Genomic DNA, 71,707 nt, shown 5'->3' with positions numbered 1-71,707 from the left:
AGAAACAAGAAAAATCTCTAAATTCTAGTTCTTAGAAAGAATCTCCTATTAAGTGCACTCTCTCTTAGTTACTTTATTTTAAACAACAAAGTACTGTTTGGGGAAATCACATTAACCCTCCCTGACCTCAATCAATGCTAGTCTGGGATGTTTAAAGAGGTCACCTGCCAGAATCGGCAAAAAGGAGATAGAGAAATTTAACAGGGATTTAGTAATTATTCCAGGGGTTACGACCTCACAACTGCAAGTGTTGGCTGTCATTGTAAACAAGCTTTTAAAGATCACTTTCAAAAGCAATACGGTAAGTAGTTATGTTGTAGAGATCACTAATACACACTTATGGGACGAATAAAGACTAACCTAATGTTATGTAAATAGGTACTTGTGGCTTGGAATACAATTTCCAGAAATAACATTGTACACAGATTTTAAAAGTGTTGCATCTCAGTCTCAAACAAGTTAGACCCCAAAATGGAAAGGCTGAGACAGCTCTGCCAGGTAATTCATAAAGGGCTCTGTGGATGATAAAAGCACAGATATCCAAGATACCCGTAGAGTCAGTATAAAATGCGAAAGTGGAAAAAAAAAGAATCTTTCTAAATTTGAGATTCTTCATGTTATCCGGTTTTAAATATCCATGTGTAACTGCATTTATAAATTAAGCATTTCCAGTCAGCATTTGGTGATTTCTCTAAATATTTGCATATTCAAGCCGACCTCAAAACTTTTTATTGAAACTTCCATTTGGGAGAACAGGGTGTGATGTCCTTGGCTACATATATTTAGGCCCATGTGATATGAAGCCAGGAAAGAAAAGATCTATGAAATGATATTAAATAGAAAAATTCGAAAATATTATAGTGTGATTCTGCTTTTGTTTAAACACACACATGCACGCACACATGCAGCTATGGACATAGAAAGAAAAGACTAGGGACACCTGGGTGGCTCAGTTGGTTAAGCGTCTACCTTCAACTCAGGTCATGATCCCAGGATTCTGGGATCGAGTCCCTCATCGAGCTCCTTGCTCAGTAAGGAGCCTGCTTCTCCCTCTGCCTCTGCCTGCCACTCTCCCTGTTTGTGCTCTCTCCCTCTCTCTCTGACAAATACATAAAATCTTTAAAAAGAAAGAAAGAAAAGACTAGAAAGAATCATACCAAAATGTTAACAATGACTGCACCTGGACAGTATGATTATGAAGTATATACAGCTTTTTCAAGTTGCTTTTTTTTCTTTAAAATGTATTAATGTGAATATAGTATACGTAAATAAATATATAGTAATATATAATAAAAACATATAAATAAACATATAGTAATATACATATAGTATATTACATATAGTAATAAACAAATAAATAAACATATAGTAATGTTTTAACCGAGGGACATAGTTTCTTAAGTCTTTTGTAAAAGTGCCTCCTTTCCTAGATTCTCCCTTGGGGCTATTGGAATATCTTTTGTTCCTATTCATTTCCTAAATCGTCGGGAACTGCAAATACGTGGGGACAGGAGGATTTTAATAGACACATACGTGCTGGCCTGGGAACATGCACCTGCCCCGTGAAAGGGAGAACAAAGCAGGCCATGAAGCGATGTCAATAACATGTATGTGATATGATTCCCCCTCTGAAGGAAGAGGGGTCGGGGGAGAGAGCGAGAGCAAAGGAGGGACGGAAGCAGAAAGGATGTGTGTATCTATACGAGAAACGTGTTGCCATAGGCAGAGTGGCAGGTCCTGGAGAAAACCCACCAAACTACCAAAAGCCCCCTAGGGTAGAGAAATCCTACACTCTTCTGTATTCCTCATCTTTTTACTTGTGTGGTGCATGTTTATAATAGGATGTAATCGGCTTTTTTTTTCTTTTTTTTTTTTTATTGATCATTTCTTTTTTTTTTTAATTTTATTTTTTATAAACATATATTTTTATCCCCAGGGGTACAGGTCTGCGAATCACCAGGTTTACACACTTCACAGCATTCACCATAGCACATACCCTCCCCAATATCCATAACCCCACCCCCCTCTCCCAACCCCCCCTCCCCCAATCAACCCTCAGTTTGTTTTGTGAGATTAAGAGTCACTTATGGTTTGTCTCCCTCCCAATCCCATCTTGTTACATTTATTCTTCTCCTACCCCCTTAACCCCCCATGTTGCATCTCCTCTCCCTCATATCATGTAATCGGCTTTTTGCTGATTGTACTGAAAGGGGGAATGCCGAAAGCGAGTGCCATCCATTTACATGGCTTCACTATTCCACAAAAGAAAAAAAAAAAATTAACCAGCATTTCCTAGACCCCTCGAGCCTGTAGGGTACAAAGGAATTTACAATTACAGCAACAAGCTGCGTTTCTGAGGTCCCATCTGCTAGGGCAGGACTTCTGGTCTCTAAGAGGACGCAGAGACACAATTGAGCATAAAGAGCTGTTTGCTGAGTGTTTCCTGCGCACCAGGCACGGAGCCAAGTGCAATGGAAGCCTCAGCCGAGTTAACCCTTACCGCAGCCTTCTATCCATTTTACAGCTGGAGAAACTGAGCAAAAAAGAGGGTGAGCTGACACAGCTGGTGAGTGGCAGGGCTGAGATTGGGCTCACGCAGCCTGGGCTCCTCTTGGGTGACTCCTATGTGCCCACAAATACACCTTCAAGCCACAGCCCTGCAGTGACAGCCTGTAACCCTCACAGAGGCCACCAATATGGAGACCAAGGCCCCCCAGGCTTCCAGCACCTTTTACCACCACTGGGCTGGGGCTGTGTAGTCAGGGAGCTAAGAGCCCAAACCGCGAGGACAACCTCTGAACCAGGCTCCGAATTTCCGGATTCCACCCTGGCCCGGCCACTATCCTCCTCCTAAAAGGTCCTTAGGGAAAAGAGGCCACCAAGGAACCCCACAGGACCAGCAGCCTCTTCCTAGCTTGTCTCCAGGCCCAGCTCCACTGGGAGCACGCTGGGCTTATCCAGACTTCCTTCTCCCAAACTAGGCTGAGGCACTTGCTTCCCCAGGCTAATCTCCGATCTCAGGACCCCGAGGCAAGATGAGCTCCAGTCCCTCCCTACCCCTCCCTTTGTTCTGTTTCTCCTCCAAGGGCCAGCAGAGAGAGAGCCCCAGGCTGAGGAGACTCCACCCCCACAAGACCTTCTGAGGGCTGCCCAGGTAGGGAAGTGGGGGAGAGATCTAGGCAGAGAACTGGACCTTCTCCCATTTTGGAGAATCCCTAATGAGTGCTCCATCCTGTCTCCTGCAGGGATGGGAGAGAGAAGAAAGAACGTGCCTACTACCCCTAGAAGTGGCCTCCTGAGGTCCTTAACTTAGACAGCAAGCATCCTTCTTCCCTTGGGGCTAAGGAGGGGCACAGTTTCTGGCCCGCGATGCCGATCCATCCTCAGGGAGGACTATCAGGGCAGTCAGGGGAGAGGGGACCCCCACCTCAGTGCCTTAGTGCACTGGGCCTTCAACACACCAAGCCCCCATGCTAAGCTGGGCACGATGCCCTCCCACCCTTTTGTGCCACACGGCATGGCACAGATGACACAAGCTAGCCTCTAAAAGCACCTCCCTGTTTCCACTTGCAGACCTCCACCCCCACAGACAGGAGCCCAGACGAGGACAGAATCGCCCCCTCCCACTTCCCTAGGATGCTTTCCCCCCTCGATCGCACCTACAGACAGGCTCCAGCCAGTCCTCCCTAGTCTCTGTACCCCTGTACTAGTCTTGCCTGATGGTGCCTGACCCCACATTAGCTCGGGGCACAAACAGCCCTGCCCCCATCTGCAGCTTCACCTCCATGTGTTCCCACATTCTTAAAAGGTAACAGCTCCCCCCACCCCCAAACCTCCATCAGACAGAGGTCCATGGTCAGTCTGCTCCTGAGCCGCAGAGAGCCTTAACTGACTTGTCGGGGACATTACGAAAGGTCAGAGGAAATGCTCAGTAACATGCCCAGCAGGGGCCCAGGGCTCCTGGTCTGCGACCCCCTTTGGAAATAAGAGAAGGACCTATGAGCCTCTGGAAACCTCTCTCCATTTCTCCTCTCAGATTTCATCTCCTCCTTGGTCTTCCTTTTGATCTTGTTTTCAAGCCAGAGATGAGCATTTCCACGTTGACTCAGGCTTGATTATAACTGACTCTGAACCTTTCTAGTGATTAAAGTAGCCGCGAGGCGATGTTCTCCAGAGATTTGTACTGCAGGTTGAATAATTCAAGGCATCCCTTCCAGAAGGCTGAGAAAACTGAGAGGAAAAAAAAAAAAATCAGAAAACAGAAAACTTTTTTTTTTTTTAAGAAAAGAGTAATTTCCCCCCTGCTGGTGACACAATAAGTACTTGATAAATGCTGGTTAATTTCGATGGACAGAAACACTCAGACAGAAATCTGATGGAGGACCAGCAGTAACCTGGTGATTCTAGAGCAAGACACTGGATGCTGCCAGCAAGTGGGGCAGTTCAGGGCTCGTCCTCCCTTCCTACCACAGGGTGATATGCTTAAGAGCTTCTGGTATTTTCCAGATGAGGACATAAGCTTGAAATGGGGACAGTAGGAGAAGGGGTGAGGTGGCAACTGTTGCCTTGCTTGGCCTGATGGGCTGAGGTTGAAGCCAGTGGAGAAGGGTTCGGTCCAGAGGACAGACCTACTTTCATGAAGGCTGACGGTGTGAGACTGTGGGTCCGGGCTGGGCTGTTCAGCTGCCCAAGTGGCCAGGTGTGACATGGTGAGGAGGGGGAGGGAGTCCTCTCTCTTCCTCAGCTCTAGCATCTTGTAGCAGAGTCAGGGAGAATTGAAGCAATGGTAGAGCAGAATCAAGCATCCCTACTGGGCAGAAATCCTAGGAAGCGGCCTTCTCAATGACAGCGTCAGCAGCAACAGAAGTGACCCGTCACCACCATCAAATGGTGAGCAGAAGGCTGCCCCAGGAGAAGAAGGAGAGGCATGACTATGAGAACCAGCTACCATGGGTAACCTAACAGAAGTAAGAAACACTCCAGGGAGAAGAGGAGACCTCCCAAGAGACAGAGTTTGCAGCTCTTATAATCGAGGACTAATGGTACTTTGACCCACAGGCTGGGCAGTCCCTACGGTGCAGGTTTTAGAATGTCCTACACTAGACTGGTCCAACGTTCAGCATCAACACCTACTGGAAATCTCTAAGCTAGGAAGGCTCTGAAATCCTCCTGTCTGACCCCTCATGGTACAGAAACTGAAGCCCAGAGAGGTTGGGTTGCCCAAGCTCTCACAGCTGGTGAGGTTGTGTGGGGGACAGACAGACAGACTGAGATTCGGGCCTCTGAGTCAGGGCCTCTCCCAGTAACTCTGGCCGTTGTACCGTCAGCAGGTCGCTAAACTGGACCTCAGCTGCCGCCACTCCCTGAGCCAGCACAGTCAGCATCCACAGAGCCCATCATCTACCTGGGCTTTAATGAGCATCTGATGCTGCAACCAGGACCTGAAGGCCCAGAAAATTCCAATTTCAAGCCCACTCTTTAGAGTCAATTAGCTTCACAAGCCCAGATCCTGGAGACCCCAAGGCCCCAGGAGCCACAGAGCCAGCAGCTGGGGCATCTCCCCCAACACTGAGCCCTGCTCCTGGTAGGACAGCAGCCTTGGAAATGCCTCCACTCCTGGAAAATAGCCAGACGACTGGAAAATGGGGCCTATGTTAGTATGAGAATGGAATGAGAGCAGGGGTCTCATCTCTGGGCAGAACAAATCATCAAGGAATTGATACACTCTCTGCTTTCAGACCCTCCCCCCAGAATCTCGGCAGCTTGGCAAACCAGCCTCTGTTAACTCGGGAAGAGCCCAGAGAGGTTCAGATAGGTTGACCGTGCCACACCTGTTGGGTTCTCTGTCCAGCCCCCTCCCATTTCCATTCACCTCCTTCTCCCTCCACATGCTCAGGGCCGGCAAAGCAGGTGCTCTGCTAACCTGCTATGGCTCCGCCCCTTGACCACTGTTGATTGGACAAGGAGTAGGCATCTGGTCTAACCTGGACCAATCAGAGTCCCTTCCCTATGGACTGTGGGAAACTCCTGATGGGGGTGGAGAGAGAGGAAGAAAGAGATTAATTAAGTCTCGGGTACCAGGGACTAGAAAATGTGCAAGGGGCCTATTCCACCTACCCTGTGGACCAGAGAAGCAAAGAAACTCTGGCTTCAGAGAAAGAAGCAGGAAGCTGAAAGGAACAGAGAAGAATATCTGAGAGTACAGGGACATCCAAAATTGATCCCGGTAACATCCCCTTCCTCCCTGGTCCTCTGGGGCGCACAGACATCTTTGTTCTGTTTTCTGCTGAACTGTTTTTCTTCTGGCTTATTAGGTCCTTTAGCTGCCCCTCACTGGATGTGATCCGGGATGCTGCCCCCATATTAAAACAGACTAGGGTGTCTCTGTTCCCTCTGGAGTGGAGCATAGGAACTCAGCCAGAGCCCCAAGCTCAAGTGGTCCAGGCAACTGTGAGGAGAGGGTGACCCCAGCACCTCCTTGCTCCTCTGTTCCAACGCCCTGAGTCTGTCAGCCAAGTGGCAGCCACGCTGCTGCTCGGTTGGCTCATGGGAAGCCACATTTTCTCACCTTCCTTCATTTCACTGGAGTAGGGCTTTCAAGATGCTACGCTCTCATCGTCTGGCCCTCTCCATCTGCTCTCATCCCCTCGTCCCCTGGCTCCCTGCTGCTACTCTGCTTCCTGTCACACCCCACACAGAAGCCAGGGGTTGCTGCCTAGGACACAGAGCTGACCACCTCACACCCTGGGTAAGCCTTTCCGTGGTTTCCCTGCCCTAAGGAGAGAGTTTGAACCCTTGGGAGCAGCCAGAGTCTTCCAGGCTCTGCCTGCCCATCTCTCCAACCTGTCTCCCTCCTCCACACCTCACAGCCAATGGGGACTACATTCTAGCATGCTGCCACACTTGGGGACCTGTCGCTCCTTCAGCCTGCATTGTCCTTGTCACTACACCATGGCAGGCAGCTCTAGATTCAGACACGCTGGCTGGGTTGGGATCCGAATTCAACCAACCAGTAGTCTACAACCTAGAGAAACTTCACTCCCTCTCTGAGCCTCTGCTGCCCCAACTATAAATTGGCAATAAAAACAACCTTCCGGGGCACCTGGGTGGCTCAGTGGGTTAAGCCTCTGCCTTTGGCTCAGGTCATGATCTCAGGGTCCTGGGATCGAGCCCCACATCGGGCTCTCTGCTTAGCAGGGAGCCTGCTTCCACCTCTCTGTCTGCCTGCCTCTCTACCTAATTGTGATCTCTCTCTCTCTCTCAAATAAATAAATAAAATATATTTTTAAAAAATTCCAGGGCACCTGGATGACTCTTTCAATTCATCGACTGATGCTTGATTTCAGCTCAGGTCGTGATCTCAGGGTCGTGAGATCGAGCCCCATGCTGGGCTCCCTGCTGGGCATGGAACCTGCTTAGGATTCTCTCCCCACCCCACTTGTGTGCTCTCTCCCTCTCTCTAAAAAATAAAATAAAATGTAAAATAATAAATTTGCTGGTAGCCAATCAAAAGGAGTAAAAAGAAATGGGTGAAATTGATGAAAACAAAACAAAACAAAAAAACAAAACCTCCCTGCAGGACTGTGGAGAGAATTTGAAATAAGTAAAGCATCAAGAACAACACCTATAAGTTGCCTATAAATCGCTCTGCCCGCCTACTAAGGTTCTAGGTAGACCTAGAAAATTCCTATCCTTGTATCAAAACCCAGTGCCTGTGGTAGCACATCCATGAAGATTTTCCCCACCCAGTCCTAGACTCGGACAGAGCTCCTGCCTCTGACCTTGTGGCAACTTAAACATGCCCCTTTAAGCTGCTTGTCCCTCTACACAATCATCATCTACATCCAGATCTGTCCCCCCGACCCTCTTATCTAAGTGACACCAGGGAAAGGACTGGGTCTGATTTCTCTCTGCAACCCCCAGTCCAGGCCTGGCATGCAGCAGAGATCTGTAGATGTTGACTTAATCGAATCACATTGGATCGCTCAAATCTTATTGAATTCTGTCACCCAGCATACTCTCCTGGCTTTTAGAAGTGGGACTTCCTTCTTCATCAATAACAATAATCATAGCTAAACCCTATTGATCGCTTCTTGTGTGCCAGGCACCTTCTGGGTGTGCATCTCGTGATTATCTCTTTTAATCTTTACAGTCGCCTATGAGGTAGGCCCTGTCACTAACCTCGTTTTATGAATGGGGAAACTGAGGCTCGGGGAGTTGTGTCGGATGTCCAAAGTCAAGCAGCCAGGAAGTCGAGAAGCCAGATCTGAGTCCACGTGTTCTGTTTCCTCTTTTTGCCTCTTTTGCCTCTTTTTTTAGCTTTTTATTTTTAAATAATTTTCAATTTATGGAAGAGTTGCAAACACAAGACAGAGTCCCCATCTGCCCTCTACCCAGCCCCCACTAGCATTGATGTCTCCCTTAACTGTTGTGTATTGATCAAAATTAAAAATTAATGTGGACACAACAATATTAACAAAACTACAGACATTACTCCAATTCCCTCAGTTTTTCCATGAATGCTTCTGTTCCATGACCCAGTCCGGCCTCCCAGGTCACAGTTAGTCATGCTATCTCCTTAGTCTCTTCCAGACTATGACTGTCTCTTGGTCTTTTCTTGTCTTTCATGACCCTGGCACTTTTGGAGAGTAACAGATAGATTTTACAGATGCTCACCAGTTTAGATTTGTCTGGTGTTTCCTCGAGAACAGTCTGAGGTTATGGGTTTGGGGGGACACACTGCAGAGGTCCAGTTCCCATCTCCTTGCATTGTGCTGGGGATGCATGATACCATCATGGCTTGTGACTGGTGATGTCAGCACTGATCCTTTGGTTCTCCCCTGCAGAGTTGCTATTTTTGTGCATTTGCTTTTAACCAGCATGCTCTAATCCCCTCAATCAACATCATTGGTGCTGGGAAAGAATAGTGCCTAGTCCAGTGGGATAAGAGCCCAGAACAAAAGGATTCTGGATTGCCCAAGGCAAGGCCAAAGTGTCAACTGCTCCTCATGGCACCCAGAGCATCAGGAAAGGGCATTCTCCCCACGCTGGGATCATCAAACAAGGCTTCTCCAGATCACAGCCCTTAGGAGTGATCTGTAAGGCAGCAGGGAAGGATGACCATGCCAGGCAGGGAACCGGCCCCAGAGCGGGCATCCTTACAAGGAGAAGTCAGCAGGGACAGGATCTACCTAAGAAGGCGGTGGCTCGACTAAAATCACAAAAGGTCACTGTAGCCATCTCCCATCTCCAGGCGAGACTGGCTCTGTAACACCCCCTCCCCACCCGCCACCATCCCTTCAAAACATCTCTGTATTTATATCATAGAAACACAGAGCAATGGTTTCCAGATGGGAAAAATCAAGCCAGTGGAGCATCCCACATTCCTCCCCAGCCCCCTCCTGCCTCTGTGCTCCCAGCGCACTTTGACACCCCTCCTGGCATTTATCACAGCCACCTTTGCTCTTAGATGCAAGCAAGCAAGCGTGGTAGTGTGAGCACCACCACCCCCACCCCCACCACTAGACCGCAGCAAGGGGGGGGGGCATTGCACGATCCTCCTTTGCCCCTCTTGCTCCAGGCACTGAGCCCAGGGCCTGACACACAGTAGGGGCTTAGCAAAGGCTTTGTGGGCAGGTGGGAAGGGAGCAGACTCGCTTCTGCAAGAAGCTTGGAGGAGAATATTCTGAAGACATTTTGTGACTCCTACCACCTTCCAAGGCTCAAAAAATCATTTTAAAAACTGATGACTGTGAAATTTCAATTATATTCACGAGGAGAGCTAGAGTGTACCGCAGGAAGCACAGAATAGTGGCTTTGCATTCAAGAGGCCGGAAAGGGTGGAAGGAGATGTGGAATCCCCTGAGCCTTTGACCGTGAGGACATGGCCCAGTGGGGAACTAACCAAAGCCACCATTTGGCGGCCTGCGTTCACTTCTAGACTTGGCCTTCAGGGATCTCAGAGAACCAGCAGCTGGTAGGAAAGGCTTTCTGCAACAGAATTACATAATGTCTACTTTTTTTGGTTGGGGGGGGGTTCACCCTGTAGAAAACTGGGCACCAGAGCTCATCTCTTTCCCACTGGACTTCCCTTAAAATCAAGAGAAGCAAACACCTATTACTCCACTCTTCCTACAGTGAGAGCAGCCAAGCCTCCCAGGCCAGCACACAGTGGGCACCAGTCTGGGCCCCCAGAGACAGCTTCAGAGGCATTTCACGGCAGCAAACTACAGACTATTAGCCTCCGGCCCTGGACGCAGAGAGTTCACTACCCTCCCCTCCACACCCTCAGCCCGGCCCCTCTCTTCCTGTTTCCCAGGTGCCACTCCTGGAACCTCCACCCTCAGCAGTTCCCAAAATCAGGTGCAGCTGCCACTGTCACTGCTGCCACGTCAGCGGGAATGCGCTCTGCAGGTCCCTGCTTTGTCACTCCCTAGCCAAGGTCCAGGATGGCTGTGTGTGTTCGACTGGTCCTCAGCCTGTATCCTGCCAGCATCGGAAGCTGGGAAAGTGAGTTTTCTGATTGTCTGCTGAGGCTGTCTGGTTCCAAGACTCAAAAGCTAGAATTCTTAACCCACTGAGCCACCCAGGCGCCCCACAAAAGCTAGAATTCTTAAATATGGGGACGTGGTTCCAGTGCAGGACGACCAACAAGCATGGTAGATCCCCACTGCGGGGGGCTTCACACAACCCAGAGTCTAGTACCAATTTCTCTCCTTGTCGAGACTCTCTTAGTGTGAAGCAGCAGCAAGCTCAAGACTGGGAACTATGGGCTGGATTGTGAGGTTCAGAGAACCCGCAAGGCAGGGGCCACCACATAGGCAAATCCCTTAGACTCTGTGACCCCAAGACTCCATGAGACCCAGGATCCCCCATACTCCTGCTAGTAGTACAGGGAAGGGACTTGTGGGTCCCTTGTGGCCAGACCCTCCATATTGAAACCCCATGATCACTGCCCATGAAAGCAGAAGGTCAAAGCCAGAGGCAGAACTTATGTGATGAGCTGAGCTGCTTCCTTTCCCCCAAGGCAGTCAGTCTCAGGGGACCCCAAACCAAAAGCTGCATGGACTGCCTCAAAGCATAAACTAAGGTTAAGAGAGACTCCTCGGTCCCTGCCTCCCTAGAAGCTTCGGCTTCTTTAGCCACAAGCCCACATCAAGACACAGGAACAGCCAGGTCTGCCCCACCATGAAGCCAACTGCACTCTCTTCCTGGAATCCTAGGTGCCTGACCCCTTGGAGTCTATCTGCACTCCTGCACCCTTCAAAGATGGGAAAACCATTCCACGAGTCCAAGCCATCTGCTTTCTGGAAAACTTCCGCACCTTATAAAGCCCTATCCTTAGAGTCCAAGCTCCGAGGATCCTACCTGACAACAGCTGGGTAGGAGTGTCGAGCTGGGAGGGAGAAGCATCCGCCAGCCAGCACCCGGTCTTCCTTCCCAAGTCCTTACCTAAGACTCCGTGGGAGCTGGAAAGAAGGGCTACCCCAGGGAAACATGCTACAATCAAACCACCGTGAGAGCAAGATGGCTAAAGCTCCCCCCGCCCCATCCCCCTACCCCCTGTGATTAATTAAGGATTTGCCACACTGGCCATCTCTTTCAGAAATTAGATGAAACCTTTAGGGAAGAGGAGCAGAGATCTGTGTTGCATAATCACACACTTGGGACACCAGCCCTCCCCCTACCCCACCTCCCCTTTAGCCTAGAGAAAAGAATAATAATAATAATAATTAAGCTGGTCTATTTATGGTCCTGAAAATCAGCAGTTCTGGGCCACACCTGCTAGGGTCGAGCTGAGCTGCGGAAAGACTCTGTGAGACGTCCCCAAGTCTGCCTAACTGTAGCGGGCAAGACGCAGGAGCTGCCAACATCCCTCCTTCGGGGAGAACACAAGGGTTATTTAGAACAGCTCGTTGATGGGGTCAAGGAGAGGAAGCTGGAGACTCTGAAGGGCATTTCACGTCATGAAATCCAGCCGGCGGCCCAGGCTCATCACTCAGCATAAGCCATACAGATTTATTTATATTTTGCACGAAAGAGGGAAATTACTTAGCCGTAGGGATCAATTCTTCAATCCAATGTTTCTAACATGGCCATAAATTTATTTCATCACCTCCCTTTTTCTTTCTCCTCTTCTCACAGCTTCAAGAAATAAGCCACCCTCTGGGAAGGCCAGGAACGGGACGGGAGCAGAAGGAAGGCAGGAGAGAAGGAAGGCGCCAATGCCAGGAAACCACTCAGTGGGCTACCCAGCTCTGGGGAGCGAGCTCTGGAGTCGGGAGTCCTGAGTCTGGGGTTCCGGACCGTGGTTCTGCCACTTTTCCGCTGTGGAAGTGACCTGAAGAGGTAGGTCCATGAAGAGGGGTTAGCTCTTCGGGGCCCTGCTGGGTGGGAGTGAGGAGTCAGTGAGACCAGATATGTTCAGGCTTCCTGTTCACTCCCAATACAGCAACATGATTGACTGAACATGAGTTGTAACCGGATGCGATGACATGACCCATCGCTTCTCCCGACCCAGGCTGAACCACCTGTGATGTTACAGAGACATCATGGCTTGACAAGGGTAACCCAGGGACCATTTCCCAAGGCCAGAGCCTACTTGGATGTCCCTCCCCGTGCTAGGACCGGCTGAGTCGGGGATGTTTGTGATGGCTCTGGCCAAAAGCACCCCAGAGTCCAGGGAAGCCTCCAGCAGCTGGACCAATGTGGTAAGTGGTCCCCGGCATGGCACCCCTTTCCACCGGAGACAAGGTGGGGCTGATGTATGGGTCATGTCCACACAGCTACTGGTTAACGCAAGGCTGTGATGGAGAACCGTGAATGTGGAAAGGCCCGAGGACAGGATGTCATGGGGATCAGGCCCAGGGATGCACAGGAAACCCTGCAGCTGCAGTGGCGGGGAGGGGGGGTCTAGATAGAGGGAACAGCTAGAGGAAGCCAAGGCATAAGGGGGTAGGAGGATGCTCAGGAGCCTGGGGCACAGGCGGCAAGGAGCAAAAAAGAGCATCCTTCAAGGCCTGTGCCAGCTGTCTCCTCTCCCAGGAAGATCATTCTGACCTCTGGTTCCACACCTGCTCCCAAAGTAGCCACAGCCCACGCATCTGTAAGACTCCTTCCCAGTGGCTTTCAAGAGCCTCCAAATCTGGCCCCAGACCACCTTCATTTCCCCAAACCTTCCTTCCCCAAACTCAGACCCTCCTGCCCACCCCCAGGCCTTTACTCCAGGCATCTCCTCTACTTAGAACGCCTGCCCTGCCTCCCTTCCTTGCGCCAAGCCTGAGTACCAACCCTACTGATCCAGCTCACATGCCTCTTACCTGGGACACTATCCCACAGCCTTCCTCCTGACCTGTTGTCATCCCACCACCCCCAAATCCTCAGAATGCTTTGTCATTTGGGCCGGCTCCTTCTCTACCTTGTCCTGGTGCACCGACATTCATTCCAAACCAAAAACTGATTGAGGGAAGATAAACAAACATGGCATGTGCGTACCGTGGGATACCGCTCCACCATAAAAAGCGACAGATTACTCGTACACACAGCAGCATGGACCTCGGAAATTGTGTGCTATGTAAAAGAAGCCAAACACCAGAGCACACACCATTAGTGAGTCCCATCACGTCAAGTCCTGGAACAGGCAAGATGGATCTCTGATGTTGGACCTCAGAAACGTGGTTGCCCCTGGGGACAAGGGAAGTGCTGAAGGGGGAGGCAGGACCTGGGGGCACTTTCTGGGGCAATGTAAATGTCCTGGTTCTGTGCCACCCAACACAGCAGGCGCGAGCCGCAGGTAGCACAGAGCACCTGAAATCTGGCTAGTCTGAACTGAAATGTACTGTAAGTTTAAGTCACGCCCTGGTTTTCAAGGACGTGGGATGAGTGAAATGATATAAAATATCTCATTAACAAATTTTTACATTAATTACATGGTGAAGTAAGAGTTTGATTATATTACATTAAGTAAATATGTATGCCCTTAAAATTAATTTTACCTGTTTCTTTTTATTTTTTTAACAAGGGCTACTTGTTTTTAATGACCTGGGTGGCTCACATTATATTCCTATAGGACAGCCCTGCTGTAATCTCAATTTAGGTGTTGGCTCCATGGGGGAACACATTTACCAAAACTCATTAGAATATACCCAGAAGATCAGTGCATTTCCCTATATGTAAGTTATAGCTCCATGACAGAACAGATTTTAGTGAGCACCTACTACATGCCAGCAGACACTGTGTTAGGTGTTACTGATACTGTGCTGTCAAAAGAAAACAGACCCAGGACACCTGGGTGGCTCAGTTGATTAAGCTTCCAACTCTTGATTTTGGCTCAGATCGCGTGTGGTCTCAGGGTTGTGAGATCGAGCCCTACATCCATACTCAGCAGGGAGTCTGCGCCAGAGTCTCTCCTTCTCCCTCTGCCCCTCCCCCCACCACTCTCTAAGTAAACAAATCCGGAAAAGAAAAGAAAAAACCAGACCCACTCAGTCTAGTTAAAGAAACTGACTTTAAAAAATTGCTCTAAAGCATAATTTTATCTCATCTTCAAGCTTAGTGCTGTTGAGGCAGGAACTGCATTGGGGAATCTTTGTCACTGCCCAACACAGAGAGCGGTGCATGTCGGGTGCCCAGTGTATTCTGATGCACTGAGCTGGACTACTTACTGAACTGGCTAAAATTCACTTTCTAAAACAGGCAGGTAAATAGAGTCTGCCCAGAGAATGTGGCTGCCTTTCCACCGGACCAGCTAATATGTTACAGCTTTGGTCTCTTTGTAAAATTTCCAGGACAGAAGGATCCAGAGTCTATCACCATTCTTGGCTTGCTTTTTGGGATATAATCCTAGTCTAAATCATGGAGCCTTTTGGTTAAATACTCTGAACCTCTTGGGTAAACATTGTGAGGAGCAGGGTCATCAAAATTAATATTTTTAAAAAATATTTTTCTCATTCAAATTGGAGCATGTGTATATGGACTGCTTTTTCCCTCCAGAGAATTTTTTAAGGTAAAGTATGTTAGGAAATATCCACACAGAGCAGGTGCTCCCCGCTGGGTGGGTGCCCTCAGGTAAGGTGTTTAGGAAAGGTTTGTAAATAGGCATGAGCCGGATTTCTTTCCAGATCCGCAGGCCTTGTTAGCAGAGTTACTCCTTGTCTATTGGCTCAGAGCACTCTTTCCACTGTGCCCACTTCTGCGCATCTCGGGACAAAAGGGGAACCACTCACATGATCCCCGTTTGCTGATAAGGTTTTAAGGAAAGCCCCCACATGACTTGGTAGGAGGCACTTGGCTGTGTGGATCCGTTAGAGACCACTGAAGTGAAAATCCCACTTTGAGCAGCAGCAGGAAGAGCATCTGTATTAACTCGTTGTAGGGCTGTTACCGGCCTCTGCTCTGAGCTGAGCCCATGCAGGGTCCAGGAGTCCAGGAAACACATAGAAGGGTCAGGTCCCTGACCTCAAGAATCCCACAGTCCACTGGTGGAGTGGTAGGAGTATAATGAGCATAGTCACTGCCAAGCCACGGGTAAGAAGGGCCCAGAGAGACCATCTGGGGGGCATAAGGAAGGATGAGATTCAGTCCCACCTGGGGAAGGCTGAGCCACTCCTAGCTCTGTGCCGGGCACCATGCTGGGGTCAGGATCTATAAGGATGGCTTAGAACAGTCTCCTCCTCCCTTCATACACCTTCCCCTCCTCACAGCAGCCAGAGAGAAGGCTTAAAATCATGGATCAAATCATCTCACCCTGCTAGTTAAAAACTTTCCCTTTTTTTGCTTTGTTTTGTTTTTTTAAAGCACAAGGATAGGACCCATGGGCAGAAAGAGATGCTAATTAAAAACTTTCACTGACGGGGCACCTGGGTGGCTCAGTGGGTTAAGGCCTCTGCCTTCAGCTCGGGTCATGATTCCAGGGTGCTGGGATCGAGCCCCGAGTTGGGTTCTCTGCTCAACAGGGAGCCTGCCTCCCTCGGTCTCTCTCTCTGCTTGCCTCTGCCTACTTGTGATCTCTGTCTGTCAAATAAATAAATAAAATCCTAAAAAAAAGAAACTTTCAATGACATCCAATTATACTTAAAATATAGCTCCATTTCCTGACCTTATTGCATTGGTCAGCTATCGCTGTGTAACACACCACTAGCTACCGCAACAGGTACTGCCTCACAAACCCCAAAACACAGTGGCCTCAAATGACAATAACGTAGTATCACATGTCCGTGGGTCAGCTGGCTCAGATGATTTAGTCTGACTCTCTTCCACATGTCTTTTTTTTTTTTTAATTTTTTTTTAATGATTTTATTTATTTATTTGAGAGAGAGAGAGAGCATGAGAGGAGAGAGAGATCAGCGGGAGAAGCAGACTCCCCGCAGAGCAGGGAGTCCGATGCGGGACTCGATCCCAGGACTCCAGGATCATGACCTGAGCCGAAGGCAGCCGCCCAACCAACTGAGCCACCCAGGCGCCCCATCTTCCACATGTCTTTGAACTGAAAGGTCCACCTGGATGTGTTTTTTCCATGCAGATGGCAGAGTGCAAGAAAATAAGCAAAATATACAAACCCTTTCAAGGTCTCTGCTCAGAACTTCTGGACAAATATCACTGACCAGAGTAAATCACAGGGCCAAGCCCAAAGGTAAGGAGCAAGAAGGATATTCTGCCCACAGTGACTCCATGGCTAGGGTGTGGAAACAGGGAGGGATTAAGAATTAGAGCCAATAAGAGTGCCTGGGTGGCTTGGTCAGCTAAGTGTCTGCCTTTGGCTCAGATCATGATCGTGGGGTCCTGGGACTGAGTCCAGCATTGGGCTCCCTGGTCAGCGGGGAGCCTGCTTCTTCCTTTCCCCTGACCTCTCCTCCCTGCTTGTACTCTCTCTCACACATTGTCTCTCAAATAAATAATTACAAAGAAAGAAAGAAAGAAAAAAGAGAGAAAGAATTGGAGCCAATAATGCAAGCTATGATCTATCCTCTACGCTCATCTCCAGATTCACCTTGTACCACACCATTCTCTTTCTTCACTCCAACCACACTGGCCTTTTTCATTCCCTCATATACAGCAAGCTCTTTCCTGCCCCAGGACCTTTGCACAGTTCTCTCTGCCTAAGACGGTCTTTTCCTCATTTTTTGTGGGATGGTTTCTCTCATCCTTCTATTCTCCCTTTAATGTTACTTCCTTAAAGAGGCCTTTCACAGTTCCCAAATCAAGTGGGACCCACTCTTAGTGTTTGTCATGGTGTCCTTCGACACACCCTTCACAGTCCGGAGTGATCTATGGTTTTTTCATTGTTCATTGTCCATGTCCCCATGAGACCGTAAGCTCCACAGGGAAAGACAATGTGAGTTTTATTCACTGAACCACACGTCCTGAGCCTTGCACAGCCACTGGCACCTAACAGGTGCTTGGCTCACATTTGAGTGAATAAATGAGTTGCATTTGAGCTGGCCTTTGGAAGAGGGTTGGAATTTGAGATGCAGATGGCAGAAAAGGTGTTCCAAGCAGAAGCAGCAGCCTAGGTCAATGGTTCTCAAAGTGTGGCCCCCAGACCAGCAGCCTCAGCCCTTACCTGGGGAACTGTTAGAAATGCCCATTCCTAGGCCCCAACACAGCCCTCCTAAGCCGGGATCTCTAAGGATGGGGTCCAGCAATTTGCCTTTTTTAAAGATTTTATTTTTTTTATTTGACAGAGAGAGAGAGAGAGAGAGAGAGATCAAGCACAAGCAGGGGGAGCTGGAGAGGGAGAGAGAGAAGCAGACTCCCAGCTAAGCAGAGAGCCCGATGTGAGGCTTGATCCCAGGACCCTGGAATCACGACCCAAGCTGAAGGCAAACATTTAACCAACTGAGGCACCCAGATGCCCCAGCAACCTGCTTTGGATGATTCTGCTGCAGGCTGAAGTCTGAGAACTGCAGGCCTAAGCCAGAGGCCGGCACATTTTTGTTTTTTTCTTCTGTAAAGGACGAGACAGTAAATATTTTAGGCTCTGCAGGTCAGACAGTCTCTGTTGTAACTGCCCATCTCTGCTGTCGCAGCAGGAAAGCAGCCACGGACAATGTGCAAGTGCATGGGCGTGGCCGTGTGCCAACCAAACATTATTTACAAAAACAGGCGGATCTGCCTCGCGGGGCTGTTCTCTGCTGGCTCCTGGCCCAAGCAAAAATATTGACTATGTCCCAACGCACATTACTGAAGCTCATGTTTCGCATCTTCAACCAAAGAAATGAAAAATTCAGAGCTAAACAAATTTCTTTTCTATAAACATTCCGTCTATTCAACAAGTCAGTGCCTTCCTGCACCAGGCGTTCACAGTACGACGGTGAAGAGGACTCGTCCACGGTCTTCCATAAAGGGAATTCGGAGCCGGCAACTTTATACGTGCTGTCCTTTTCATTCCTCACAAAAACCCCACCAGGGCGCCTCAGTGGGTTAAGTCTCTGCCTTTGGCTCAATCATGATCCCAGAGTCCTGGGATCGAGTCCTGCATCGGGCTCTCTGCTCAGCGGGGAGCCTGCTTCCTCCTCTCTCTCTCTCTGCCTGCCTCTCTGCCTGCTTGTGATCTCTGTCTGTCAAATAAATAAATAAAATCTTTAAAAAAAAAAAAAAAAAAGCCCCACCAGGTGGTGGTATGCTCCCCATCAGACAGTCAAGGAAACTGAGGATAGGGGTGGTTGGGCAAAGTGACTTCTCTGTGGCCACCCAGCCAGGAACCAGCAGCCCGGGGATTCAGACTCTGAACTAGGACTGTGTCTCTCTCCCAAGGGGTGGATCCCACAGTCAATCCAGAGGGACTGGACCTGTTTTTTAAAGCCGCCTGATTGCCTGACCAGCATCCTCCCCCCACTCCCTCCACTCCCGCTCCTGCCACCAGCACCTGCTCCTTCTGCCCTCAGGAAATCCGCTTGTCCCATCTGCCGACAGAGCCGCAAAATGCATCCAAACGAAATTGCCGAGATAAATCACAACTTTGCCGTGTGCCGGGTACCTCTTCTCCAACGCAACCTGCGGATCCTGGGGGATGGGGAGTGTTGCTATTATTCAATAACATGCAAAGTAATTTTTTAGGAAGAATGCACTTTTTTGGATGAACACTGATTGAATCCCATCTTCCTGACCAGAGAGTTAAATCAAGCCTTTCAGACAGGTGATTGAAACGATGCTAGAAGTCGATTTGGTTTCGCTCAAACTCACCCTTGTGAGAAGTGAGCTAAGAGCTTCCCCACTATCTCAAGAATCATCAAATTAAGGAGCTGGAGCTGACTCCAGAGACGCGGGTTCAGCCCCAGTCTCTGCTGGCAGCCAGCGCAAAAGAAGCAGGGTCCCCAGGGGACCAGGAACCACGGACTCCCACCTCTTAGGTCTCGCCTTCCAGCCAATCGAATGCCTTCTGCTGCAGGGGAGCTTTGCAGGAAGAAATTCATGCATTTTTCTGCAGGAACTGGGACATAGAAGTGGCCATGGCTTGGGGGAAGACACCGGGCTGTGCACGCACCTTGCCAGCAAAGTGCCCAGCCCCTGGGGAGGCAGCTTGTGCAGGGCAAACACTGGGGGACAAGGTGGGGGGGTGCACTTGCTCACTCCTCCTGTCCCTTCCCGGCCCATCTGAGACCTGGTCCCAGAGAATCACTCCCTGAGAAGGCTCTGGTGCCCCCAGAAAGGCAGAAACAAAGAGCCTACCAAAATGCTGGGGGCATTCCAAATTATCCTTTTCCAGCGTGGGCTCCTGGGGGCAGCCAACATTCCCCCATCAGGCTCTTCACGGATCCATCACGTGTTTTATCTCCAGAGTCTCCGCCTGGCAGTCACACTTTCTCTCCTCCCGCTTGGCCCCTCCCCAGGGCCACTTCTTCCTCTTCCCCAAAGACAATGTCAGAAGAGTTTGCAGATTAAACACAAACCGCAAACCATCAGAACGCCATCAGCCATCAGCATAGCTGAGCTGGAAGCCTCCCACTGGCCTTCCACCATCACAGATCCCACGACAAAGACACTTTCCCAGCCAGGTCAGGGGACAGGTGGGCAAAGCCTGAACGGTGGCCTGAAGGCCCTGGGAGGGAGCCTCCTCAGAAGGCAGTGACCGTTACCCTGGGAGCCTCCAACACTGTCACTTGAGAGTAGCTGGGGTTCCTGAGGAGCAAGCGGCCACAGGCTTAGAAGGTGTCCCGCCTCCCTGGGGACTGGCCTCTCCGCACCCACCCACCTTGGCCTGGTCTGTGACATAGGTGTGGCCAGGAGCCAGGGCCCACAGCTGACCATGACAGGCAAAAGCACAGCCACTGTTCCTCCCAAAACTGGATTAACCAAAGGAGAGGCGGGTGTGGGGTCTGGCCATCCCATGGGTTGCAGAGAATGGGAGTAACTGCGAAGCACCTACCCGGAAGGGGTTGAGCCCTTTGGAGATAACTCCAAAACCCTAGTAGAGGGAGAGGGAGGGATGGAAAAGGAACTTCTTGGAAAGGGCCTTGAGCCAGAGCTCAGGCTAGACATTGAACCGAGGGAGGATGCCATCTGGGGAGACAAAGGGATGTTGGCACCAGCCTGGACCCGGGGGGCCTGAGAGCCTGTGAGCTCGAGAAGGCAAGATACTAGCCGACCTTCGGGTGGGAGCAAGCTTCTCGCTGCCAGTCAGAAAGCCAGGTCTCCAGCCCCACCAGTCAGCCACCTCACAGCTCTTCCCACCCCAGTCTCAGTCTCCTCATCAGTAAAATGGGCACAAGGAGACCATCGCCAAAGCACCTCCCCATATGTTCTCTGTGATTGCCTCACCTGTAGCAGCTGGTGTCTTGATAGAACTCCAGCCTAGGCAGAATGTTCTGGGGCGCTCGGAAGGCAAAGCAAGGAGTAAGAGTGTGCTGTTGACCTAGGGAGTCCTCAAGAGGAAGATGGAGAGGATATTAGAGACACAAGAACACGCACGGAGACCTGGTGGGAACAGGGAAGCTGACCTGCTGGGGGAGGGGGCAAGAGGAGGGGGTACGGCCAAGCAGCCATGTCCCATTCCCACCCTCTGGTCTGAACACCCATTCTAAACCCAGTCATCCCTCATTGTCCTATTTTGCTACAACCCCTTCTTTTCCCTCATGACACCCATCCTGACTTATGTTCTTTTTATTTATTTACAGGCCAAACACTTACAGAGCACTTGGATGGGCCAAGCACTATTCTAAGTGCTTTACGCATAGTAACTCACTTAATCCTCCCAACAACCCTATAAAAGTCATGCTGTTGTTAATCCCATTTGACAGATGAGAAAACTGAGACACAGACCAAGGAACTGGCCAAGATCAGCATAGCTCGTAAGCAGCAAAGCTAGGACTTGAACCCACATGCTTCCTAAGGACGGGCTTAGGTCCATTTCATTCATTTGTGTTTATTATCTAGCACATAGTAGGTGCTCAATAAATTCATAAAATCTACTAGGGAGTGAAAGGACCCAAGAAGGCTGACGTGGACTCAAACTGCCACCGGAGACCACTAGGAACAGGCGGGGTCCAACGTGCCCTGAGCTGGGGTCCCAGAGTCAGGCTTGAACCCTCACTGTGGGAACAGGAGCCTCTGCCTTCCCATGGCTTCTCCTGCCCCCTCCGCCTCTGTGGTTGGAGACTGCAATTAATTATGCCGTGTAATTAGATAAAGAATATTCATTTTTCATTAATGACAGTAAACTCTTGCTCTGTGGCGGAGTTCCTTATGTTTTAATTAAGCGGGGCTCCTGAAAGCCGCGTGGCTCCTTTGCGAGTGCTCCCTCTTATAATGAACAGTCACTTAGAATTTTAAGAAGTGAAGGAATCCTTCCCCAAGTTAATTACCTCAAAATTAGCTTAATCACAGCTCATTTAAACTTATCTAAACAACAGCGCAAGGAGTTTCAGGAAATAGAGGTTCTGACTTGGCTTGTTAGCGTCACAAAAAGTCATAATAACATGAATGTCCCTCCGCAGGGTAGCAGTGACCCTTGCTCCATTGGCTGAGGTCTGCTCAGAGCCAGAGCAATCACAGCGTCAGAGGACTGAACCAGGAGTGGGGACATCTGGCTTCTTCCACCACCAATGGCACATCTGCGGCCACCATAGTTCCTGGAGGTCGTGGGGTGCCGAGGACCCCTCTCTTGCCTGCTCTCGGAGGGAGGACAAAGCACCAGGCCCAGGGCCTAGACTGCCCCTCCCACCCCAGAAACCCCACACACACCTCCCATCACTCTCCAGCCTGGTCATACCTGGCTTGCGGCCACTTACAGCCTCTCTCTACTGGGCATGTTCAGACCAGAGCGTCTGTGCAGAGGAGGTGATCAGGCTCTGGAGAAGGGTAGGCTCTGGGGGCCAGAAATTCCATCCGCAACTCTCTGCAGGCATGTCTCCCGCCAGGCATAATGCCTGGCACCCCATGGGTGCTCAGTGTGCATTTATGGAGTGAATGACCAGCTGCATGGCCCCAAGCAGAGCTAGCAGAGCTAAGACCAATTACAAAACTGCTAGAGATTCACTCCCTACAGAAACAGGATCATCTTCCAAGAAAGGCAGGCTGGGCTGTCTCCAAAGAACATTCATGGAAGCCTCACTGTGCACCCAGCACTGGGCTGAGTCCCACCTGTCAAGCATCTCATTTAATCTTCTCATCAGCCCTGAAGCTTAAGGACGGTTTTTTTTGTTTGTTTGTTTGTTTGTTTTTTAAGATTTTATTTATTTGAGAGAGAGACAGAGAGCATGAGCAAGGGGAGGAGGCAGAGGGAGAGGGAGAAGCTCCGCAGGGAGCCTGGTGTGGGGCTCCATCCCAGGACCCTGAGATCATGACCTGAGCCGAAGGCAGATGCTTAACCCACTGAGCCACCCAGGCGCCCCATAAGGGCGATTAGTATCCTCTTGTCACAGGTGGGAAACCTGGCACAAAAAGGTGACAGAATTTGCCCAAGGTCACATCAGTAATAAATGGAGGCAGTAAACACAGACATTTGGGCTCCAAAGCCCCTCTAAGAAGGAGTCAACCCAGGCTGAGGGTATGTTAAGCAGAGGGAGGAGGACCACAGGTATGAGGACGCTCCAGAGGGGAGCCCTGGGTTGGCCTGGAAAAGAGAGGAGACGGGGTAACTCCTGGCCCCCTGCGTGTTGCAGGCTGGAAGGTTCCGGGGCCTCAGGCATTTCCACCTGCCCCTTGGACACCACAATGTTTAACCCAATACCGTGATTTGGAAGGGTGACAGGAGCAAGCCCAGCAGAGATGCCTGGGCCCCCTCTGGCCTCGTTCCTTCCCCACCCCGCACCCCGCCCCCACCCAGAGGGCAGGGACTGGGCAGGTGGGGAGGAGGTGGCAGCTCCCCCTCCTGGTAGAGCAGCTTGGGACTTCTGAGTGAAGGAGGCTGGGAAATCGTTTATCTGCATCCTCTGTTCCACACAATTGGCTTTCCTTTGCCAACTCCCTGTTGGAGTGGGAATGCTCTAAAAGCCTGGAAGGGGCGTCAAGCCATCATAAAAGACTTCCAAAAATAAGAAGCCCCCTCCCTGCTGTAGAGATAAACAGCTCTGGCAGCCAGTGCTCCCTGCTCCTCCTGCCCAATCCTGGGTCACCCTGACTCCTCCAAAGGACCCTACTGCTCCTGGCAAGGGGCCAGAACTTCCCAGCCACTACCTGTCCCCTCTTCCATCTCCCCCTTCTCCAGGAGAGGTGGCACCACTGTAATTCCAGCTGTCACTGCCCTAATTACACCCCATAGCCCTCCCGCCAGCACCATGAGCCCCAAACTGCCTGCATAATGGGCTTCTTTTTTTTTTTTAAAGACACTCTCTCCTTTTCACAGCTGCCTTTTGAAGGCGAACAATCTCACACAATGTCGCTTAATGACAGCGCAGCTCCACGATTCCCAGCCCCCAGGCCCCCAGCCCTCTTCCTCCCTCCCTCCCTCTCTCTCTCTCTCCCTCTTCCTCACTCTCTCTCTCCTTTTTTTTTTTTTACATGATAATCATCATAATTGTCATAATCACCCTGGAGTTAAAAGAAGGTACCTGGGACATTTCAATCAATCACAAAGTGACCAAGTAAAAGGTCAGAATGGTCTGTGCAGGAACGAGGCTGGCGGGGAGGAAGACAGATACACAATCACACACGCGCGAGTGCACGCACAGCACACCACATGGTGCACACACCACGTGCCAGGCCCAGAAGGCTGACGACACGGGAGTCGGAGACCGGTACAATTTCCTCTCGGTGCCTCAGAACAAAGAGCAAGGTCAGATCCTCTGGGAGAGGCCCAAAGGCCCCATCGACCCCCAGCCTCATCTAGAGCCAACAGCTCTCTCTCCAGCCCCAAAACACACCACAGGGACCTCAGAGAAGAGCCCAAGAATGCAGGGACAAGGACAGTGAGTTTGGGTCCCTCTTTAATCTCTCAAATCCTCCCCACACTCATCTGGAAAATGAAATAGCAAACCTACCCACCATAAGCTTCTGTGAGAACAAAATGCTCTGATTACAGTATCTAAAATAACCTCTCTCCAGGTTCCTCTCAATCCGATATATTTATTCCCTTCACAACGTCTACAACATTCTGAAAATACGTAAATATATGTAATTGGCTTATGCACCCCTCCTCCCCATCCCGGCTCTCAGGTCCTCAAGGGCAGCTTTATCCACAGGGAGAAGGTACAAGGTTTAGAAGCACAGGCTCCACAACTGAACCTGCCGAGTTCAAATCCCGGCTCCACCACCTACTGGCTGTATGACCTAGCATAAATTAATCAGCCTCTCTGGGTCTCACATTTTGACATCTGTGAAGTGGGAATAATAGTACTTGCCTTCAGGATTGTTGCAAGGATTAAATAATATATTGAACCTAGGGAGCTTAGAACGGTGCTGGCTTATAGGAAGGGCTATGCCGGATGTTGTGTAGACACTATGATGAGTGGAAAACACACATACATTCCTTAGCACTAAGAGTTAGTCTGGGTCAGAATTCCATACGTTTTGGCTATTATTACCGTCTTCACGACCTTTATTACTACCACCAGGTACCTTAAGGACGGCTGTCCCCATTGCTCAGATGAGGTGTTGAGGCCAGGAACGGCTGTCCAGGAAATTTCTCCCCTCCTCCCGGATCGGGGCAGTCAGGACCCACTCAGGTCCTCTCCCAGCCTCGGCACGTCCCCACTCAGGTGGGCAGAGCAGCTGGTTCTAGAGGTGTTTAATAAACAGACACAACAGGGTCTGCTCGAGCTGCCCCTCACCCGCCAAAGCCTCACCCGCCAAAGCCTCGAGTCAAATCTGCTTCTGATGTGTTGTGGCCGCCTAGGAGCAGGCTCTGTGATGGCAAGGCTGAGCCATCTGCCACCAGCCTGGGGCTGTCGGGAGGGAGCCAGAGCTAGTGAGGAGCAGCCAGGCAGGATGTGAAAGGGCTTTGCCCCATCGTGCAGGGGCTAGCTGTCTCTCCAGCAGAGGCGGGGTGGGAGGAAGGGCTCAGACACCACCCATCGGCCACCACCCACCTGTTGGACACTGCTGGCCCCAGTGCCCGACTCAGTGAAGCAGGAGCTGGCAGCCCCACATGGGAAAGAGTGGAAGCCAACCCCAAGGTTCAGACGAAGGGGTCAGACCCTGAGCCAGACCCTTGTACCAGAACAGACGGGAAAGTTCTAGGTGGTTGGAGCAAAACATGCAAACCATAAGCCCCATCTAATAAAAACCAACAGATCAGCTGAAATCAGATAAGGTCAGGGTGTGATTAAATCTTCCGAAGCCCTAAAAAATGAAAAGATTTTGCTACCATTCTCTTCTCCCACTACAAAATTCAAAATAAAATGTGATTTTTGGAAATGACATAAAATCTACAGGAATTACAAAGGCAACACGCGGAGTGGTTAGGGTCAGGGGCTCTGGCACCAGGCTGCCTGGGTTAAAGTCTGACCTCAGGCATATTATTTGAATTCTCTGTACCTCAGTTTCCTCTTTTTGAAGTAGAAGGGACAACCACTTCTTAAATCGGTCCTGAGGATTAAGGGGATAATATACTTAGACCAAAGCCTGTCAAAGAGTGATTCCCCTTTAAAGGCCGCTATTATTATGCTTTTTGAAATTAAAATATCTGCCTTCCTGGCTTTTTTGGATTACAAAATTCCAGACGGGCTTCAGCGAACCTTCAGAAGTGTTACCCTTGGCGATGTCCCTGCTTGCGGCTGCCCTTAGCAGGTGCTCAGGCGTGCCCACGGAGGACTCCCCCCAGCCCCACGGCAGCACCACGATGCTTGGGGCCAGCAGCTGGCCTGGTGCCAGAACCGGGGCTACAAGGGGCTGGGGCATATGGAGCATCAGCAGGTCCCCTGGGGCCCAGGGTCAGTGTCCAGTCGCTGATCAGAGGCAAGGAGCAGTGGGAGCGAAGCTGTTCCTGGACGAGCTTCAACGCCAGGCAGTTTCCCTTGCTGGGGTGCAGTGGGGGTCCGTTTCCCAGGACAGAGCTCAGGAGCACTGACAAAAAGGGTAGGACTCCGAGTGCCCCAGAGGTGCTCAGCTTCAATCCCTCCTGGTGGGGAGCAGGGCTGGCAGAGTCCAGGGGGGCGGGGCAAGCCACAGCCATAAAAGAGAGAAAGAGCCTCTGTTCTCCACCTTCCTCCTGGGTCCTCTTCAGAGCAGCCGATAAAACACAGGGGACTTAGCTCTGTCTTGAAGTGCAGAGAAAATCAGATTTTTATAGTCACTCTTGGATTGGTATAGTAATTAAGCACTCAAAAGGAGAGATATCTGCTGAGAACAGCTTCTGGGTTGTCTGCCCAGCCAGCTCTGTCTCTAGAAACTGCTCTTTGCCGCCTGTCATCAGGCTGCAGCTGGGGGCTTCCAGCAGCCCTGTGGGTCTCCCTCCTCCAGCCACAAGCTGGTGTTGGGGAGCTGGGGGGCCCTGCCAGGGCCATTGAGAGTCATTCTCCAAAAACCAGAATTTGGAGCCAAGGGACATTCAGCTCCTTCCAAGGCATTTGGCATCACTCCATGTAACCCCCAGAGCTGCGGGAGCTGAGATCTCTGCCATGGGGACCTCGAGAGACAGCGGAAGCTGGTCTGCCGAGGAAGAAAAAAGCAAGACAGAGATGGGATGATTTGCAGCAAGGAACAGAGACTAAGAGAGATGCTGGTGGAGGGCTTTCTGGCAGTTCTGGTCCTTTCCTGAGGACCAGCTACCTCTTTTCAGGAGACACTCAACATCCTTAGAGCAAAGCTCCCTTTATGACTGAGCTACTCTGAGCTGGTTTCTATTGCTTCAACCAAGAGAGGATTATGTTTTCTGTCTCTGACACCATGAATCTTAAATCCCATCATTAATTCATTAACAATGTGTGCATCAGGTATACATGCGTCCCCTTTTCAGAACAAAATGTGAAGAAGGGGAGGGGAGAGCAATCCTTATGCAATCCAAATTAATTCCTCTGCCCCGTGTGGCTGGGGCTCGCCTTGGCTCTACATTCAAAGCCACAGTCTGGCAGCCAAAGGCAATTAAAAAGGAATTCTAATCTTTACTTGAATCTCTCAAAGCATTGTAAACGTGACCCAGTTCAAACCCTGCAGACTCTTAAAAACCCCTTTCCTCTTTTCTCGTCTTTCTCCAGAGCCTCACATCCTCCAAATCTTAAAATTCTTACCCTTATACTCCCTCTCTGTCAGTTCTCCTGCTCGCCCCATCCTCCCCTTCCTCAGTAACTCATTCTGGAAGTGTTTGAGGCTCCCCTTTGTCCCTTACCTCCATTTGCCATGACAAAAGGGAGGCTTGAAACAGCTGGAACTCTTGGGTCTCCTGCTGCTCCTCTGTCTGGTCTCTCTACTCGACCCCTACCAGGGGAGCTCACCAAATCCTGAAAATGATGCTGGCAAGGACTGAGGCTCTCAGGGGACAGAATAGGGGGGAATGGGAGGCAGGGGCTTGAGGGAGGGACACATTGGGCAGGCCAAGGATACTAGCAGTCTTGGCCTTGCCCCTTCGAGAACCCTGGAGACACAACTCAGTGTCCCAGGGGCAGCCAACAAATCTTGATTTCACTTCAACCTGTGGCTTCCACATCCAGAGCCCCCTACTCCCTCCACCCCATGTCCCCAAGACCCTGCCCTGTCCTGACCTCCAGTGTCCCAGGGGCCCCTCCCCTGCTCCCATTCACACCAAGTCCAGCCCTTCCATCCCTCTGGTCCTCCTTCATCCCTGCTGCCGGCTGGCCACTGGTCCAGAAGTTTCCTCCAGGCCATCTCTCTATCCACTCTCATAGTCCGTCCAGGCTGTCATCACAACCCCTCACATCCATCACACCCCTGGGGCCACAGCCTCCCACCTGCTAGTTCCTGCCAGCGCAGTCGAACTCCAGTGCTCACAGTGGAGCTGGGTCTTCCTTCTCCCAACATCATCACGTCCACTTTTGTCTTCCAGGGGCTCCCCACTGCCTGGGATAACTTGCCATTTCCTCTCCTTGGCATTCAAGGCCATCTCTCAGTCCAACCACCACCCCCCACACACACATACACACACACTCCCTGTCACAAGGTCTTTAGCTCAGCTCTGTCAGCTCAGGGGTAGGCCTTTGTTCAGCTGGCTCCCCCACCCCCCATCCTAACACCACTGGCACCTGTATAAATCCAGCCCCCACCTGCAGGGTCCCCAAACCCATGTTGCCTTCTTTGGACACATAAATGTGATCGAGGGACTTCCAGTGTTTCATGGCACGTCACTCTGACCATAAGCTCTCCAGGTCTAGTGCTTTAAGGGCTACAAAATCAGACTTCAAGGGCTACAAAATCATCACCGTCCTCACCATCATCATCATCATCACCATCATCACAGAACAGTAAGTCTAGTACACTCTGATTTTTTTCAAGAACAGACAAACGATAACTCATGTTTTAGGTGTGTATGTGTATAAAGGTGAGTAGATGTGTGTGTGTGTACACACACATGTGTAGAAAAAGGAAAGGGCACACTTTTGACATTGGCTATCTCTGGAAGGTGGAATAAGAAACAGGGATGGAGAAACTTTCACTTTTTATTTTCTCTTTCCTTAGTGGTTACATTTATTACTGCAAGCACATATCCCCTGTAATTTTTTCCTCAAAAAAAAAAAAAAAAAAGAATAGAGGGAGCCAGATTTTGGTCGTGACTCTGCACTACATCACTGCACTTAGCCAAGTGCATTCCCCTCTCCTGGTTTCAGTATCCCATTGTCTGGGCAAGTTTTGTCCTGAGCACACAAGTACAAAGCAGGACTCAGTTGGTCCCTGGAGTCAGACCCCAGGACCTGGGGCCATTCAGGGAGCACCTGGCTGCTCCACCTAAGACCAAGGCAGGAGCCCCAACTACAGCCATACTTCCCTTCCCTGAGGGCTCCCACCCTAGCACCAGGATGGATGGAACAAATCTACCCATGTGGCTCAGGGAAGGGGGGGTCCTTTGTCTTAGGTCCCCAGGGCACATGGTTGGGCCTCATTAAGACCTTTAACACAGTCAAAGAGAACCTAAGCCTTTGGAGAGTGAGAGATTTCTATGGAAAGAAAAGGTAAAGGATTCTGGAAGTTTCCTCAGAGTCGACCTAGACCATCCAGACTTGGAAATAAGGATGCCATGAGACAGGGAGAGAAGAGCCAGGCTAGAGTTGTATGTATTTACAGGGGAGGTGGGGGCTCAAGGGGACCCTACAGAGACCCGGGGGAACCCTACGTACTTCCTAGTGCCAGGCTGTGCCTGAGGCCCTGGGACAGGGGCCCTGGCTGTCCTGGAGGGCACAGCCCTAAGCTGGACTGAATGAAGGCTAAGAGCACAAGGAAGGCAAAACCGAAGGTCGGGCCCAAGGGAAAAGTTCTTATCTGCAAAGTGCCATTAGCAAACCTGCCCCCCTTCACTTGGCACATACACATGTATGTTGTTGATGCTTCCTCGATGGGCTCTCATTGTCCATGTCAGCAGCTGTTTTCACACCCTCTGACATCCTCTGTCCTACAGCCTCACCCTGTCCTGCAAGCACACAGTAGGCACTCAGGGCAGATCTGGAGATGCAGCAGAGTGCAATGGTTTGGTGTCCAACCTTCGGAGTCAGATGGACTCACATGCAAATTTCACCCCTGCCTCTTGCCCCTGGATGTGTGATCTGGAGAAGCTTTTTTTTTTTTTTTAAAGATTTTATTTATTTATTTGACAGAGATCACAAGTAGGCAGAGAGGCAGGCAGAGAGAGAGGGGGAAGCAGGCTCCCCGCTGAGCAGAGAGCCCGATGTGGGGCCCGATCCCAGGACCCTGGGATCATGACCTGAGCCTAAGGCAGAGGCTTAACCCACTGAGCCACCCAGGCGCCCCTGGAGAAGCTATTTTTGTTGGGATGTTTTTACTGTGGTTTGGCAGCTCCTTCTAGCTCCTTCCTCCATGTCTACACCCCACTCCAGAGTCACCCTACTCCCTCTCCTGAGAGACCTCCTCCCATGGCAGGAATGAGCCCTGTGAGGGCCTCTGATCTCCCCCACCCTGCAACTTCTCCCTCCCTATGACCCTACCAGCATCACCACATACAGAGGTGAGGAGGGGACAAAAAAAACCCAGCCCACACTCCATGTCATGCCTTAGCACAGTACTGCAATCCTCTTTTTCTGCCCAGTTCTTTTCCTAATTTGCTGAAAGCTATCATAACGAGCTACAGAGGCCCCAGCCCAGGCCAGAGGACACCACTGGGTGTCCTTACCCAAGACACAAAGACAGACACAACACACACTCCCAGAAGAGTACTGGCCTCTTGAACTTCACTGGAAGTTCCTTATCTGGATACAGGGTCCCTGCCCAAGACAGAGAAATCCCATCTAGTGGCACACCCCCAGGGCCAGGCTGAGCTGCCCTGGTCCACAAGAGTCCCTAGTGAGAGCTGTCAGCACACAGAGGTGGGTCTCCAGGAACCCAAGCTCCCCAGCATCAAGCAACACTCCACACCAATTGCCTGGTTCGGGGCTGCCTCACTGTGGCCCCAGTGGTAGGAAATGTCCATTTCCTGGCTCCCAGTACCCAGCATCAGTCCAACTCAGCACATGTCCATTTAGCCAGAAGCGTGGGCCCTGGAGTCAACCTCTTTGGGTTCCAACACAGACTCTACCACTGTTTGCTGTGTGACCCGGGGCTTGTAACCTCACTTCTCTGAACTGGTTTCATCTCCTGTAAGACATGGCTAATAACTGTACTCATCTTTTAGGATTATTGCAGAGATTAAAAGAGATCATGTATATTGGGGTGCATGGGTGGCTCAGATGGTTGGGTGTCTGCCTTTGGCTCAGGTCATGACTCTAGGTCCTGGGATCTAGCCCTATATCAGGCTCCGGGCTGCTCAGCAGGGAGCCTGCTTCTCCCTCTCCCTCTGCCTCTCTCCCTGCTTGTGTGCTCTCTCTGTCTCTCTCTCAAATGAATGAATTAAATCTTGAAAAATAAAATAAAATAAGTAAAAGAATCTATATCAAGTGCTAAACACAGAGCAGAGCACCCAAAAGAGTTCAATGTAATTAGCTATTACTGGTATTCCAATAACTATTATTACATCAGCTCACATTGACTTCTGAACTTCTGATTCCACAAAATCATAGGCTCCGGTATCTGGAGGGGCCTCCTGTCAAATAAGGAAGCTGCAGGCAACTGGGTGGCTCAGTTGGTTAAGCATTCAACTCTTGGTTTGGCTCAGGTCATGCATGATCTCAGGGTTTTGAGATGGAGCCCTATGTCAGGCTGCACTTTCAGCAGGGAGTCTGCTTGAGATTCTCTCCCTCTGCCCCTCCCACCTCTTCCTCCCTCTCTCTCTCTTGCTCTGTAAAATTAAAATAAAAATCAAATAAGGAAGCTGAGCTCAGAGAGGTCAAGAGACTGAGTAAGGTCACACAGCTAGTAGGACACTGAGATGAGTCTCGAAAGCAAACTTCCTACATCAGCGTTATTTTCTCTGCAACATCCCCTGAATCCTCTCTCATTTGCCTTCTTGTTCTGGCTTCAGGTCATATATGATTTTGTATTATCTTTTAACGTCCTCACGTGTGAGTGTACAGGAGAATGCTTTTGTGTTTGTGTCCGCATGTTAGCAGGTGCCCAAGGGTTTGAGAGTTGGTGGCTTTGTTGTGTGTTTCTGGGCACACTCGGGTTTGTATGTTTGCATCTGTGTGTGTGAATGTGTCCACATACATTTGTGCTGGGGTGTAGGTGAGTGTGAGCATGTGCCCAAACACATGCAGATAAGAGTGGATTCAGGAAACCTTGCAAGCCTTCACCATGTGCATGTAAGTGTGTATGGCTGCTCAGGGGTGAGTTCTGCCCCCAATAGGAGGGAAAGATCACTGGAGTCAGGGCTGTGCCCTCCACTTCGTGGTGCCCTCCCTGTGCCTGGCACAGTGTTGGGCATGCAGCTGGCCTCAATAAACACAGGTGGAATGGCAAGTGGCTCAGGGAAGATTTCCACCTCCTTGGCAATCTCTGCTCCTAGCTCAGCAATTATAGGAGGGGCATTCCCTGGGGACCCCATCCAGCTGGGCCATCCCGTGCCTTCCCTGAATCAGGCATTAAGTACAAAACAGCTGGCTGAAGCCATCCCCGGGGGCCAAGATGAAGTGGGTGCCTGGGGACATACCCCCAGCCTGAGGGTGCTTGCTTAAGCAGCAGTAAAGGAAACAAAAGATGAAATACATCAGCCATTGGCAGCCGTAAAAAGAGCAAAATCGCTCAGCGGAAAGCCGTGTGCTATCCATCATCCGGCCCTTCTCCACTTCAGCTGCCGAAGCAAGAGGGTTTTTTAATGCTCTCCAATTCATTTGCATTCGTACTGCCACTCTTTTATGGTATCAGGGGTTGCCAAGAAGATCTGAGTGGTTTTTTAAAGACGTTGATAAACCATTTCCACCAGGGAATAAAAGTTTTGGGGGGAAAAGGGAAAAGAAACTTTTCCAAAATAATGCATTCCGTCTGCACAGTGACGGGTAAGTGATTCTGTAGATGTATTGGCCCCATAAAACGGAGCAAGGAGTTTGGCCCAAATGTGCTCTGTGCTGGTGAGATGAGCAGTTCATTCATTTTGTAGCTGAGTTGAGACCTGAAACTTTGCAGAGTCACTGAGAAGAGCTTCAAAGGCAGCCTGCACCTTGTGTGTGACCAGAGCTTTGTGACCCCTAAAACACATATAAAACTATCAAACTCTCTGAGCCTTATAGCTTCCTCTAGGCATCCCCACTGGCTTTGGCAGTGTAGCAGCAAATGATTCAGCAGAGGGGGAGTCTCCTTCCCTTCCATGGGTCTGAGAGCCTAAGCAAGTAAATCAGATCTGTACCATACCAATATGACACCATCCCCTACCCTCTTGCAACACTTGACTAAGCACTACCACCATGACTCAGTTTTGCATTCAAACTCTGACTTCATGACCTTGAGCAAGCCCCTTTGCAGTCTGGGCTTCAATTTATGCAGCAGCCAAGGGTACATACTAGTCGAAATGTTTGGTCTGCTAAAGGAGTCAGGTTTAACCACCCCATGTCATAGGCAACTTAGGCTCAGAGAAGGGAAGTTGCTTGTCTATGCCCACACACTGGGTAAAGGTAAGGTAGGACTTAAACACAGGCTTCCCAGTCCTTGGGTAATGGCTTTTTCCTCCCTCCCTCCCACATTTTGGACATGTGTTATACATCAGGTAGTTGTCCACTACTTCCCTGCCTTCCTGGAAGCTGGGAGTAGAACAGAGGGAGAGATAGAATAATCCCAGAGAATCCTGGTCCTACTGAGAGGACTACAGAGTTTGCCAGAAGACCTCTCAATCAAAAGGGCAGGAATTGTCCCAACCCCACTCAATCCCAAGTGAGAACTTCCAGATTCCCTCTCAGTCTGAGCTTTATATTCATTATCAATGTTCATACATGAAGACACAGTAGATGACTACTGAATGTGTTGGTCTGACCAGCACCAGGAAGATCTCTCTGCCCCCAAAATAACTGTCCTAACCCTATCATCTTGTCAAACATTCCCACCATTAGTCACCCCCATGGGTCAAGGCACTAGAGATAGAATTAAAACTCAAGTGACTGGGGCGCCTGGGTGGCTCAGTGGGTTAAGCCGCTGCCTTCGGCTCAGGTCATAATCTCAGGGTCCTGGGATCGAGTCCCGCATCGGGCTCTCTGCTCAGCAGGGAGCCTGCTTCCCTCTCTCTCTCTCTCTGCCTGCCTCTCTGTCTACTTGTGATCTCTCTCTGTCAAATAAATAAATAAAATCTTTAAAAAAAAAAAAACTCAAGTGACATCTCCCTGGAGGAACTCAAGTGACACCTCCCTGGAGGAACACAAGTGACAACTCTCTGCTTCTCCTTGGTCAGTTGCCCAAAAAGTTGAAGGAATGCTTAAGGAACAAGAGTCTCTGAAGGATGGAGAAGTTTAGAGTACCTATGATGAATAGCCGAGTATCTAGTACTGGTGGGATGGGCAAGGCTGAAATAGAGAGGAAAGTGCCAAGACAAGGGGTGATGGTCAGCATTCTGGCAGCAGGAACAACTAATAACAATGGGCATCATTGGGGCATCTGGGTGGCTCAGTGGGTTAAAGCCTCTGCCTTCGGCTCAGGTCATGATCCCAGGGTCCTGGGATTGAGCCCCACATCAGGCTCTCTGCTCCGTGGAGAGCCTGCTTCCTCATCTCTCTCTGCCTGCCTCTCTGCCTACTTGTGATCTCTCTCTGTCAAATAAATAAATAAAATGTTTAAAAAAAAAAAAAACAATGGGCATAATTTATTGAGCTCTTACTATGTTCCATCGTTGATTTATTTTATTTCATTTGACCTTTACAACAATATGCTAGGAAATAATTTCCAATCATCCTCCTTTTACAGAAAATGAAACTGAGACCCACATAGGTTAAGTAACATGCCCAAAGTCACACACAGCTAGGAAGTTACAGTAGAGCCAGGATTCAAGTCCTACAATCCAATTCTAGAGCTATAATTTGCCAGCTCAGTGAACAACCATGTCATAGGATCATAGGTTGTAGCAGATACCAGCATCCTGCCTGGAACTCCTTACAGGCAAATGTTTGCTAGAGACCCTTAGAGACCTGTCCTATAAACTCTTCTCCTTGAGCATTGCCAAAACCGAATTCAAGATCCTCCCCTCCTATGCACATATTCTCATATCCCTCCTGTATTCCAAGGTAACCTTGGAGTCAAGCTGGACTCCTCCCTTTTGTTCACCTCCACATCTCACTGCTCACTAGGCCCTGTCTTGTCCATCTTCTGTAGGGACCCTCCTTGCTGAGCCTGTGAGCTCAGGCTCAGAACAGCTCATTGACTACCATCCCCATTTTCCTTCTTACATGCCCCAGCCACCTGCAACTTCCCATGAAGGCAGGCACAGGTCCTTGATGGTGTCTTCCACCACCCACCTCCTTGACCATGGATCACAGATCATACAAGTCTGCACAACATCTTGGGGAGGGACCTGGGCTCTTGCACTTATTAGCTTGTCCACTTGGGCAAACAGCTTCCTTTCAACCCTTCATATGGAACCTCCCATCTGTCAGCTAAAGAGCTCAGAAGTGGGTGAGAACTGACTATTGCCTTTGAGTGGCTCAGAATATAACAGCAAGACAGATACATGATAAGATCATTAAAATAGTCTGATAAGGCTCTGGAAAGAAAGCATCTGAAACAGAAAGAGCACAAAAAAGGGAGCAATTAGGTAATTAATAATGACAGCTACTGTTTATTGATTATCTCTCATACGCTAGGCATTTTACTTATATGAGTTCACCTGGTCCCTGCATTGAAGCTTCCAATAAGGCATAATTATCCTACTGTTTAGATAAGAAAGAATAGGTTTGGAGAAATAAAATAATTCTCTCAAGGCTACAGCCAGAATGTCCTTGGGATTTCCAATGTTCCTCTTCTTCTTATACTCATAATACAGTCTCATCCATGACCTCCTTCCAGTGGTGTCTGGGCCAGCCTTAGTTTCCCCATTTACCCAGAGAACTGCATGAGGTGATAATTTCTCTGTGGCCTCCATTTTCTCATCTGTAAAATGGGGATAATAATAAAACTCACCACAAAAGGTTGTGCTAAGAACCCAAAGCAGCTAATATATGAAAAGCATTTAGAGCAGTACCTAGCACAGAGTCAGGGCTACATGGTGATATATTCTTCTTACTAATGTTATGTTTATTGTTATTTCCAAGGCCACCATCTTGCCTTGAGCCTCTGGATCACCTTGGGCTCACTGAGGAGCCCACCATCCATGTTTATCAAATGAGATGAGAGGGGCACCACAGTGGCTCAGTCAGTTGAGCATCAGACTCTTGATTTTGGCTCAGGTTGTGATCTCAGCATCATGAGATCAAGCCCCATGTTAGACTCCACACTCAGCAGCAAAGTCTGCTTGGGATTCTCTCTTGCTCTCCCTCTGCCCCTCCCCTGAAGCTCTCTCTCTCTAAAATAAACAAATTAAAAAAAATTTTTTTAAGATACAGTTGAGAGTCACCTGCACTGACTGAGCTCTAATTGAAAGCTTCCATCCCCCTCCCACCCAACCAGCTCTTCCCCAAACCACAGTGAGCAAGCTTCTCTCACAACCCATTTCCACCATCACTAGGGGGGCTCACAGCCCTCTCACTTCCCCAGCCTCATGAACCAAAAAAGAAAAGAAAAGAAAAAAAGTGGAGGGAGGAGCCAGAAGGGCCTGAGAGAGGCCAGTGGAGAAAGGGAAAAGGCTGTTTTTCCCTAGGGGTCTAAATTTAGTGGTAAAAAGTATCCTTGCAGTTCATGATCAAAAACCCTTCTGTCTCCAAGAGCACCAGTGTTGGCAGCTGTATCTATGACCAGCCAAGAGACTCATGTCAGAAACTGCCCATTCCTGGTGAATTTCAATGAGGTGCCCTTTCTGCAAGGAAGAGAAAAGCCATCATTTAAAAGACGAAGGCTGCTTTCACTTGGCAAGATAGGGTGATAGAGCAAATGCTGCCTTGGGGCACAGGAAGAGAAGGCTAGGGGTCTTTGCCACCACAAGTCACATGCAGTGCATGTCAACAGCTCTGTGCCTTGTCTTGGGTTGGGTGCCAGCACACTGGCGTGCTTCTGATACCATCCCACATGTAAACAAGCAATTACTAGACAGAGTAATATGTACCAGAATAGAGATATGCACGGTGAGCTCAGGAGGGAGGGGGCAATGGAATCCGTCAACCCAGCGTGGGACAGAGAGGGTTTCACGGAGCAGACATGCAGCATACCTGAATACATTTGAGAAGGGTATTGAAAGAAAAGTAGGAGTTCAGCTGGTAGAGGAAAGGGCTGGGGTGGGTGTGGGGAAGTATTCTAAACAGGAAGGACAGCATGAGCTAGGTTGAGGATGTTTGTGAAAGCCCAGAGTATCAGGAAATGATGCCTTGTAAGAATTTGTCAGAGCACCAGAGAATGGTGAGGAGTGAAACTAGAAAAGAAGCCGGGGCCAGGTTGTAAATGGCTGTACATGCAATGGTTAAAAATGCAGATTTCCAAAAGCATGGCGGGGGGTGCCTGCCTGGCTCAGTCAGTAGAGCATGCAACACTTGATCTCAGGGTTCTGGAGTCAAGCTCCACATTGGGCATGGAGCCTACTTTAAAAAAAAAAAAAAAGTGTATTTCCTCTTTTAAAGAACTGAAGGATTTTAAAAAGGAGATGATATGATGCATGTATGCTTGAAGAGGTATGGAGCATGGATTCAGGAGTTGTAAGAATGTAAACATTCTTGACAGTTCCAGAGAGAGAAAATGAAGTGTTCAACTTGGGTTTCTGGCTTGGGGCTGGGCTGGCCAGAGGGGAAAAAAGATGCCGAACAACTTAACACCAAAGAAACAAATAATGCCATTAAAAATGGGCAGAAGGGGCTCCTGGGTGGCTCAGTGGGTTAAAACCTCTGCCTTCAGCTCCGGTCCGGTCATGATCCCAGGGTCCTGGGATTGAGCCCCGAGTCTGGCTCTCTGCTCATCAGGGAGCCTGCTTCCTCCTCCCTCTCTCTCTGCCTGCCTCTCTGCCTGCTTGTGATCTCTGTCTGTCAAATAAATAAATAAAATCTTTTTAAAAATAAATAAATAAAATAAAAATGGGCAGAAGATCTGGGACACCTGGGTGGCTCAATCATTAAGTGTCTGCCTTCGGCTCAGGTCATGATCCCAAGGTCCAGGGACTGAGCCCCACATCGGGCTCCCTGCTCTGCAGGGAGCCTGCTTCTCTCTCTCCTACTCCCTCTGTTGTGTTACCTCTCCAGCTGTGCTGTGTCTCTATCAAATAAATAAGTAAAATCCTTTTTAAAAAATGGGTAGAAGATCTAAATAGACACTTTCCCAAAGATCTACAGATGACCCACAGACACATGAAAAGATGCCCAACATCATGCATCATCAGGGAAATATAAGTCAAAACCAAAAGAGAGATTATCACCTCACCTTTGGCTCTTACTAAAGAGACAAAAAGTAACAAGTGTTGGTGAGGAAGTGGAGAAAAGGGAACCCTAGTGCACCGTTGGTGAGAATGCAAACTGGTCCAATCATTATGGAAAACAGTATGGAGGTTCCTCAAAAACTTAAAAATGGAACTACCAGTAATTCCAGTAATTCCACTTTTGAGTATTTATACAAAGAAAATGAAAACACTTAACTCAGATAGATACATGTCCTCCCATGTTCTTTGCAGCATTATTTGCAACAGCAGATCATTCACTGCAACATTATTTACAACAGATAGGGAAGCAACTTAAGTGTCCACTGATGAATGAATGGACAAAGAAATTATGGTACATGTGCATGATGGAATATTACTCAGCTATAAAAAGCAATGAAATCTCACTTGCAACAACCTGGATGGACATTATGCTAAGTGAAATAAGTCAGAGAAAGACAAATATTATATTATCTCACCATATGTGGAATCTAAAAATCAAAAACAAAACAAAAACCAAGTGTATAGATACAGAAAACAGACTGGTGGTTGCCAGAGGAAGGGAGTAGAAGGGGTCAAAAAGTAAAAAGAAAGAAAGAAAGAAAGAAAGAAAGAAAGAAAGAAAGAAAGAAAGAAAGAGAATGCAGTTGATGTAAAACAGACATAGAAATTCTTGTATTTTTTTAATATAAACAAACAAACAAAAGGCTAGTTTTTGACTGTGGGACATGAAATTGATAGCCAACCATTAATAAAGCATAAATATTCACCCTTACTGACTTTTCTTAAGTGTGTTAAGACATTTTAGCTGGAGAATGTGTAAATTAATTCAGGGGAATACAGAAAGACTCTGGTCAGCCCCAGGGTAGGCTGGCCAACCAGATGATGATGTCTGGGGATTCTCTAAGACCAACAGAGGCCTGGAGCTCTAAGTCAGCTGGGATGTGGGGTCTGAGACCCTAGACTGGCAAGAAGGGGGTCTAGATCCCAAGTGCCCAGCCCATATTTCCCTCCACCCCCCGCATCCAGGATGGTAAATACATTACATCCTACATGCCAACACTGATGGATTGCTGGTGTCTACCAAAATTGTTATTTGAAAAGATTATAAGACCATATCTGGGCCCAATGGGAAAGAAAACTCTGATTGATTAGCAACGTCTGTCATGGATGCTGGGTCGAGAAAGTCGTATATGTATCTCACACTTGTTTTCCCTGTAATACACACTTAGATTTCCTGCCGAGAATTAACTAAGATGAGCCTCGGGTGCCTCGCTTGAGAACAGCGGTTGCACAGGGGAGGGCGTAGTTAGAGTTGGGAGCCAGGAAGCGGACCACCAGTGTTCTTTGGATCTCCAGCTAGTGGAACCTAGAGGAGTACCAGGTAACTCCATCTCTTGGGCTGCTCCCTAGCATCTGAATGACATCTTAGAAACCCCTCCTGGGAAACCCATGGACTCCCTCAGATGCCGACCAGCTGCTGGAACATGAATAATACCTAAGCATTCAGGGTCATGTCAAAAGACACTAGAAGCCATAAAGACTAAGAAAGGGCATCTTTCAGATTAGAAGTTTTTCACCTGGGGGGCGCCTGGGTGGCTCAGTGGGTTAAGGCCTCTGCCTTCGGCTGAGGTCTGATCTCAGGGTCCTGGGATGGGGCCCCATGTCAGGCTCTCTACTCAGTAGGGAGCCTGCTTCCTCCTCTTTCTCTGCCTGCTTCTCTGTGATCTCTGTCTGTCAAATAAATAAATAAAATCTTTTTAAAAAATTAAAAAAAAAAAGAAGTTCCTCACCTAGGACCCACAGATGAGCTACAGGCGGAGTATAAACACCTTGGGATTACACACAAATTATTCTAAATATGTGCATTTTGGGGGCTCCTGGGTGGCTCAGTCATTAAGCATCCGCCTTCGGCTCAGGTCATGATCCCAGGGTTCTGGGATCGAGCCCCACATCGGCTCCCTAATCAGCGGGAAGCCTGCTTCTCCCTCTCCCACTCCCCCTGCCTGTGTTCCCTCTCTCACTGTCTCTCTCTCTCTCTTTCAAATAAATAAATAAAATTTTTAAATAAATAAATAAATACGTACATTTTTCTCAAAGGAGATGTTTAGTGTTTGTCAGTCTCTCAAAGACAGCCATGGCCAAAAAAGCCTTCACTCACTTCTCAAGATGAAAGAGAGTAATGAGATACAAGTGGATTCTGCTGGGGTGAGGAAGACGAAGCATCCACATCTTAGTACGAAGTGAACTTCTGGAGATATCATCTGTCTACTCAGCCATTATAATCCACTTAGCTTTTAAAAAAAAAAAAAAGTATCTTCCAGATCTGAGATGCAAATCTGGGGCTACTTTTGAGTATTGGGCAGCTCAGAAATCCAGGGAGGCATTTTTTTTTCCCTCAAAAAATGTTCTTAATTTTTGTCAATCTCTCAAAAAGATCCATGCTCCCCAAAAGGTTCTGACCATTGCTGAAGATGAAGGGAAGTAATGCTGTCTGTAATCAAGTAAGCAGGGAAGGTTTGGGGGACCAGCAAAGGCACAAAAATAAAAAAACCCTCTTGCCTTCATTGTCCTGGTTGCACAGCCAGAATTGGCCACATACAGTTTCCACCTCAGGAAACTGTGGGAGGTTAGGAAGATGCTTTGGACATTACAATGGGAATTTGATGGAAGCCGCCAGCAACTATTAGGCTTGGGAAACTGTATCACACGTGGGTTGAGGGTCTGGGTCAGAGCTGGGAAATGAGACACAGGGACCTGGGTTGGCAGCCCTGGCTCATAAGCTGTGACACACAGAGCCGTGTCCCTTTCGTCCAGAGCACTGATGGTCAGTTGTAAATATCCGCGAATTGGTGTGTTAATGTGTGATCCATCTATCTGCTCTCCAAGTCTGCCAGCTCTGGGACAGCAAGGACTGTGTCTGGTTTTGCTCCATCACCTGGCAGAATGGTGGGCACATATCAGATGTATTCAATAAGTATTTGTTGAGTGAAACGGTGGGTGGGTGGATAGATGGATGTATGGATGGATAGAAGAATGAATGGATGGGCGGGGTAAGGTGATCCACCTGGGGGCAGAATCTGGAGGAAAAACTAAATTCAGTGCCTCATTGGTTTGGCATGCAGTATAGTAGCTCAAAAAAACAGACTCTGGAGGTAGAATGCCAAGTTTGGGTCTCAGCTCTATTGTTCACATTGTGTATGACCTTGGACAAAATATTTACCCTCTCTATACCTCAGCTTCCTTACCTATAAAATAGGGATGATAACAGTTCCCATCCCGTAGAGTTACTACAAAGACTGAGTTAAGACATCTAGTATTAAGAAGAGTACCTGACACATAATAAGCATGAGGAAGTAAAATTTTAAGAAGTTACCTTGATATGGAGAATTGAGGCAAAGGAATGCAAGGGATAAGAAATGATTGAAAGCAATTGTGGACTATACTCCAGCACTCAGGCTACTAAACTCAGGCTCGTGTTGCCTCCTCCCCAACTCCTGCAAAGACCCTGTGTACTAAGACTCCCACAGTGACCCCCAGGGACAGCCTCCAAGGCTCTAGAGAGAAGTTTACCCTGTGGCCTTTGGAAGTGGTTCTGTACAAGAACAAAATGGATCCAAATCATTTCTAAACAGCCTCTCTGGATTCTCCTGGTCTGGGACCTTCAAGTATGCCCAGTCCTCCTGAGTTTGATGGTGAGAGGGAAGTGGCTAGAGGAATGGGAAAGGAGATTTGTGGGCCTCAGGATGCCAGGCTTTATGTGGACCATCCCATGCTCTGCTTCTCCTTTTGGGAAAAGTCCCTCCTTTGGGGGAACATGCACATGTCCCCCCAAAACTCTAAGCACCAGATGCCTCCCTCTGCATCATCATAAATAGCAATGAGAGTAACGAACGCTCAGAATACCAATGGTCTTAACCACCTTCTCTGCTTGTCTGGTCAACAGTGGAACAAGCAATGCACCTGTGGAAGGAACAATGACTCTGATCCACGGGTCACATTCAGTGTAGGCACATCTGTAGCCCCCAGCCAAATGATGTTGAAATCCACTACAGGGGTGCCTGGGTGGCTCAGTGGGTTAAAGTCTCTGCCTTCGGCTCAGGTCATGATCCCAGGGTCCTGGGATCGAGCCCCGCAACGGGCTCTCTGCTCAGCAGGGAGCCTGCTTCCCCCTCTCTCTCTGCCTGCCTCTCTGCCTACTTGTGTGATCTCTGTCTGTCAAATAAATAAATAAAATCTAAAAAAAAAAAAGAAATCCATTACAAATTAAAGACAGCAGGTGTCCTTGAAAATGTTTGTGCCGACTGCCATTTTGTTTTAAGGGGGCAGAGTGATGATCATCACAGTGGCAATCCTGATCCTTTTTGCTAGTCCCCAGACGTGCCAAAATAGATCCGTTTCTTCTAAATTTATCAAAGTGCTGACAAACCAAAAAAAAAAAAAAAAAAAATGCCAAGTTGTCAAATTGAAACAGAGACCTCATTTCGGTTTTCAAAATAAATGCACCCAAAGAAGTTCTACTGTGGAAACCTTGCCGGACTGCGAACCAAAAGACAGAGACTCCAGTTCTTGGTGTGGTCCTCACTGGCCGGGTGGGTTTGGGAAGCCACTTCATGCCCCTGGGCCTCAGAAAGCTCATCCACAACAAGAGGGATTTGGACTAGAGGATATTATGCTGAGAAAAATGATAACATTTCACACTCCTCACTTTGCCTCCATGCAAATTCTCTGAGTCACCCTCTCCTGCCCTTCTTCCCTCCAAATGCTGATTGGTTCTTCTTCCTCCAGCATTTGTCATAAATAAGTGAACAGGGCAGGGCGGGGCAGGGGGAGGGACTGCCTGTGGCCTTGGAGAGCTCATTAGTGGGAACAGCTTCTCCACTGTGACTTCTGATCTTCAGCCCTGATTCACTCAAGCGGTCACAGGCAAAAGGAGAGAAAAATGAGGAGGTGAGGAGAAGAGCTGGTATAGGGCAGCGGGGACTGGAGGGGGCGGGTTGCGTGACTGGCTGAGAGGCAGAGTCCCTCCAACTCAGAGCCCACTGAGTCCCTGACCAGGCCTGAGCACTGGACTAAAAATGTGGGGACCCCAGAAGATTACAAGGATCACCCACCAATAAAGTGGGCCCTTGAAGAACCTGAAGCCCTTCAGAAAACCTTCCAGGAAGGTCAAATTCATGGGCGTCCCTCTGAAAATGAGCTTGAGAGCTGTTGGAGGGCTTCTCAGAGACCAAGCTCAGAAAGGGGTTTGCAAAGGCCCTTTAACAGCCAGAGAGCCAGGGGAGCAGGGTGGGGAGCAGGAGTGTTAAGGGAGCCTGGGGAGAAAAGTCTGCAGTGGGCCCAATACCAGAATGCCTAGAGAGTTGTTTATGGTGCTGGTGGCCTTGAGGCCCTCAGCCCAGACTGCATCCTGTCTGACCTCAGCCAACTCCAGAGCCAGGTGCCTGCGTAGCTCTGCTTCCTGCCTGACCATGACCCCCTCCAGCCCACCCCAGTTCATGACCAGGCTGCCCTGGGCTGCCACCTCGGTCGGCTACCTGCCCGGAACCATGCAGCTACTTCCGTTACCTGCGGCCTGTGTTTGTGGTCTGTTCGCCCCAGCCTCTCGCAACCCGGCAGCCCCATTCCCACTCAGTTCCTGAGAACAGAGCTGATAAATACATCACAGGGAGAGGCACTGGGACTTGGGCCCCATACCCAGAAAACCAGGCTGCAAGATCTGAGGCAGGAGAAGACCCACCCCTCCCCACACCCCACTCCTACCAGAGTACCCTAGACGGATGGCTGAGTAAGGCTTCCCTGACAAAGGAAACTTACTGCTGAGCGGGAGCCCAGCCCAAGTGCAAGTTCGCCAGCTATCTCCCTGCAGCTCCGCCCTCCCCCACTTTGCCCCACAAATGCACTGTCTTTGGGGAGTTCAGAAGAGCTGTCCCCAGCAGCTCACATGTGGCCAACTTCAGCACCGTGGCCACAGTGAGGACAGATGTGTACCCCTTCCCTTTCCTGATGTCCCCGTGCATGACCCTGACCAAGTTGCCAAATTTCTCCACACCTCGGTGTTTCTGTCAGGATGCCACAGGGCCATCATGAGATCATGGGCATGAATGTGGGGTAAACTACACAACATGGCCCAAAGGGGAGTCAAGGTTACTCTCCGAACCCTCTCTGGGCCTCCACATTACTCTGAGCCTGGTCAAGGAGGATTCTGGAAGCTAGATGGTAAAGGAGAGCATGGGAGTATTTCCATGTGTCGGGAGCTTTCACACATGCTGCCTGAATTAATCCTGTGAGGCAGACAGTACTGTCGCCATTCTCCAGATGAGCTTAAATTCACTGCCCAAGGTCATGTGGCTCAAGGGCTTTGAGGATTTGAGCCCAGTTTGGTGTGGCTCCAAAGCTTGTGAAATTTAAAGATGTTATTTGAGAAAGAGAGAGAGAGCACTCAAGCAGGGGAAGGGGTGGAGGGAGAAGCCAACTCCCCGCCGAGCAGAGAGCCAGATTCAAGGCTCGATCCGAGGCCCCTGGGTTCATGACCTGAGCGGAAGGCAGACGCTTAACAGACTTAGCCCCCCAGGTGCTCCCAAAGCCTGTGCATTTTAACCACCACTGGTAACTACATCCCTCTTACCTAGTTACTACCACCCCTTCCAACAGGACCAGATCTTATTTCCAGAAACCCAGAGAAGCAACCCTACCTCAAAGGAAGGCCTCTCATGCCCCCTGCTCCTCTGGTCCACCAGATCTCTCGTCGGAGCTTCTGTTCCGAGCTAGGCCTCACTCCCAGTTTGCCAAACGGTCTAGAGCTTGGCTTTGGACTAGGGCACCCTGGACGACCCCACCTCTTCACTCAACCCCCTCCCTCTACCCAGGACCCCAGCCATTTCCTCTTCACCAGCAGGGGCACTGGAGATACAGAATGTGCCCTCAGGCCAAAAGTCTCAAGCATTACAGTGCATGGGAATTACTGGGGGAAATGCAAGGAAAATGCACAGTCATCACCCGCCAAGACCCCAGAGCAACAGATCTAGAAGGGGCCCAGATATCTGAATGTGTAACAAGGTGATTCCCGTGTCCCCACTGCCCCGGACCCACAGTCCTGTGATTTTTTTCCTTGGGGCTGGAAGGTAGAACTGATTGGAAATCTCAAATATTACATTTCTTTTTTTTTTTTTTTTCAAATATTACATTTCTAAGGGGCTTTGAAGTTATGTAAGATTCCTTTTCTTCCCCCAACTTTACAGATGAGAAAATTAAGGCCTAAACAGAAAAGGTGATTCCTTTCAGATCAGACCACTGGTTATTCCAGCCAGGACTGGGGCCCAGGGCTGCTGCACAGGGCCCACAAGGTGCAGAGAGCCAGAGAAGGGATGGTGGGAGGTGAGACCATGCAGCCCCACAGCCCTTGGGTCACTTAGTTGAGGGACCGCAGGACCATTCAGCAGGGACTGGGAGCCTTTCACACTGATTTATGAGGGGGACTCCACTGGAGGACTCCTGGGTGGGGATGCCATTTGTTACTTCCCCATGGACAGCTCCAAAATGATGATCACAGCACATGACCCCCGCCTAAGCATCCATGTGTGCAGGAGCCTGTGCACACACACAGCCTTGCCTTAATGACTCCCAGGCCATCTGGTGAAACCACCCCCGGGGGACTCCCAGGCCTGGGTGTCAGGTGTGGGGGCCGTCACAAGACATGGCCCAGAGCTGGATTCTTTTGGCCAGCAGGAGATACATTTGCATAGAGCACTGAGTTAGAGCTGGGAGAACCCAGGGGCACCCACACAGATCCGGGGACGGGCAGGCTCCCGGGAGATGCTCAGCTCATTGGGTCAGAGGTCTGCAGCGGCACTAGTCAACAGAACTTCTCATATGATGGAAATGACACAGAAATGACAGAGGACATCTGCTCGGTCCAATACTCCAGCTGTATGTGGCTAGTGGACACTCGAACACGGCTAAGGAGACTAAGAAACTCATTTTCTTCTAATAAATACTAAAATGAATGAAGATATTAAGCCATTTAAATCTCACAAGAGGGGACGCCTGGGTGGCTCCACTGTAAGCATCTGACTTCTGCTCAGGTCTTGATCTCAGGGTCCTGGGATGGAGCCCTGACCATGCAGGGCTCCACGGAGAGTCTGCTTATCCCCCTGCACCCCGCCTCGGCCCCGACCCCTGCTCACGCTCTCTCTCTTTCTCCCTCACTCTCAAATGAACAAATAAAATCCTTTTAAAAATAAATCTCAAAAGAGACTTCTGGGTGGCTCAGTGGGTTAAGCCTCTGCCTTCAGCTCAGGTCATGATCTCAGGGTCCTGGGATTGAGCCCCACATCGGGCTCTCTGCTCAGCGGGGAGCCTGCTTCCTCCTTGCTTTCTCTGCCTGCCTCTCTGCCTACTTGTGATCTCTCTCTCTGTGTCAAATAAATAAAATCTTAAAAAAAAAAAAGAGACTTCTGGTAGGGACTATTATTTTGTCCATTTATAGAATGAAGAAGCTGAGGCATGGGGGTCAAGTCACTTGTCCAAGGTCACACAGCTAGAAGGTGGTGGTGGGGAGAACGGAAGCCGGGCAGTATGGATCCAGAGTTCCTTCCAAAGCCCTCCAGTAAGCCCTGCCCTGCGGACATGCTGCATTTCTGCCTCACTGCCTGTGACACACCATACACACACACACACACACACACACACACACCCAGGGTCTGAGAATCAGAGCTCAGCTCTGGAGGGGGATGCTCACTGGCTGGAAGAGAGCCCCTCCCACCCCTCGGCAGGGCCCCCGTCCAATAAGCAAAACACCAGACCAGCAGCAGCAGTGGGAGCCTTGACTCAGTGAGAGAGACATGCGTCCCTGAATGATGCAGCGACCGTCTCACAAGGGAAGGCCAGTCCCTGCCCTAGAGCACCTCCCCATCAGACGGAAGAGGCAGGGACAATGCAGAGGTTCCCACTGGGGTCACCAACAAGGGCAGGTGTCTGTTGAACCATCAGCAACCCCGTCAACCACGCTACCTCCATGTCAGCTGACCCCAAGGAAGCATTTGATAAGCCTTTCCCAAGCCTCTCCAAAAGTGAAGGTCTGGAGGAAGTACGGCATCGCAGTGATCACTTCCCCCGCACGCCGGGATAAGGGAGCCCTGTTACAGCTAATTAGGAAAATGTATTAAGAACACGACTTACAAATGGCCCCACGGTTCCCCACATCTCATTTGCATTGAGCTGTTGTTACCTTATTGATTATATTAAATTAGGAGATAGTCACACCGTCTGCAATGCAACAATTATCATCATCAAACCAATTAGGATCAAATGGGATGTGGTCCCCGTCGCTCCAGCTCGGCACTCGGCTATTTCCAACACTGTCAGCCGGCCTTGTGAAATAATTGTGTTTCTACTGAAACAGTGGCAATCAGCAGAAATCTTCCCAAGAGACCCTCCTCTTTCTCCACAGCTCTGTGTCGGGATATCTTGTCACGCAAACACAAGCAAAATGATACAACTGGTATCTTTGGTAGCAGAAGTCTCAAGGGGGACGAGGGGAAAGCTTGACGGACAAACTGCACCAGGCCGCAGACAGCCTTAATCAGCTCATCAGAACTGTGTGAACAAACACCTTCATGCAATGGCCAGCCCCCCATAAGCCTTGTGTGCTCCCCCACAACTAGAACATACACACACATAACACGTGCAGACCCCCTCACTCACACGCAGCCCCACAAACTTCATCAATGCCACCCCTTGAGCAAAGGCACACAACAAACTCACACGCACTCACACACACACCGACACCCACTGCCATCCCTGCCACACATGCCTATAACCAGCACACTTGGGCACAGCGCACACACAATAATTATACACTCAACACGCACAAGCAAGCCCACACAGGACACACACACACTCACGATGATTTATCACAGTCACACACAAGCACAACACACACGCGAGCACGCATCCCTTTTGGAGAGATCCTCGATGGAATCCAAGGGTCTGGCCCAAGGATTCCTAAGATCCCCGCGTGCTCGTGGCTGCTCCTTCTCAGCCCTTGCTGACACACCACACCCCAGGTTTGGTGTATCACTCTCCACAGTGTGGTGTGAAGCCCTGTCCAAGGTCATTACCCACTTTGTGGTCATCCCTCTCGGTGACCAGAGTGGGGTGTCGGGGGATGCGGGGGGCACATGAGGGGAGTCGGGCAGAACACCAGCTGCTCCGAGGTTTTCTGGGAAGAGGCAGCCCTCGGAGAGAAGCGGCACCATAAAGACCTTGATCGCACTGGTGCCTGTTCATCTGTTCCCACGGTTTTAACCCGGCCACCATTTACGGAATGCACACGGGATGCCTGTAGCGGGGTTATTCCCTCATTTATGCAATCAATATTTCCTGAGTGTCTCCTCTGAGCCAGTGCTATTCCAGGCGCTGGAGATTCGACAATGAAAAAAAACAGTCCCTGCTCTTGTGACACTTAGAGTCTAGAGGAAGAGACAGATAATAACGTAATAAACCACTACATATATAAAATGTCAAGAGCGGTGAATAAAAATAAAGCCGACAGAGTATGGGGGTGCTGTTTTAGATAAGGGGACCAGAGAGGGCCTCCCTGGTGATGTGACATTTGAGCAGAGATTGGCTGGAAGGAGAGGCGAGCCGAGCCGGCTGCTGCAAATGTCTGGGAAGAGAGCACAAGAGCCGAGGGACCAGCCAGGGCAAAGGTCGTGTGTGGCTGTCCCTGGAACAGCAGGGCGGCCAGCACAGCTGGAGAAATGAAGCAAGGTGGGATGCCTGGGTGGCTCAGTCAGTTAAGTGTCTGCCCTCAGCTCAGGTCATGATCCCAGAGTCCTGGGATCGAGTCCCACCTCAAGCTCCTTGCTCAGAGGGGAGCCTGTTTCTCCGTCTGCCATTCCCCCTGCTCATGTGTGTACTCTCTCTAACAAATAAATAATTAAATCTTAAAAAAAAAAAAAAAGGAAAGAAAGAAAGAAAAAAGAAGAGAAGCGAGGGACCTGTGGACAGGTGTGGCCTACTTAAGGTGTGTTCTCTCACTTAATCCGCACAGCTCTCCAGGACTGCAGTACTAACATCTCCAGTTTTAGATGACAAGGCTGAGGCTCAGAGAGATGAAGCCATGGTGCCAAGTCACACAGCTCTGAAGATACAGAGCAGAGACACACACCAGGGCTGCCCTTTAACCCCAGGCCCTCTCCTGCCCTCACAGCTCCCGTCTCAGTGCCAGGCGGAATCCAGGTCTGTTAACACAGAATCGAGCGGCGGCTCACTTACCATGGTCACCAAAATCACAACTGACCTATTAACTCATCGCCAGAGCTTTCATTACACACACAATTACAATGCACACAATCACGGTCATTAGCGCAGCTTATAATGGCCAACACCATTAATAACTCAACGCTCTTTCCATCACCACTAACGGGACCCTCTCAGGGTCCCCAACGCACACACCCGGAGCCAGTGAGGGACTCCAGTGGGAGCTGGGGAGCTTCAAAGCCTCTGCGGTCTGTCCCCAGCCCCCTGTAGCCACTGAAGCTGCACCCACCCCACAGCCCTCCTCTCCTGGGTAGCAGCCCTCTGCTGCCTGGGGTTGCTCCCACTCACTGAGGAAGAGAGGGCAAGCAGAGCCCTGAAACCAGAGTTAAAGGAGAGGAGAAGGACTCAACAAAGAGCCCCCTTGCCCATGTACCCTGCCACCCTCATCCTCACCCCTCCTTCATCCTTTGTACCTAATATCCATTTGAAACATGTGATCCTGAATCCATGTTCCAATATATGGCAAGAATTGGATGGTCCAGGGGCACCTGTGAGGGCTCAGTTGGTTGGGCTTCCGACTTGATTTGGGCTCAGGTCATGATCTCAGGGTCATGGGATCTAGCCCTGGGTCAGCCTCCATGCTCAGCAGGGAGTCTGCTTCTCCCTCTCCCTCTGCCCCTCCCCCCACTCACCTGCTCCAGGTGCTGCCAGCCCACTGTTCAGAGCACCTCTCTTCAGAGAGACCTGGGGTGCCCAGCAGGACGGGCGCAGCCACAGAGTCACACAAGACTGGCACTTGGCCCACACTCGGGCATTTTCCCATGGGCACCTCTGCCTAAAATGCTATCCCCTCCCAACTTAACTGCCTGGCAAACCTCATTCCCCCATTAAGACTCACCTCAACAGGCAGCAACCTCTTCGACCTCAGCCGCAGCAACATCTTCCTAGGAACATCACCAAAGGCAAGGGAAGCAAGGGCAAAAATGAACTTTTGGGATTTTATCAAGATCAAAAGCTTTTGCACAGCAAAGGAAACAGTTAACAAAACCAAAAGACAACTGACAGAATGGGAGAAGATATTTGCAAATGACATATCAGATAAAGGGCTAGTGTCCAAAATCTATAAAGAACTTAGCAAACTCAACACCCAAAGAACAAATAATCCAATCAAGAAATGGGCAGAGGACATGAACAGACATTTCTGCAAAGAAGACATCCAGATGGCCAACAGACACATGAAAAAGTGCTCCATATCACTCGGCATCAGGGAAATACAAATCAAAACCACCATGAGATATCACCTCACACCAGTCAGAATGGCTAAAATTAACAAGTCAGGAAATGACAGATGCTGGCGAGGATGCGGAGAAAGGGGAACCCTCCTACACTGTTGGTGGGAATGCAAGCTGGTGCAACCACTCTGGAAAACAGCATGGAGGTTCCTCAAAATGTTGAAAATAGAACTACCCTATGACCCTGCAATTGCACTGCTGGGTATTTACCCTAAAGATACAAACGTAGTGATCCGAAGGGGCACGTGCACCCGAATGTTTATAGCAGCAATGTCTACAATAGCCAAACTATGGAAAGAACCTAGATGTCCATCAACAGACGAATGGATAAAGAAGATGTGGTATATATACACAATGGAATACTATGCAGCCATCAAAAGAAATGAAATCTTGCCATTTGCGACGACGTGGATGGAACTAGAGGGTATCATGCTTAGCGAAATAAGTCAATGGGAGAAAGACAACTATCATATGATCTCCCTGATATGAGGGAGAGGAGATGCAACATGGGGGGTTGAGGGGGTAGGAGAAGAGTAAATGAAACAAGATGGGATTGGGAGGGAGACAAACCACAAGTGACTCTTAATCTCACAAAACAAACTGAGGGTTGATGGGGGGAGGGGGTTGGGAGAGGGGGGTGGGGTTATGGATATTGGGGGGGGTATGTGCTATGGTGAGTGCTGTGAAGTGTGTAAACCTGGCGATTCGCAGACCTGTACCCCTGGGGATAAAAATATATGTTTATAAAGCTGTTAAAAAAAAAAAAAAAGAAAAGAAAGGATGAATACCCAAGTTTTGTAGCAACATGGACGGGACTGGAAGAGATTATGCTGAGTAAAATAAGTCAAGCAGAGAGAGTCAATTATCATATGGTTTCACTTATTTGTGGAGCATAAGAAATAGCATGGAGGACAAGGGGAGATGGAGAGGAGAAGGGAGTTGAGGGAAATTGGAAGGGGAGGTGAACCATGAGAGACTATGGACTCTGAAAAACGATCTGAGAATTTTGAAGGGGTGGGGGGTGGGAGGTTGGGGGCACCAGGTGGTGGGTATTGTAGAGGGCACAGATTGCATGGAGCACTGGGTGTGGTGCAAAAATAATGAATACTGTTATGCTGAAAAAAATAAAAAAATTTAAAAAAAAATCCGTTGAGGACCAACTCATCACCTCAGTTGTTTTGGGTTGTTTTTCTTTTTATATTTTTCTAATAAAGTCACATCTCCCTCTAAAAAAATAAATAAATAAATAAATAATAAAAAATAAAAAAAAGACTCACCTCAAATGTCACCACCTCTGTGAAGCCACCCGTGACTCACAGGTAGCAACCATTGAGCATCATAGCTGTGTCTGAAGACTTCATCTTCTCCCCCTCCTGCTTTCCATCTCACTTCCTGGAGGTCACAACAGACAGGCCATATTCTCTCATATAATTTTCCAGGCCCATACCAACACACACAAAAACACATGTGAGCTTCCTTGCCCTTTTTCTTCCTTTCTACTTACGTGTTGAATGAAAAAAATGGGATTTGCATTACTTCAAACTCGTTTTGTTCATGTCACATATCTGGGACAAGCTGCCAGGTCAGTGCATGTGGACAGAAGTCCCTCCTCCCCGCTGGTGTGACCACAGCGGAGCTCAGCCAGGTTATTTGACCACGTCCCTCTCGATGGGTGTCCAGTTGTTTCTTTTCATCACTACGAACAGTGCTGTAACGAATGTCTTTATACATTTATCTCTATGTTCTGATGCTGTTACTCCCCTAAGATGGATTCTCAAGGGAGGATTTGTGAATCAGAGGGGCACTGTATTTTAAATTGTAATTGCTACAGCTGATTTTGTTCCTTAACTTTCATAACAATTCTCGCTCCCGGTGATGTACACAAGGGCCCTCTTCCCACACCATGGCCAGAACTGGACATTCACTGTCTTTGTTACTCTTGCCAATAGATGGCTGATAGAACCTACCTCATAAAATTGTTGTGAGGTTTAAATATAAAACATAGTGTCCATTACCTAAGTTCTTAATTAATCTAGCCATTTATATAACTCTAATGTTGCCTTATTATCATATATCTAAGGAAAGCCTACAGTACATGATATGACTTGTACATTTAGGAGATTGTGTGTGTGTGTGTGTGTGTGTGTTTTAAGTAGATCTGATTTTCAATCCAGCCTTCTCTGCCCAGCTGTATAGCTCTCTGCTGGTCATTTAACCTCCCAGAGCCTCACGGTCTCCATCTGTAAAATGGGGACCTGAATGAACCCTGAGCATTCTTCTTCATGAGGAAACACAGAGGGCTCAAAGGAATTTGTAACTGTGAAGTCATCTTTAAGACCCCATTCAGGGGTACCTGGGTGGCTCAGTCTGTTAAGCCTCTGCCTTTGGCTCAGGTCATGATCCTAGAGTCCCTAACAGCCTATCACATGGCCTGACATGGTCCTGCATCAGGCTCCTTGCTCAGCTGGGTGTCTGCCTCTCCCTCTCCCTCTGACCCTCCCCCTTGCTCATGTTTTCTCTCTCTCTCTCGAATAAAATCTTTTTTAAAAAAGAGGTTTTGGGGGGGCATCTGGGTGCCTCAGTTGGTTAAGCGACTTCCTTCAGCTCAGGTCATGATCCTGGAGTTCCAGGATCAAGTCCTGTATTGGGCTCCCTGCTCTGCAGGGAATCTGTTTCTCCTGATGACCTCTCTCTTCTCATGTGCTCTCTCTCTCTCTCTCTCTCTCTCTCATTCTCTCTCTCAAATAAATAAATAAAATTTTTTTACATTTTTAAAAAATAAAAAAATTATTTTAAAACTCCATTTGGGTGTGGAAGGTTATGCTCTCATTTGCACTAATGACCAGGCATGGTCTCTAGGGGATTACCAAGCAGCTACTTCTCAGGAGAGCAGGCATCTTCACAGTCAGAGAAGGGGGAGGAGGTCTCCTGACCCTTGGCCTCAACACTTCAAAGAGGCATTTATGCCCCAAGCATCCTTGAGGACAAGGCAGATACATGAAGAGGAGCACAGGGTCACCTAAGGGGCCCCAAAGTAATCTCTATCCACAAATGTCCCCTGGCCCAGAGAATATCGTGGGATGTCTGAAATTTCCCTGCTAGAGACCTATACACTCCCTGAGGGACCAGGTCCACTACTGTGACTGCCAGTATTCCTTACCAAGCATTGCTGAGTCTGTGCTCCGTGCCAGGCACTGTCACAATCAACTCTATGCTTGACTCCATCAAGGCCATCTCTCCACCTCTGGCTCCCACCTACGTTACAGACCCACATTCCCATCCCTCTACTAGAAATCTCTCACCATCCATGCCCCGCAGGCACCTGAAAACTCAGCATACCCCAGAGTGAGCTTATCAGCCTCCCCCACAAACCTGCCCCTGCTCCTCCTGCTTCCCCCTCTCCAGGCCTGGCCTCTCCCTGCTCTAGGCCATGACCCCAGAAACCTCCGCAACCACCGACTCCCTCACTACATGCAAGCCATCAGTTACAGAGTCTTACAAACTCAGTGGCTTTCTCCATCCACCCCCCCCCCCCACCCACCCAGGGCCAGGACTCAGATGAGGTGAGTAAGGCAAATTCAAGCAGGCGCTCTCAAGTCCCTGTAAGTGGTGACCTTGAGAGCGAGCATCTCCTTCAACCTGGCACCCTGGGAGCCTCAGCTGCCCACCCAAGTCCAGGCCAGCTCCGACCCCTTCAGCGTCTCTCATGGGGCTAGGGCAGGAGCCTAGTCTCCCACCCCGGCCTCCAATCATCCTCTTCCCCGTGGCCAGATTAATCCTCCTCCCGAACCCCAGCTTTGATGCAATCGCATCCCCAAGAATCTCCCAGGGCTCGACCTCCACCTACTGAATTAGGTACCAAGCCTGGCACTCACGCGGGACAAGTGGGCCACCACGAGTCCAACACCTTTTTCAATTTTCCCTGCCAAAAAGCTTCAGAGCTGACATCTGATTGGATCATGAAAGCGCATGACACAAAAGCAGCCCAGCCATAGGTTCCCTAACAGCCTATCACATGGCCTGACATAAGAAGTTCTACATGGAGACAAGGGGCATCAGTTGAGCCAATCAGATTTCTGCTCTCAGGAGTTTGTACTAGAAGGAAAAGAAAACTGTCTAATTGCGGGACAGAAAAAGCGGAAGCGAGGAACTGAACCTGAGTCACGTCAACAATTAATGCACTTCCTCCAGCTGTGCAGGTCCTGGCCCCATTTTAAATCCAGTCGGCCTTGGTTTACCAGCCCTGCGACAGTTCTCTTACTGGATCTCCATAAGAAGGCCCTTATGATGCGAGAAGGGTCTTGTGTGAGCTCGCTTGAGTGCACCCCCCACCCATGAAATCAGAACATTCACAGATCTTTGCAGTACAGCCCAGCTTAGAATTTTGACTACAAGTCACAGAAAGCTAATGGGGGCTGGCTTTTGTTCCAAATGAATTAAGGACTGGAAATGGGACACAGAAGGCCACCAGGAGCCAGCCCTTTCTCTCTCCCTCTGCAGTCTACTTGGTCCCTGGGTAGCGCCTACCCACTCCCAGCTTCCCAGTGAGAGATCCCAACCCTGCCTTCTCCCAGCCCCAGGGCTAAATTTCCAGAAAAGAGAATCTGATTGATCCCATTTGGGTTGGTTATGCAATGAGCCAGGAGCCAGGAAACCAGCTCAAGGGAGAGGCATAGCTCCTGAATCTTTGAATTCTTCCCCTAGGTTAGCCTTTGACCTCTCCCAATCCACCCCCACCCATAGCTATGTTTTTGCCAGAAGGGGCTGGGGGCCTGCCTCTTCTGAGCTTGCGGGCCTGGCACCGGGTCAGGAAGGCTGGATCCCACTAAGACCCCCAGGGTGGAAGACAGCTGTCTGGAGAGGGCTGGAAACCCCAGCTCCTGCCACGCACCCCCGAGCTTGGCTCTGACACTCACACACCCACAGGAAAAGGGGCATCTGATGCTTCTGTGCAGTTCCAAAAAGCTGGAGACATCTCACACCCACAAATAATAATCATGATTTTCTGTAATTATTATTTGTGTATTTTGCATAATTGTCATAATTATTATCATCAGCTCATCAGCCTCCCATCCCAGCGTGCTCTCCTCCCGTCCTCAGCCCTGAAATCCGATCACATGGGGCACCCTTTCCTGCCTCTGACTTCCTCCCTAGAGCTGGTTCTTAGGGATTCCTTCAGAAAACAGGATGGGACACTCCTGCAGGTTCTTCTGCCTTGCTTATCCCTCCAGAATATTTCTGGCTCTTGGTGCTTCCTCTGTGCCAGGCTGCGCTGGGGAGGGAGATGAGAGAAGCTGGCTTGCTCACTCGCTGTGGTAAGGAACTCAGACCTCCCTGTCCCCCTCCCAACAGTGGGGCGCTGGAGCTTGGACCAGCCCAGGAGTTCAGGGTCTTATCCCAGCTCTGCATTCCAATGTGTGACATCACATGGGCAGCCTGAAATTAGTCATGGTGGGAGTATTTACACCATAGAAAACGGCCAAAGGGCTTTTTTCCAGGGAGATAATTGGTGAACATTGATCAGCACACCTTCAAACCCACCCTCCGCACCACAGATGGGATATTCTTTTAAGGCAGAAATGGAACCATGTCACTCTCCTTCAGGGGCTCTATGTGACCCACAGGTGAAGCAAACTCTGCAATGGAAGGCCTCCAAAGCCCTCCATGGCCCAGTCCCAGCCCACCACTCTGACTTCCATCCTTACTGTCTCCCCAGCCCTTCCAGAAGTCTCTGCACCCCTTCTAGTCTCCTTCACATGCACCCCGACTCTGACTTATCTTTCCCACCTGCCTCTGCCCCTTCTTCCTTCAGTTTGGGCTATGATGCCACATCTTTCTACAAACCCTTGCCTGATGCCCCTGTTCTTAACCACTCTCAGGGCAACACGCATTTTCACCATGAGTCTTCCTGCCTGTACCCCCTAAACCTCTTGCAGGGTCAAGTTTAATGTCCTCATTCTTTATCTTCAGCACCTGGCACAGAGTCCCGCCATGCTGAACTGAATAGACTCAAACCAAATTGCATCAGAGAGAATCCACAGCACAGCCCAGGAGAGGCTGTGGGCAGGGTCCTCACCAAGCCGGAAGAGAGTGTGCTCTGGAAGGTCAGAGAGAGTAGGACGCTTCTGATGGGGACACATCCTCAGGGAGAAACACCAGGCCACACCCTCCTCTTGCTGCTTCCTGCCTACCCTGGGGCACCCCCATGAATGCCCCCTTCGTTTCCCTATCTGCTGCTACAGCCTCATAACACTTTGGGTGCAGGAACCCCCCATCTCTACCTGCCTCATGTGTGCACATGCGCACCTGCATGCACACACACACGCACACACACACACATCTCCAACTCCCCCCCTCCCAAAACTGGCTGAGGCTGAATTTCCCAGATCCCCAGAGAAAAACAATAGGGGCGGGGTGCCTGGGTGGCTCAGTGGGTTAAGCCTCTGCCTTCAGCTCAGGTCATGATCTCAGGGTCCTGGGATCGAGCCCCACATAAGGCTCTGCTCTGCAGGGAGCCTGCTTCCCTTCCTCTCTCTCTGCCTATTTGTGATCTCTGTCTGCCAAATGAATAAATAAAATCTTAAAAAAAAAAAAAGAAAGAAAGAAAGAAAAACAACGGAGGCTCCATGGTCGATAGAAAAATTGGGTGAAAGAGGGATAAAATGTAGTCTTTCTCGCACACTGAAGTACGAAGTCTGAGGTTTCTATCTCACAGCTAACACTGAGAACTGTTTAGGAGGAAAGCAAAAGAGCAGCAAAACTAAATTAAATCATAAAGAAGAAACAAAACCAAACCTGAGTGCTTTCATGGTCTACACAAGGGTCCATAATATCTTCACTGGTGTATGGACCAGTGAAGATATTCACCGAGCAGTTTGCGGAAGAGGAAAAATCTGGGGTTTTCTATGCCAGGAAAGGGGGAGGCAGCTGATGGTTCTGCCATATAAGGATGAAAACTAGCTCTCCACCAAGGATTTACTCATGTCCAGAAAACCTCCAGCTGGGTCCAGGAAAGGTCTGGCATGGGTCACGTGGTGACAGCAGCCATCCGTTTTGACACTTTCTAGGCAAGTGCTACTGGAAATAGATGTGTTCCGTGTGGGGGGCTAACAGTCAGGGCACACTTACTCTGTCCTAAGGACTGGGCTTCCTGCCACAGCGCGGGGTGGGGGGTTAGGGATGCGGCTAGGGAGAGGCAGGGGGGCAGCCATTAAGAGTCTGGGTTCATGGGGCGCCTGGGTGGCTCAGTGGGTTAAGCCGCTGCCTTCGGCTCAAGTCATGATCTCAGGGTCCTGGGATCGAGTCCCGCATCGGGCTCTCTGCTCGGCGGGGAGCCTGCTTCCCTCTCTCTCTCTCTCTCTCTCTCTGCCTGCCTCTCTGTCTACTTGTGATCTCTCTCTGTCAAATAAATAAATAAAATCTTTAAAAAAAAAAAAAAAAGAGTCTGGGTTCAGGGGCCAGACCACCTCTATCTGTTTACAACCTTGAGCAACTCACTACCTCAGTTTCCTCTTCTCTAAAAATGGGAATTATGGGGCGCCTGGGTGGCTCAGTGGGTTAGGCCGCTGCCTTCGGCTCAGGTCATGATCTCAGGGTCCTGGGATCGAGTCCCGAGTCGGGCTCTTTGCTCAGCGGGGAGCCTGCTTCCCTCTCTCTCCCTCTCTCTCTGCCTGCCTCTCCGTCTACTTGTGATCTCTCTCTGTCAAATAAATAAATAAAATCTTTAAAAAAAAAATAAAAATAAATAAATAAATAAATAAAAATGGGAATTATAATAGTATCTAACACACAGGGCTGTTATGAGGGTTAAATGTGTTGTTATATGTGGAGTCCTTGGAACAGTATTTGGTAGGATCTTTTAAGAACTTTTACTCTAATTATCTCATTTAATGTTATCTTCAAGAGGGAGATGCTGTGGATGCCTGGGTGGCTCAGTCTGTTAAGCATCTGCCTTTGGCTCAGGTCTTGATCCCAGGGTCCAGGGATCGAGTCCTTCGTAGGGCTCCCTGCTTCCCAGGGAGTCTGCTTCTCCCTCTGCCTGTCCCCCAGCTTACGCTCTCTATCTCTCTCTCAAATAAATGAAATCTTTTTTAAAAAATTTAAAAATAAGTGCACCAGGGTGGCTCAGTTGGTTAAGCGACTGCCTTCAGCTCAGGTCATGATCCTGGAGTCCCAGGATCGAGTCCCACATCGGGCTCCTAGCTCCATGGGGAGTCTGCTTCTCCCTCTGACCTTCTCCCCTCTCATGCTCTCTCTGTCTCTCAAATAAATAAATAAAATCTTTTTTAAAAAATTTTTAAAATAAATAAATAAAATCTTTAAAAAAAAAAAAAAGAGGGAGATAGTATTTTATCTCCATTTTACAAATGAAGCACAATGGCTTGTCCAATCCTTCCACCACCATGGCAGCCCAGGGTCTAAGAACTCGCAATGTAGCACCAAGGCCCCAGGGGAGGCCCCTCTCATCGTGGTCACCATTCAACACCGGTTGCCACAGAGTCACCCCTCTCCTGGCCCCCGGGGGACTCCTTCAGCCCCACCAGCACACTTGGCAAAGCTGGGACCCACACAGCCCCCTGGGCCTCCTACCTCCTCCAAGGCCCCACCAGGGAACAGACAGGGGTCCCCCCCTGCCTGGGACAACGCCAGACTTCCCTCACCTCACAGGCCCTTGAGTCCACAAAGATTCTCCCTCTAGTCAGGAGGAATTCCTCTCTCTTTCTTCAATATCCTCTCCCTTCCCTTATCAGGGTACCCAGCTTAAGCCCCTGGAGAGGGTCCAGCTTTAAGCAAATGAAACCCCACAAGAGAAGGGTCTTGCAGATGTCTCTTCATGCCCAGGCACAAACCTCCCTGGAGCAAGGAAGCTGAGGCCAGCTGCCTGCCAGGATGGAGGAGAGAGAAGACAGCACCGTCTCTCGTGGTCAGTCCGCAGGAGTGGGGCTGGGTGCTGGAATTCTGCACAGGGCGAGTCTCCCCAGAGGCTGGAGTCTGGCCCTGAGGTGCCAGGCTGGCCCAGGAGCACCCCTGAGATACCCCCAAAGGAGGTCACAGTTGGGTGGGGACACACACACCACAGCTGACCCTTAATGTGCACCGCAGAAGATCCAGCGGAGGTTTGGAGCTGACAGTGAGAGAAGAGCCGTGCATTCCTCGTGGGAAGGGCAGCGGAGTCTTCCACGGAGGGGAGCTATGAACTTGGCCAGGCTGGGTGAGGAGGGGATATCAGCCCAGAGGGGTAAGAGGCCCAGCAGAGGGACTAGCTGGAGCCTTAATATTGCACTGGTGTCCAAGGATATGGTGCCAGGTGACCCTTCATGAGGTGGAATGGGGACAGTTGGGGGCGGGGGGCCAGGGTGAGGTAGGGAGGTCGATAAGGCTCAGCTGTCAGGGGCCTGCGGTGCTGGGCTGGAAGCCTGGACTTCATCCTACAAGAAGGGAGGGGTCACGGAAGGGTTTGCAGTAAGGAGGGATGCGCCTAGGTGTGGTGGGCGGGGGAGGCTGGGGTGGGGGGAGGGTGGCATGCCCAGGGGCCATGGGAACCTACTGCTGGCAACCAAGAGGCTTCTGCCAGCAAGCCCAGCCACCTGCCTGGAGGCCGAACGAACACAGTGAGCCTGAAGAGGCTGTGGTGGATTTTTCTAAGCCCACACTTGACTCTGTCCACATGGAGCCCGCCTGTGTGTGGTCTTTGGGGAGACTGCACGGGAGCAGCATATCGATCAGACTGGAAGGAGAGAAGGAGGAAAAAATACCTTCAAACGGCAGAGCAAATCCGTTATCGGTTTCTAAAGACCCAAGAACACGAGCACACACACAGGCCGGCTTTGAGACTGCCTCGCACGAGAGACACGGGGACACGGAGGCAGATGTGCATGTGCAAAGACACGCGTATGCACAGAGACACACGTGCAGACACAGAGGCAGCTCGCAGCTGTAAGCACAGAGCGACTCTCACGGGTACCCACACATACATGCGGCACAGGGGCTAAGGACACAGGTCCGTGGAGGTGGAAGGGGCCGGAAGTACCCGCACAGGGAGACACAGTCCCATGAACTGACACAAGAATGTGCCTCCCCCCCCCCCCCCCCCCCCCCCCCCCGCGCGCAGCCAGAGGAGCTCCCGCGTTCCTGGACACACCCCTACAACCCGAGCCCCTTGCCCTCAGCCAGGTGGGAGCCAGCATCTCCTTATAGGGTCCCCCTGTTTGCCACCTGCTCTCAGCTTCCAGATGACCCGGCAGGAGTGGAGGGTCCTCTGACTCACTCCTGGGACTGTCAAGGTCACACGATGCAAATGAGGCAGACCTGCCCCACAAGAGGGCCAAGAAGGCCCAGGCATGGGTCAGGTGCGACCAAGGAATTCAGGGTGGGAGCATCAGAATCACGGGGAGAGACTTTTGAATCACCCATGTCTGGGCCCCACCCGCAGAGACTCTGCTCCGATTGACGTGGGGAGAGCACGGGGCCTGGGTAGGTTTTCAACACGCTGAGCTGATTCCAATGTGCTTCCAGGGCTGAAAATTACTGGAGCAACAGATGTGGCCTCTGGGGTCTTGCGAGCATCCTCGTTCCCCCGCAGGACCGCCTCAATACATGAGATCGTGAGGGTGGGAAGGTGCCCCTCCCCCAGCGCTTCAGCACATCCAGGAAGCCCTTGACACCCGGGGTCTGGCGTATTCCACCCCCACCCCCAGAACCTTTCCTAAGTGTCCCCAGTGCAGAGCGGAGCCGCGGTGGCGGGTGTGCCTATCCGCGCACTGCGGCTGCCCCCTGCTGGACGGAGACGGCCGAGCCCCGCGGCCTGCGGACCCGCTCTCCCCAGCGGGGCCGACCTCAGGCTGCCAAGGGAGGGAGCCAGGAGGGCGCGCCGTCCTGGAAAGAAACTCCTTACCCTCCCCAAATCTCCAGCTCTGCCCCCTCTTCACAGGGCCCAGCCACCCCTCCAGTCCCAGCCGTCTCGGGCCTGGGGGGCCACAAAAGTCCTTTCTTATGGCTCATCTACTCAATGGTAGCCAGCAATGCCATTGACCTGGCAGTCCTGGCAGGTGGGGCTACGGAGATGGATGGGGGAGGGGCCCAAAGGGAGGAAGCGCGCCCTCTTCCGTCCTCCCCCACACCCATCCATCCTCCCTCAAGGCGATGGCATCTTGGTCTACTTCACACCCGGATTCTCCCACCGTCCTAAGTGTAAAGCCCAGGCTCCTGAACACAGCCCCCCTATCTCCCTGGAAGGTCTCCCCCCACCACCCCCATCCCCAGGCTGCCTGACAAACTCTTACTCACTCTTCCACATCCTGCTCATGCCAGCTCCTCTAGGAAGCTTTCCCTGACCTCCTCGCTCCACCACTCCCCACACCCAGTGATTGCTTCCTCCTCTTCTTCCTGAATATGACATACCCACCTCTTATAAATAATTCTCAGTTCCCATGTCAGCCTCCCCTGACCAGACAACGGGGCTTCCCCAAGGGCAGGGACCAGGGACCTGGGGTCAATAAAGATCTGTAGATGAGGGGCGGCTGGGTGGCTCAGCGGGTTAAGCCTCTGCCTTTGGCTTATGTCATGATCTCAGGGTCCTGGGATCAAGCCCCACATTGGGCTCTCTGCTCGGCAGGGAGCCTGCTTCTCCCTCTCTCTCTGCCTGCCTGTCTACTTGTGATCGCTCTCTGTCAAATAAATAAATAAAATCTTAAAAAAAAAAAAAATCTGTAGGATGAAGAAAGGCTTCTCTGACCCGCCCAGTATGCAGGGAGCTCTCCCCACTCTGGCCCTACCTGGCAGGGCAGAGCCCTCCCCTTGAAGGAGCAATTGCTAGGACAAGGGGCCACGAGAGCCCTAATGGCACTAACACGAATGAAGCCCTCACTCACGGAGGGCCAGGTGTGTATTCTGCTCCAAGTGCTTTATATATCTTAATTCATTTCACTGTCTCATTCCACAGATGGGAAAAGGAAGGCACAGAGAGGCCAAGGAACTTGCCCAAACACACAGCAGATCAGCCCAGAGCTGGGAGTCAGCCCAGGAGGCGCTCCAGAGGCCACACTATTCACACGTCTGCCTTAAGGGAAAAGAACGCTGGTGAAGATTGCTGTCCACTCCGGCCCAGGGCTGCCTCCAGGTACCTCTTCTGGTACCAGAGAGAAGCCAGGCCCCCAGACCCTCTCCAGCCGGCAGTTTGAGGGCTACGGCTGCTTTCACTTCCTTCTTAATTTTTCTGACAAGAGCAGATGCCACTGCAGCTGACAAGCAGCCTGTCGGTGTGAACAGGAAGCAGATCCAGCCCCTCGTTTGTCTGGTAAGAAGATGGAATTGGACAGGGAGACAGCTGAGCTTCAGGAGAGCTGAAGGCTCCAGGGGTGGTGGCAGGAGCCACAGGGCTCCCAGCAGGTGGGGAGGTGGGGCAGTGGCAGGACGGGGGCCCAGATGCAGGGAGACCCACGGGACCAGCCCTGCTCTCAACGGCTCCCTCCTTCCTTCTTCCCTCTCTCCCTTCCTGTTCTCCCTCCTGTCCTTCTTTCTTCATTCCCCTCTCTCCCTCCCTTCCATCCAGACCTGGTGAACAACCACGCTTGCCCGGCTGCACAGGAGGAGGAAGGAGTCACTGCCCTTCTCCTCGAGGATGATGGGCCATCAGGTCACAACTCCAAAGCCCAGCTGCCTGGGTGCCTTCCGACGGTGTGAATGGCACAGTCCTAAGCTCCACATCTGTGAAACGGGGCGTGGGTGACACCTGCCACATGGTGGGTCGGAAGGATTAACCGAGTGCATACAGGAAACGCGTCCTGGCACAGCACCTGGCACACAGTGCGTTCCTTCTCCCCATGTCCAGCCTCCTCACCAGCCCCAGGAGCTCTTTGCTCCTGTTCTTCTTGTTCCTTGCACACCCTCGGAACCCAGACATGCCCCCCCGGGGTCTAACCACTGTCCCTCCCACTGCAAGGCTCTTATCCACAGCAGCTGTTTGCACGCACCCACAGACATGCTCCACACTGCACTCACACCCGCGCCCCCTCCCCACCCCTGCCTCAGCCGCCCCCCAGAGGGGTGTGGTGACTCCCAGACACCGGACTCCAAGGAGGGAAGAGTTCAGCTTGCGTGAAACAGCTCCCCACTCAACCCCCACAAACCAGCTGCATCCGCCTCACCAGTCGCTGGGGTCTGGGGGCTAAGTGGCATTCCTGCCAGCAGCAGGCCGGCGCCTCAGTGGGACGTTCCTCCTGACAGCTGGCCTCAGGCTGTCCAGCTGTAGCACCAAGAACTTCTCGAGCCGGCTGGCCCTGCAGCCACAGTCCCAGGGAGCAAAGTATCAAGATTGAGGAGGGTGGCTACACCTCCAGCCCTAGCAAGCCCCTCGAAGATGAAACACATCCCTAGGTCCAGGGCAGCGAGTGGGTCCCCGCGAAGGTGCTGTTGGTCAGAGTGTGAGCGTGCATGATTGTGTAGGTCTGAGTAGGCAGCTACAGTGAGTTTCTGACAGTGCTTTATGGCACTGTGGTTCATGTGTCCCTACGACTGTGTGTCTGGGTGCCTGTGTAAATGTGTCATGGGGCACTGGAACACTGGGACACTGTCCCTGGCTGAGCACCTGGCTGAGTCCCTGTCCTCATCACCAGGATCAGCACTGCTATCCCCCGTGAGTACTCACTGTGTTCTGTGTGCCTTACCTATATGTGTTCATTGATTCCTCATGAAAGAAGCACCCTGACCTCAGCCCTTTGCCAGGCCCCACACATATGGAGTCTCAGAGGATAGGCCACACTCAAATTCTGTGGCGTGGTCTTGGAGGTCCCTCAAATTCTAACTCAGAGCTCTATCTCGGGCTGTATCTCCCACCCTCCCCTCCTCAGCCAGCAGTCCTCTAGCCTTCACATCAGGAAACTACTCCTGACCTTGCAAGACCCAGAAAACACTGCTTTCTCATGGAAGCACCCCATACACAGCCCTGCTACCTCCTCCAGGAAGCCTTCCCTGACTTTCCAAGAGTTGGCCCCTTTGGCCTACATGCTGCAACACTGATGCCTCCCAGCTGGCCGTTATTCTTACACGTCCACTTCCCATCTGCCTGGGGCTCAAGAACGAGGTGGAGCCTGAGTCTTCAACGGAACCTCTCTCATGCAGTAGCTCCTCAGGAAATGGTGGCTGCGCCCGTGACACTTGGCTAGGGGTAAGGGAAGCAGGGAGGTGGCCCAAGTTCCATTCCCTGAGGCTTCCTCCAGCTTAATTCAGGGCTGCATCTCCTCTCTCTCCTGGCTCATCTGTAAGGGTCAAGGTGCTTGGTCCAAAGCAGATGGTCCAGAGCTGCCCGGATCTGGAGGAGCACCACAGGGGGGTGCCCAGACCAGACACAGACCTCTGCTGGTAGCTGAACTCTCCCTTTTTCCCCAGACAGCTGCTCTCCTCAGCCTTGAGGCCAATCCCTGAGACCTGCCACAGCCACTGCCCCCTTCCCAAAGTCACCATCTAGGAGGCCTCCCTTGGAAGGGGGCAGGGCAGAGGGAGAAGGAGGAAGCCAGGTGGGGGATGAGGAGCTCAAAGTCCTAGGAGGGAGATGGAATGGAGGAAAGGGGAGGCAGAAGAGAAAAGGGGGATGGCTCATTCATTTCACTCTGTGTGTCTGCAGCCTGATGCTTCCCCTGGTTAACGACTGCCTGCCGTCCAGGCAAGGCCCCAGCCCCTGCTAATTACCATGATTAGCACTGAGCAAGCTGCCACATTTTGTGACTCTCCAAACCAAAAAAATAATTAAAGCAATTACTGTCATTAACACTCTGCCCTCTTCACCACCTTCTCTGAGAATGAACAGCCAACAGGCACCAGGGAGTCATGATTGGACCCTGGGTGCCTTCCCCTCCTCATTTTGCAGCCCCCCCCTCCACCACCAACCCTGCCACCACCTGCCACCTCCAGGAGCACCAGCCCGGACAGCCCAAGCCCCAGCAAGACAGGAAAGCCACAAGGAAGGGCCTCAGTGGGAACCCAAGCAACCCCACCCCTAGCCCCCAATGTGCCTGGAAAAGCCAGAGCCAGGCCCCCTGAGAAACTGCACCAAGAAGGTGCCCCTCCCAGGGAGGAGCCCACTAGTGTCAACTCCCTCCCACTTCCCTGACAAGAGGCACCCCACCCCAGCCCTGTGCCCTCTGGTCTTCAGTCTCCCACCACAGCCTGGCCCTATGCTCTGCCACACCCAGCTGAGGGACTGGGGCACCTAAACCCCAGAGTTTCAGTTTCCTTGTCTATAAAATGGGCTGTTTGGTCTGCTTGAGCTGCTATAATACACCACAGATGGAGGTCTTAAACAACAGTTTCTTGCAGTTCTGGAGGCTGGAAAGTCCAAGATCAAGGTGCTGATGAACTCAGTCCCCTGTGAGAGCCCTCCCTCTGGCTTAGAGATGGCTGCCTTCTTTGCATGGGCTCCCATCCCTTTCCTGGATTAGGGGGCAGGGGGAGAGGGAAAGAGGAAGGAAGCAAGCTCCGGGGCATCTCTCCTTGGAAGGGCACCAATCCCATCATGAGGGCCCCACCCCCACATCCTCTGATAAACCTCATTACTTCCCAATGACCCCATCTCCAAATACCACTACATTGGGGATTGGGGTTTAGAGCTCCAACATATGAATTTGAGGAGGGGGGGACACAATTCTATCCATAGCATGGGCTTTGAATTGTCTATGAAATAATTCCTTCCTCATAAGCCTTTGAAGATTACATGAGATAATCATCAGGAAGTGCCATGCCTGGCACATACTGGGTCCTCACTCAGCAGTGGTTCCCTTCAAAGCCCCTCCAAAGCAGAGAATGGCTGGGAGAGCAGAAGGAATTGGGGAGAGCCAGGCTCTGGGCTGGGATGGTTTTGTAAACCATGATGACTGTGACCCAGGCTTATGGCCATAGCCTCCCACCTGGTCTCCCTGCTCTGTCCCTACCTCCTGCCCTTCAATTAATTCTCAACACATAAGCCAAAGAAAATCTTTTAAAGCATAAGTCATAGAGCACGGAGGATTTTTAGGGCAGTGCAAATACTGTGTAGGATACTATAATGATGGATACTTGTCATCACGCATTTGTCCAAACCCATAAAATGTACACCAGGAATGAACCCTGGTTTTTACGGTCCTTGGGTGATAATGAGGTGTCGATGGAGATTCATCAGTTGAAACAAATGTACTACTCTGGTGGGGGACATGGATGACGGAGGAGGCTGCACACGTAGGGGGTCAGGGGGAACAGGTATATGAGAAATCTCTGTATCTGCCTCTCAATTTTGCTGTGAACCTCAAACTGCTCTAAAAAGTAAAGTCTTTACATTGCCCCCTAGAAAGTAATAAATACTTACATATATATATAAAAATCAGATCATGTCACTCCTCTGCTCAGAATCCCACAATGGATCCCCATGTTACTCAGAGTAAAATCCAAAGTCCTTACGATGGTCTCCAAGGCCACATTCCTCTCCGGGCTCGCACCGCAAACATATCCAACACAGTCCTTGGGCTGGCCCACGACTCGGGGACTCTTAACTCCAGAAGCAACTCACCTCTTCCAGGACATTGTCCAATGTCTTCCCAATGATACAGCTCTCACCTGCCTCCCACCACACACCCCCAACCCCCTTGCCCTGTTTTACTTTTCCATTCTCCCACTGTGCCTAACACCTTTTTACACGCTTTGCAATTTACTTGTTTATTGCCGTCACCAGAGACTTAGGCACAGGCAGTGGATAAGCAACGCGGATCGCTGGTGGGACTGGGCGGGACCAGTCTTCAACAGCGACACCGTGTGCCTAGAAGAAGCAACAGCAGGGGGCGTGGTCCCGGAGGCGGGATGACGTCATTTCCTCCGCCTGAGTCCCCGGGGATTCCTGGCCAATCCAGAGACAGGGAGAGGTTCTACCCTGGGCTTTCCTGTCAGAAGGTGACCCGGAGCAGTTATTTTAAAACTGAAAGTTCACATTCAGTAGGATGGCTACTACTTAAAAACAACAACCAAATAACAAGTGTGGGCCAAAACCTAGCAGGACTGAACTCTCAGGCAGTGGTGGTTGGAATGCAAAATGGAGCCACAGCTGCGGAAAATCCTAGAGTGGTTCCTGGAAAACTCGAACAGAAAAATCGTGTGGTCCAGCAGCTCCCCGTCTAGGTAGGTACGCATCCCAGAGAATGGAAAGCAGGGATTCGAACAGACATTTGTGCACCAGTGTTCACAGCAGCCTTATGCACAACAGCCAAAAGGTAGACGTAGCCCAAGTGTCTGTCAATGAATTGAAAAATAAGCAAAATATGTCTGTACATACAGTGGAATAGTATTCAGCCTTCAAAAGGAATGGCACCCTGATACGTGCTACTGTTAGGTCTGTAATCAAAGGAGCGAGACTGATACAAAGGAAAAGTCAAGCAAAGCTTTATTTCGCGCCAAGCATCGAGAATCAAACAGACCATTTGGGGCCGTCTCTTACAGAGAGGGCGACCACCCCCAGCCTCACAGACTAACTTATAAAGCAAAGGCCATGTGGTTGAGCCTGGCCACACACAGGTGGCCAATGAGATTGTAACACACAGAGAAAGGTGCACAGTCATGCTAGGTCACACATGGGTGGCCAATTGAATTACAATTCACCCCATAGTAGCTATTTGAACTAGCCTATCACCTTGGTCGGAATTGGCACCCAAAAGGCGGGGCCCACACTCCTTGGTAGCTAGGGAGACAGTATGCGTGCTCCACTGATTGGATGTCTCCAACCTGGCCTGACCCGTCCTTGTATTTGGGCTCTGTTACCTGGGACTGGTTGACCACATTCTACTGGTTTCCCAGACTTGCTTTTAAGTAAGTCCCCTGGGTGGAGGGGTGCAGGGTCAGTTTAAGTTTTACTGCATAAACAACAAAATCACTGTTTAACTGGATGGAATCACTCTGGCTAAGTGGGCCCTTACAGCTACAACATGGGTGAATCTCGAAGACACGACACTACCAGAAATAAGCTAGTCATTGGGGTGCCTGCGTGGCTCAGGAGGTTAAGCCTCTGACTTCAGCTCAGGTCATGATCTTGGGCTTCTGGGATGGAGCCCTGTGTCAGGCTCCCTGCTCAGCAGAGAGTCTGAGTCTCCCTGTCCCTCTGCCCCTCGCCTCACTCATGCTCTCTCTCTCTCTCTCAAATAAATGAATAAGATCTTTTTAAAAAATATAAAATAAGCTAGTCACAAAAGGGTCAACACAGGTTGATTCCACTTATATAAAGTACCTACCATAGTCAAATTCAGAGAAAGTAGAATGGTGGGTGCCAGGAAGTAGGAGGAGGGGGGGAGAAGGAGTTGGTGTTTCATGAGGACAGAGTTTCAATTCAGGAAGATGAAAAATTTCTGCACAGCAGTGTGAATGTACTTAACAATGAACTGTACACTGAATTAAAATTGTAATATTTATATTATGAATATACATATTTTACCACAATAAAAAAATTAAAATTTTTAAAATTTTTTTAAAGTGGAAAAATAAAACAGAAAATAACAAGGTTGGGGTTACTCAGAATCTGAGGAGAGTTGCTCCAAAGCATGACACGAAGGTGGGTACAGGACATCTTTCCCCCCAACGTAAGCCCTCCAAGCCCCTGGCACCAAGTGACCCTACTTCTGTACGCCACACTTCACCTTGTTGGGATCCAGTTTGGATCATATTTCTTTCCGGGGTCCATCTATAAGGACTCTGAGCTCCCAGAAGTCAAACTGCATGAAATATTCCTCTATAAAGTTCCTTTCCTCTTGTTCTGGTCAACTTGGATGAGGGTGCCTGGGTGGCTCAGTGGGTTAAGCCTCTGCCTTCAGCTTGGGTCATGATCCCAGAGTCCTGGGATCAAGCCCCACATCAGGCTCTCTGCTCGGCAGGGAGACTGCTTCCTCCTCTCTCTCTTGGCCTGCCTCTCAGCCTATTTGTGATCTCTGTCTGTCAAATAAATAAATAAAATCTTAAAAAAAAAAAAAACTTTGGATGGCTATGAGTCCTCTCCACATCTGCTGAATTGGCCAACAAGACTGTGTAGAGTCAGCTGGCTTGGCCACACGCAGCTTTGTCTGATACTCTCATTACTATTGATTAAGGCCCACGTTCTATGGAGTTAGACATTCACTTGTGGAAAACTGATAAGGTACAGATGGTTTCCATCCCATAAATAATGCCAAAGTTTGGGGGGGGGGGGGTGTTGCCTTATAGGATATTAACTAGTTTTGTATCTAATTTAGTAATCTTATTGCATCATTGTTTTTCTGATGAGTTTCCATGTCCTCCTTTGAAATAGATTTGTTGGAAGATTCTCTCATTGAGTTAAATAATATTTTGATTGTGCTCACTAGGTATTGCATGATAATTCTGTTTTTAACACTTTGAGAGTTATACTTTGGCATCTGGGGAAACTGGGCAGGTGCTCATGTGTCCCAGACACAGTCCTTGGGCTACTTTTGTCACTTCCCTGCCTCAATGCTCCTTCATCAGACTCCCCTCCCCTCCCTACCTCTCTCTTACTTACTCATCTGAAAATCCCTGTTCTCCTCAGCTTCTACCCCAGGCAATAAAACCAGGTCACATCCATAGTCCTGTTTGAAATGTGGTCATTACAAAACTGAGGATTCACCATCTCAATTTGCCTTCCTATATTTAGATTTCTTCTTCGAGCTCTTGCTAGAAAAACAGGTAGTATTTGCCTTACTATGTGAAGGACTCCATCCTGTTGATTTTCTTAAAGAGCAGGGGTCGGGTGGGGGATGGGGAGTAGCCATCTCATTCAAGGTCACATGTGTCTACACCTCCAAAAACCAGCTATCCCCAAATGAGCTTCCTCATCGTCTTTTAAAAAAAATAAAGATATTCTCCTACAGATAACCTGTAACAATATTTTAGAACTGATTATTGTTATTATAGAAAGAAGTTCTTTTTCTTCTTTTTATGATATTTGTCTTATGTCTTACTAAACCCTTTTATTAGCCATAATTAATTGTTTTGAGTTAATTTTATTGGGTTTTCCAGTGATAAAATTGTGTCTCTGGCAACTGATGATCATTTTCCCACAGCTAAATTTTGTAATCATGTTTTCTGTCTGATCACATCGGCTGTAATACGTGTGCTTTGCTATGATTAAATGTGTTGAGCTATTTTGTGTATAGCTTTTGAGCAAAATTTATTGGCAAGTAAGAAGGCTAGGGACTAAAGCAGCTAAAAAAAAACGAAAAACAAAACAAAACAAAACAAAAAACAGAAAAGATCGTAGGAAACTGTGTGGGGAGATGGGACGAGGCCTGGACCAGTATCATGAAAGCAAGGGAAGAGCTACACAGAAGAGCAAGTTTAGATGATGAATCAGCAGCTAGGGCCGAAACCAGACAGAACTTTAGATCTGCGCACCCAAAGCCCAGCAGTCCACCTGAGTGACCGGGTACCACGGGCACCCATTCCGCCTTCCTCCCTACCACAGTGATTTTTTTAGGAATGGGCACTTGATCCAGACTCACATCAAACAGGCCCCGCCCCAGTGTTCCCCATCACATGACCCAAGTTGGTCCAATCAGAAGCAAAGCTCAGGAATTCTATAGGTTGGTTAGTTGGTCAAAAGGCAGCCCCTCTCTTTCCCAGAATGTGAAGGAAGAAACCTAGAAGCTGGCCTGAGCATCAGGTGTAATGCACTTTGGATCAGACCTATCCAGGCTCATACTACTTATGGGCTTCCAAATCCCATAAACTCTATCTTCCTTTCCTGGTTAAGCCAGTTTGCAGTGGGTGC

At 50.1% G+C, this 71,707-nt stretch overlaps 1 long non-coding RNA gene across 2 annotated transcripts; it reads right to left on the bottom strand.

Annotated features, from left to right (window-relative positions):
* Window positions 1-18,502: 18,502 nt before the first annotated feature.
* Window positions 18,503-54,837, bottom strand: LOC125098311 (uncharacterized). 2 transcript variants are annotated; one of them, XR_007126796.1, is made up of 7 exons: window positions 54,794-54,836; window positions 53,814-53,923; window positions 52,224-52,338; window positions 20,758-20,851; window positions 19,669-19,843; window positions 18,866-19,002; window positions 18,503-18,557 (listed from the first exon to the last, which is right to left on the bottom strand). It is a non-coding gene; the product is annotated as an uncharacterized LOC125098311 (long non-coding RNA). The 2 variants fall into 2 exon arrangements; XR_007126797.1 differs by lacking the exon at window positions 53,814-53,923 and having other exon boundaries at window positions 54,794-54,837.
* Window positions 54,838-71,707: the final 16,870 nt, after the last annotated feature.

The sequence above is a fragment of the Lutra lutra genome, chromosome 4 (assembly GCF_902655055.1).
Source record: "Lutra lutra chromosome 4, mLutLut1.2, whole genome shotgun sequence".
Classification (NCBI taxonomy): domain Eukaryota; kingdom Metazoa; phylum Chordata; class Mammalia; order Carnivora; family Mustelidae; genus Lutra; species Lutra lutra.
The sequence above is the reverse complement of the archived record's forward strand: the minus strand, read 5'-3'. Positions and strand labels throughout refer to the sequence as shown.